This window comes from Bufo bufo, chromosome 6 (assembly GCF_905171765.1).
Source record: "Bufo bufo chromosome 6, aBufBuf1.1, whole genome shotgun sequence".
In the NCBI taxonomy this organism is placed as follows: Eukaryota; Metazoa; Chordata; class Amphibia; order Anura; family Bufonidae; genus Bufo; species Bufo bufo.
In genome coordinates, this window is record NC_053394.1 from 428,661,984 (window position 1) to 428,734,072 (window position 72,089).

A 72,089-nucleotide genomic window follows, 5' to 3' on the forward strand; every position below is an offset into this window, starting at 1 on the left:
GGTAAGGTGTGTGTGTAAAATAGTTTTCATGTAGGAGCAGCCAGACCGATGCCTTTTACTGGGTAAATCTATATAGAACATGGAGGAAATTTGCAATTGCAACAGATGTTCTACTCCGATCACATCTAGAGCTGCGGTGAAGGGGTTTGATTTGTATCGATTCTGTGATTAATAAAATTTTTCTAAAACTGAGGTCCAGTTCTCCTTCATAGACACAGTTCGAGACATACTTGCAGCCACCACTAGGGGGAGCTCACTGCATGTGTCTTGGCCCAGAAGGAAATATAGTCACATGCAGTGAGCTCCCCCTAGTGGTGGTCATTTGTAAAGAAATGATTCTGTCTCGTTTCAGTTTGGCCTCCGCCAGCTTCCTCCCCAAGTACTTCAGCTCTAAGTGGAGCTTCTCCAAGTTTCAGGTTCCCTCCGGATCGCCTTGTGTTTGTGCCTTTGGAACAGAACCAAACTCTGTTATAGGTGAGCCGGACCCGTACTCTGTCGTAGGTGCTGGTTAGCTATGAGGGATTTATTTTGCCATTCTCCCCTTCCTGGCATTGGCGACCACTACTGGTAAACGAATTTCTGGAAATTCGTTTGGAGTCCGATTTTTGGAGGGAGAGCCTAGTATGCCACTATGCATTGTCTGGAGGGTACTATTTCTCATTATGGAGACCACCTAGTATGAGTACTCTAGGCCAGACAATGCTGCTGTGAGTTTCTGGGAAAAATATATGCAAATAACAATTTCTTACTCCTGCTGGCATGCTTTCTTTTCCCTTTGAAAGGAAAGCTAATTTGCATAACTTTGGGTTTCAGGGAAAGATATTCAAATTGGCTTTCCTTCTAAAAGGAAAAGAAAGCTAAGCCCGTTTGATATGCTAATGTGCATTTATTTTTTTTCTCTAGAAGCCCAGAGCAGCGTTGTCTAGCCTAGCCTACAATACTCCTCAGACATACTGGGTGCTCTCCATAATGAGAAATAGTACCTACCAGACAAATGTCAAACGTGGGAGCCTGCAGTGATCTTCCAGAGCTCTCCGCTCTGTGAATCTTCTACTCTTCTCATTTGCCCTAATACTTATCTGGCCTTGTGTCATGTTTTATACTCCAGTCACACCCAGAGCAGCATTCACATAACTGCCGCCCTCTGCTGGTGTGGTGTCATCACAGTACATAGTGGAGTTACCAGAAGTGCAGTATGGGAGGTTAGAGACGTGTGCACGTTTTTACCGATTACCAGTGGCTTCCAGCAGGACGGCGGATGCAGCTCTGGCTGTGACTGGAGTATGGCGGTTGACTTCTGTGCTTTGCCTCTTGCAGCTATCTGTGCGGACGGCAGCTACTACAAATTCCAGTTCAACCAGAAGGGCGAGTGCACGAGGGACGTCTACGCGCAGTTTTTAGAAATGACGGACGACAAGCTCTGAGCCCCTCTGAGGAGGGAACGGACTCCATGTCAGGAATGCGGCAGAAATGTCGGGGAGGGGGAACCCCAAGAACTGAAAGAAAAATCCTTTTTTTTTTTAAATAATTTTTTTTTAACAATCTGTTCGGGTCTCATCACATTTTATCTATGAAATCCTTGCTCCCCCCCCACAGAGCAGTAACGGCGCGCTGCGTGGTCCGTCAGTCTTTTCATTTCTGCCACAGACTGCATTGAATTAACGCTCGTAGATGAAGAAGGTTCCTAGGGTTCTAGAACGTTCTGGATACAGTATTAAAGGCGGGACTATCCAGTAGAGATCCCGTAATAGACATCATGATAAAGAAGGAAACCTCCTCACATAGCCCCCCCTGTACCCCTCAGTCAAGGAAGGCCAAGACAACCTGGGTGTGCAGTGCACATTGTGACCTAGCTGATGGTTTGCTACAATGTATCGGTGTAGGTATGCGCCATCAGCCTGGAGTCCATGACTGTAGAGGCTGCGTCTTTCTATAAACGGAGTTAAAGGGGCCCTCCACCTCTAGACCTGAAATTGCGAAGGTCATATTGCCTGATGGCTCTATTTAAGTCACTCCATGCCAACCCTGCATTGGCAGTATTAATCAGATATTTTAATTAATGAAGGTGACCTGAAAGGATGATTTCTGATTGGTTCGGTCTCCAGGTCGTTAGGAATCACTACAATTGTATCAGGTAATCCGTTCCATCGCTAGCTAATCAACACTCGCCATTTCTTCTCATTGTGGACATTATTGCTGTGCGTGTGGAGACGTCTATGGAGTTGGCATAGAAGGGCTCCCACAAACACAGCACCACTTTTATTTGGAGGTTACACCTGGTATTGCAGCGCCGACCTGCAATGCCAAACAAAAATAGTAGGGGATGGCGTCTGGCAGCCTGGACCATGCCACACTAACCCAACCACTAATAATGGTCCAGTCCTGGAGACGGTTTATACCAAGTGCATAAAGCAGGAGCTGTGGTGATCCATGGGGGGAGGGGTTCTGCCGCCGCCTCCTCTTGTACCTGACATTAATACTAAACTTTTTATGTAGATTTTTTGGGAGTGTTCATTTCTGCATGTGGCTTAGTGCAATTAATCATGGATTTTTTTTTTTTCTTGTTTTGCACATGTTTGTAAGATACGTTAATGCTTTTTAATAAAAAAAAAACAACCAAATGACATGATCGTCCTGGATATTATATGATGACATTTCACTTTATGGCAGCGGGTGGGGTCTACCCGGTGTGATGTGAGTTGTGCCAGCACACACTGAGGATGATATGCTGCTGCATCTCCGTCCCAGCACACACACAGATGACGTGTGTCAGGAGGGAGATGAAGCTGCAGTATCTTACTCCGTGATGCTGGGAGGAGGGAGATGAAGCTGCAGTATCTTACTCCGTGATGCTGGGAGGAGGGAGATGAAGCTGCAGTATCTTACTCTGTGATGCTGGGAGGAGGGAGATGAAGCTGCAGTATCTTACTCCGTGATGCTGGGAGGAGGGAGATGAAGCTGCAGTATCTTACTCCGTGATGCTGGGAGGAGGGAGATGAAGCTGCAGTATCTTACTCGGTGATGCTGGGAGGAGGGAGATGAAGCTGCAGTATCTTACTCGGTGATGCTGGGAGGAGGGAGATGAAGCTGCAGTATCTTACTCCGTGATGCTGGGAGGAGGGAGATGAAGCTGCAGTATCTTACTCCGTGATGCTGGGAGGAGGGAGATGAAGCTGCAGTATCTTACTCCGTGATGCTGGGAGGAGGGAGATGAAGCTGCAGTATCTTACTCTGTGATGCTGGGAGGAGGGAGATGAAGCTGCAGTATCTTACTCCGTGATGCTGGGAGGAGGGAGATGAAGCTGCAGTTTCCCTTACATGCTGAACAGCAGCAGCACCACTGGGGTATTACTGCCCCTGTGGACAATCGGGACAGGTGGAACTTTTATCAATTGAAACAAAATAAAGTACTAATTAACCCATTAGGTCCTCTTAAACCACTCCCCCTGCACTGACCCCGTGTAATTTTTATTTATTTTTTTCAGAAATGACAGGTGCTGGTCTCTTCTAGACCAATCTCTTAATACTATTCTATATTTTCTTACTTTCAGATTCGGGATCCCCTGGTGCCGAGGCGTCCGTTCCTGAAGGAATTAGAGCAGCTCACTGTGCGCTCCCCGTCCGCGGCAGCAGTGTGGGTGGCGCTTCCTGGGCCTTCCGCCGCCATCTTGGTCCTCCTCCGCTCAGCGGGGAGAGCGGGGCGCTTCCGAACTTCCGGTCCGGCGTCCAGACCGGAAGTAGTAGTCCCACTTACGTTTTAGTTCTTAAAAATAAGAAAAAAAAAAATCTTTAGCCTGAATTAGGACCCTTTGGGGCCCCCTGGGTGAGGTGTTCAGAGTTTTTGTTTTTAGGGAATAGGGCGCTCACATCAGAGAGAGTTGCTGATGCCATAGTGCCGAAGCCTTGTACTGTGTGTTACTAAAGCCAGTGTGCCACAAGCCCAGCTGACGCTATCTGTTCATTTCTCCCACCGATCGGCTGAATTATTGCAATGTCTTCTCCAGGCTCGGGGGATGTACCCTCTTCAGGGCGGAAGTCTACAACCAAACGTAGGCACCTGACGTGTTGGGGCTGTAACGCCTTACTGTCTGACGACAGATGTCAGAGTTGTCGCCCCCCCCCCGATCCTGAGCACCAGTCTCTACACATGATAACCTGGGTAAAAGAATTTGTGGGCAAGTCAATATCTGACGCATTAGCTCAGAAAAGACCCAGACAAAGTTCTCCTAGGAGATATTCGTCTTTTTGAGAAGACTTGATGGTTATTGATGAAGCCCATTCCTCGTCTTCAGATAGTCAAGATGATGAGGACTCTTCCACCCAGATATTTCCGGTTGAAAAAGTTCAGCGACCGTTGAGATCCATCAGGTCAAGGGACCAGAATGTTGATCAAGAGGAAGCTTCTGCATCCACCTCTAGGGGGCCTAGGACCTTCAAAGTGGAGGAGTCGCTCAGAAGTTTAATGACAGCTCAATGGAAGCATCCAGAAAAGGGACCAGTAATATCAGAGGTTCACAACCTTATACCAGGGTCATCTGGACCAATGGGGCCCCCTCCCAAGGTGGACTTGCCATATCCAAGCTATCAAGACACACCGTGGTTCCCTCTAATGATGGTTCTAATCTCCAGGATCCTCTGGATAGAAGGATTTAGTGCACTTTAAGAAGTTATTCTGCCGCATCCGCCTCTGTTGCATTTGCGTCCTCGGAGGTAGCCAATTTTCTTAGGAAGAAGCTCCTGGAAATCCAAACAGATCTAAACTCTGGCTAGAGCGGATATCTCAGTTCAGGTCTGCGCTTTTGGGGGCGCGGACTTCTTGAATAAGGCAACATCTCAACAGCTGAGGTTGGCTTCAAAGTCTATGGCTCTTTCTGTGGCTAGTAGGAGGCCTCTCTGGCTCAGGCCCTGGAAGGCAGACAGTGCCTCCAAATACAATCTTTGTGGTCTCCCTTATGAACCAGGGAGACTATTCGGGTCTGAGCTAGACAAGATTATGGAGGGACTCTGATAAAAAAAAAGGGAAAGTGTCTCCCTCAGCAATCCTCTAGAGGGAGAGGTAGGCAGTTTAGGGGATCCAGATCCCAATCCTACCATAGATCCCGCTGAGGGCAAAGCTCTCGCGGCAGAGGATATCCTTGCACCCGCGACCAGGGAAAAATAAATAAAAAATCGAGCCTTTGACGCCATCTCTACTCCCCTGGCAGGCCTTATTATAGACCCTATTTTTCCCCCCGGCTTGTGCATTCCTGTAGACGGATGTCTCCGCCATTTCCAAAAAAAAATTGGGAACACAGAATTTCCATCCAGTGGGTTCTTCAGGTTATAAGGGAGGGGTACAGAATAAGTTTCTTAGCTCCTCCTCCTTCTAAGTTTGTGAGGACTTCACTCCTCTCTCCAGTAAAGCAGGCGTGCCTAGAATGATCCATCCTTCTTTACCTACAGAATGAAGCTCTGGAGGAGGTAAACTCTGCAGAGAAGGGATCAGGAGTGTACTCCCCCATGTTCCTTGTACCCAAGCTGGATGAGAGCTGGCCAATAATAATAGACCTCTGCTACCTGAACCGTTTCATAACCCAAAAACGGTTCAGAATGGAGACCATTCACTCGGTCATAGAAGTTCTGCAACCAGGGCACCTCATGGTCACCATCGACCGCAAGGATGCGTATCTTCATGTACCCGTTCATCCGGATCACAGAAGATACCTACAGATTGCGGTCTCTCTAAAGGGCACTGTCGGACATTTTTTTGCCCCCCACACATTCACAAAGGTTGTGGTTGCTACAGTGGCAGCCTTAAGGCTAGAGGGTCTAGAGATTATTCCTTATCTAGATGACTAGCTTCTAAAGGCCGCGTCTCTAGATGTGTTGCAGAACCATCTTCATCAGGCTCTTACTTTTCTCCAGCATTTAGGCTGGATAATAAATAGGAATAAATCTGAAATCGTACCAGCAACATCAAGAAGATTCTTGGGGTTCATAATAGACTCCTCTAGGATGACTCTCTCCCTCACACGGGAGAGACGCCAAAACGTAATCAGAGCCGCAGGGTTCCTAATGGTCTCCATCAGAACCTTGATGAAGATGTTGGGCCACATGTCAGCAACTGCAGAGGCAGTCCCTTGGGCCCTAGCACACTTGCGCCCTCTTCAGTCAGAAGTCTTGGCCCAGTGGAACCGCAACCCTACTGGGTTAGACAACAAATGCTCCCTGTCTCCTCAGGTGGTGGAAGCAGCTGAAAGATGGGAGATCCTTGATTCCACCCCCATTGGATCATGTTGACCACAGATGCATCCCTTCTAGGTTGGGGAGCCCATCTAGAAGAAGATTCAGTACAGGGTACTTAGACTCCACAAGAGAGCAAAATGTCATCAAACCTAAGAGAATTAAGAGCGGTCCGGTTGGCGCTCCTACACTTCGCGCCCCAAGTCCAGGGCAAAGCAGTCAAAATTCGCTCAGACAACAGTTGTCTACTTAAACAGACAGGGAGGAACGAGATCTCAACCTCTCCTCCAGGAAGTGGGATTGATCCTGTCTTGGGCAGAAAAGAACCTTTCCCACCTAGCCACGGTTCATATCAGAGGAACCCTCAATGTGGTGGCATTAAAAGTTCGCCTAACTCAAAATCTTCCGGTGCCAGGTGAGTGGTCCCTAAGCCAAGAAGTCTTCCATCAGATTACTCAACGGTGGGGAATGCCAGAGATTGATCTTCTGGCGCCAAGGTGGACAAATTCTGCTCCCTATACAGGGAGGACAATCCTTGGGCGGTAGATGCTCTGTCCATTCCGTGGAGGTTCAGACTGGCCTATGTATTCCCTCCTATTTCCTTACCAACGGTATTGATGAAACTCAGGCAAGCCCAAACCTCAGTGATCGCCATAATACCCTTCTGGGCAAAGAGGTCTTGGTTCACCCAGCTCATGCAGATGAGCTATGGACAATATTGGAAGCTTCCCCTGAGGCAGGACCTAGTACATCGATTTGAAGTCTCAACCTGACAGCCTGGAGGTTGATCGGCCCCTTCTAGAGTCTAGAGGGTTTTCTGCGAGGGTACTGAGGACTTTGTCCCATTCCAGATCGGAATCCACCAACAAGGCCTATTCCAGAGTCAGAAGGATTTTTCTGCAGTGGTGTGTTCTAAATAGGGTATCCTCATTTTTCCGTTCCTACAGGATGGACTAGACAAAGGTCTCAAACCTTCAACCCTAAGGGTACATACCTCAGCTTTGTCGGCAGTTTTGGGCAAGCCTTTTTCTCAGGACCCTCTAATCAAAAGGTTCCTAAGGGGAGCCTAAAGACTGCAAACTAGGATCCTGAGTCCGATAGCTCAGTGGGATCTTTCAGTTGTGCTTAGTGGGTTATGCTCTCCTCTCTCCCTCCCCCCCCCTTTAAATCCATGCTCTGAAGGGGCTCAAAGTTCTTATCTTGGAAGACCTAATTTTTGCTTGCCATTACATCAGCAAAGAGAATTGCAAGCCTTGGCTGCTGTGGAGCCATATACTATTCTTACCAGATTAGAAAAAAGACCAAAGATGATCCAATGGGGAGAGTGGTAGGGGGCCCTATACAAATGACTCGGTACCAGCTCCCGAGTAAAACAAGCAATTAAACAGAAAACGGAGCTCACATAGTACAGTTATAAAAATATTATTTTTATTGTAACGATTAAAAAAATGTAATAAACCGTAAAAAAAAATGGAGTGACAGAAAAAGCACCATCCTGGCACTGAAAACATGTCAAAAAAGTAACAAGCGTATCTAAATGTAATAATTGTACATATGAAGAATATACAAGATGAGTCTCAATGACATTCGCCACATGGCTGAGGTATAAAAACCACGTACATGTGCTAAAGGGCATAGACTAGGAATAAATTCACAATGATAACCAGGTATAAGAGATCACCTCTACCCAATGCCATGATGGCGCTTTTTCTGTCACTCTCCATTTTTTTAACGGCTTATTACATTTTTTTTTTAAAACATGTTACAATAAAAATTATATTTTTATAACGGTACTATGCGAGCGCCATTTTCTGTTTATTTGCTTGTTCTATACTTGCCAGATAGAGTCCTCCTGCGGTTTCCCCCTACCTTTTGTTCCTAAGGTGCCTTCCTTCCACAGTCTAAGGCTGGTGTCTGCACAGACGGATCCGCTCCTATGATGCAAACGCTTAGATCCGTTCAGAACGGATCCGTTTGCATTACCATGAACAAAAAATAAATAAAAAAATTTTTTTTTTTTTGTTCATGATAATGCAAACGGATCCGTTTTGACTTTACATTGAAAGTCAATGGGGGACGGATTTGTTTGAAGATTGAGCCATATTGTGTCATCTTCAAACGGATCCGTCCTCATTGACTTACATTGTAAGTCTGGACGGATCCGTTTGCCTCCGCACGGCCAGGCGGACACCCGAACGCTGCAAGCTGCATTTCTGAGCTGATCCGCATCCACTCAGAATGCATTGGGGCAGTACGGATCCGTTCGGGGCCGCTTGTGAGCCCCTTCAAACGGAACTCACAAGCGGAGCCCCGAACGCTAGTGTGAAAGTAGCCTAAACCAGGTCATTTCCTTACCTGTTTTTTTTTTATCCGTCTCCAGTGTCGGAAGAAGAACAGACACTAGACGTTGCCAGAAGTATGAAGACATACCTGGAAAGAACTAAAGACTTCCGAAGATCTGAGAATTTCTTTAATTCTTTTTGCAGGAAGGAACAAGGGTCTTAAAGCTTCTAAACCGACATTAAGCTGGTGGATCAGGGAGGCCATCAGATAAACTTTTGTCGCTCAGGGATTGGCGCCCCCGGCTTTTATCCACACTCATTCTACCCGAGCGGTAGCTGCTTCTACGGCTGAGGAGCCTTGTACCTTTGGAGCACATTTGTGCTGCTGCCTCATGGAGTTCACATTCCACTTTTGCAAACCATTATAGGCTTGACTTAAGGGGGGTTCAGAACACACCGCATTTGGCAGGTCTGTCCTAAATTCAGTTCAGCTGGAAGACCCTCCCTCATAGGTTCTCCTCTTGCTAAATCCTTAGTTGTGCTGCTGTTCAGGATGTAAGGGAATCGTAAATTTCTAACGATAATTTGTTTTCCCTTAGTCCTAACAGCAGCACACTTATATCCCTCCCTCTAATTTTTGTTTATTACTTAACAGGTCGCACAGGGTCAGTGGTTTATAGGGACCTAATGGGTTAATTAGTACTTTATTTTGATTAATAAAAGTTCCACCTATCCCGATTGTCCACAGGGGCAGTAATACCCCAGTTGTGCTGCTGTTAGGACTAAGGGAAAACAAGTTATCGTTAGAAATTAACGAATCTTACCCGATGGTGCTGGGAGGAAGGAGATGCTCCACACAGCATAGTGATGGCTAACCTCTGGCACTCCAGCTGTGGTGAAACTACAACTCCCAGCATGCTCCATTAACTTCTATGGACAGCCATATACAATTAAGATACCACAGCTGCATCTCCCTCCTCACAGCATATACACTTAAGATACTGCAGCTGCATCCCCCTCCTCCACCAGATGGATTGTTTCAGTCATTGTGCAGGTTTATGTACATGTCCACAGATCCTGCAGTGAGGAAGCCGCTCCAGTCCCCTGACAAACCTGCATTACAGCATTCCCATTAAGCTCTGGCAGAAAAATGTGGTGGGAATAGACATTCAATAGGTTGGAGACCACTACTGGAAGGGGCAGAAGCTGTACCACAGCTGTCCACAGGTTGTGTGGTATTGCAGCTCAGTTCCATTGAAGTGAATGGGGCCTAGCTGTGACACCACACCCAACGGGTTGTCTGCCTAATCCTGGGCAATTACTTTAAATACTATTGGAGCTTCTTAAAGGAAACCTGTCACCAGTACAGCTAGCTCAGCCCAAACCCATTGCTTCATTCTGGGGGGAACAAGCTTTTAAGTGCACAGAGGGCAGGCCCAGCTCTGTGCACCTTCGCTCCTCCTACAAGCCCCTCACTGTTTTGACAAGGCCAGACAAAGTCTGCAGGAACCTAATAAAGGGTATGTATACTTTTGCATTTCCAAGCATGCAGTTGGAGGAATGCAGGCTGGACCCACGAGATAGCTCTGTCCAGTGTACATCTGTCCTACAGATATCTCCGATTGGACCAGACTCCCACCATGACAGGGCTGAGAACTTTCTCATACATTCCACCAACAACTTACAAAAATAACACAAAAACATAACTAAAAATATTTATATTCTTGGGTCGAGGTCAAGGAGTATGACATTTTGCATGAAGCACAATATGGCCGACACCAGTCACCCGGCTTCTCGGTGGAATAAAAACAGGCGCCGAGGCTCGTAGAAAGTCGACTGCCTCGTAACGTGGAGGCGGCTGTCCTGTGTGGCTCGCTTGTGTACCGCAGTCTCTTCTACAGTATCGAGTCCACCTGGATAAAGAAGAATAGAACGTCTCACCTTCCGCTAGGTCCTCCAGATCAGGAATCCTGAGAGAGTCCTTTCACAGAAGGATCGAGCATTATAATTAACCCTCAAACAGTCCATGGGACCAACAGAAGACTTCAATGTTGGCTGGGACGAAGTTCAAAAACAGTAACAAAGGAAGAAAATAAAAGAGAAAAAAAAATACTTCACATGTTAAAAAAAATAAATAAAAGAAAACCTTAAAGGGGTTCTCAGGGATTTGGTCCCTTTTAAAGTAAGCCCCTTACCGTGTTGTACCTAATGAAAGAATCCTACTCGCCTGCCCTGAGCAGAACATGAACCCGGCCATGATGTCAACGTCACCTCTGAGGCCAGTCATTGGCTGCAGTGGAACATGTGACCCTGTCCCGCTGGAGTCAGGGTGCAGAATTCGAGGGGTGGGCAGCAGGCAAGTATGGTTCTTTCATAAGGTGGGGCTTATTTTAAAAGGGAGGGTCCTTTTACACGGACCAAACGCTCATTCATCGTGTCTTTTGGCCGGCGCCAAAAACCATAGATCCTGTGCAGCGGATTGTGCCGTCTACAGGGATGAGTGATCTGGGGGGGGGATTGCTGCAGGTAAATGCAGCCTCATCTCTGCAGATGATCAGGCAATTATTGGTAATGTTCCTGATAATTGACTGAAAGATTGGTCTGTGTAAATGGACCCCTTTAGTCTAAAATAATAATATAATAAAAAAAAAAGACAAAATGAGTTCTAAAAAATAAAAAGTTTAACATAAAACTGAACTAGAAAAATGTTTTCATGTAAAACATCATACTCCAAGGTTTATTAAATGTCAAGATTATAAATATTTCAATGGTGCCATTAACAAAAAAAAAAAAAAACTAGATATAAATAAAAGCCAGCGTTTTCCATCATCCAATCTCCATTAATTTTCATGGCAGGCCAGTTGTGGTTATAAGGAAATAATCATGTTTACATTAGAACCATAAAAAAACAACCAAAAAAAAAAACAAAAAACACTACGGCGGAAGTGAGGACAGTGCACCGGCCAAAACAGAGGCCGGAAACTTCCAGAGGCGGAGGATTGTGTGTCGTCCTTCGAGCAGCATGTCAGACGGTTCTATATGTATATGCTGGACACGGGGGGAGGGGAAATACACTGTGGGACAGATGGCTTTACAGTTCGTGTTCCGAGCGGTTTTTTTTTCTTTCTGAAAATTGACCTTCGACACGTTTTCTTTACCATTTTTTTTTTCTCCTTTATTATTTTTGTTGCCTTCTCAAAGTTTGTCATTTTTTTTCCTTTTCTAATCGGGACTTTAACAGCAGCCTTTTGCCATTTAAACATACACAATATTAAGCAAGATATTTTTTGTTTTTTTCTCATTTTTTTTTTTAACCTTACAGGGGAGGGGGCAGTGTAAGGGGGGAGGCCGGATAAGGCTGGTAAATTAGGCCGGGGCACAGAACATGAAGGGGGGGGGGGGGGGGGGGGGGAGTTAAGTGCAGCTCTGATCAAAACTGATTTGATACAATTTGTTAAACGTCTCTTACGATTATTATTTTTTCTTTTTCTTTTCTTCCTTCTGGGACATGCACGCTCAAAAAGAAGAAGGAGTTAATCACCACACATGGTAAGGAGAAAAATAAAAATAAAAAATCAGGCTAAAATAGAAGGGACCAAAAAAAAAAAAAAATGTAACATCGGAAGGACACAAAAAAAACTAAAAAAACAAAAAACTACATTCAGTTCTTCAAAATTAAACAAAAAAAAAACAAAACTAAAAACATTAGGTTTTTTCAAAATATTGAAGTGGCTGGAAATTCTGAAATGTACGACCCGTCCACTTGTTGAGCTGGGAAGGAAACATTTTTAGTTATTTTTAATTTTCTTTTTAACGTCAGTGTCATTTTTCTGCAGGGAGGAGGAGGGTCCGTCTTGTGCGACTCCGAGGGGGCAGGGGGAGGGCTAGCTGCCGATTTTTGAATAGTTTCCCTTTAAAAAAGGAACAGATGCTGAATTGTGACTCCCGATCCAGTCCACGTTGAGCACATAGTGATCAGAAATATGCTTTATACACCTATATAAAAAAAAAAAAAAAGTTGGGAGGGGCCACACAGCGTCCAACAATTCTCTTAAAAAATTTGCAGACTTGAAGATCCCGTCGGTAGATCCTTGCACATCCTGCCAGCGGGTGGGCGGGGAGGGGGCGGCTTAGGGTGTCCAGGTAGAAGACCTCTGTGACATGATGTAAGGCCTTCTGCGCCGATTCAGTGCTGTTCTACAGTCACAGGGCCCATCCCCCCTCCCCAGTTTCATACAAATGTTTTTGGCACCTCTGAAACTGTGTGTGTATTCCTTTAAATGGAGGAGGTCACTTCCAGAAATGGTGGTGGGGGGGGGGGATAAGAATGAAGAAAAGAAAAAGAATTTGTTTTGTGTGTGTGCGGGGCGGGGGGTAATTTTCCTATTTTTGGTTGCCGACTTGTTCACTGGACGCCACGGTTCCCTCCGTTTTGGCGTTCTCATTTACGGATATCACTAGAGCTTCGCGTTCTTCCATTTTGCTTCTCTTCAGTTCCAGCTGCTCGTTCTGGTCTCCGTTCTGCCTCTTGGTCGGGAGGGAGGCCGAGGCGGAGGCGTGGGTGGCCAGCATGTGCAGGGGGCTAGCGGCAGCTGTAAGGGGCAGGGAGAGGAGACCACATTAGTTCTTACATTATGCAGGTGTCTCTCTAACTTGCCAGTCCCTTACAGGACACGTCCACCTTCACAAACAGTGGATCAAACACGAAGCAACTTTGTGTCTACAGCTTTGTCTCCATGGTAACAGACTACCCTCAAACCCTGTGTAGTCTGACCCTGTAGTCAGTTATTTGTTTTGGTAGCTGCCACATCGAGCATCATTTTTAGGCTTAGGTTGTGCAGATTATTCACACCCACAAATATTCATGAGGGCGGGCTCAGGCATTGTTGGTACACGCCCCCACAGCTTTGCTGCAGCATGTAAACAAAGCAAGAATACCAGAACCATGCAAAGGTGCAAGTATGTTTTTTTATGCAAGTCCTGATGAGTTTGTTTTTTTCCCCATTACTCGGATAACCCCTTTGAAGGCTATGTCTATCTTCACACCCAAATATTCTCCATGGTAGCAGACAAGTGTGATCTGCAGCCTCACGCGTTCCTCCATCTGCCCCCTACTTCATGGTGACGTACATTTGGTAGGTTAGAAAGGAAACGTGGCTGCAGGATCCGACTACAGAGCATTTGTTTGTTGTCTGTTACCATGGAGATGTAGACACATCAGGAAAAACATTGCTTCGTTTTACATGCACTGACAGAATAATAAAGGTGGACATGGCCTATAAAGGGGTCCTCTCACCTTCAGTAAGTGGCATTTATCATGTAGAGGAAGTGAATACAAGGCACTTACTAATGTATTGTTATTATCCATATTGCTTCCTTTGCTGGCTGGATTTATTTTTCCATCACATTATACACGGCTCGTTTCCACGGTTACAGACCACCCTGCAATCCATCAGTGGTGGTCGTGCTTGCACACTATAGGAAAAAGCAGTAGCCTATGTGCGCTCCCCATCCACCAGAGAGGCTGACACTTTTTCCTATAGTGTGCAAGCACGACCAACACTGATGGATTGCAGGGTGGTCTGTAACCATGGAAACGAGCAGTGTATAATGTGATGGAAAAATGAATCCAGCCAGCAAAGGAAGCAATATGGATAATAACAATACATTAGTAAGTGTCTTGTATTAACTTCCTCTACGTGATAAATGCCACTTACTGAAGAGAGACAACCCCTGCCCGATTTGGAGAGGTGCGGGTGACGGGGGCATTACACAAAGTGCACGGACCCTTAAAGAAGACCCCCCCCCCCCCCCCCATGGACAGACTAGGGCGTCTTTACTTTACAGAGAAATGCTCTTGGAGGGGGTGACCTCTAACCACAGTGTGACGTTATGGCTCTGCCCTGGGCCACGGTGACAACTAGAGGAACACAAGACAGACACAGCGGATCCTACCTCGGACTCCATTTCCTCTCCACAGTCGGTGGCCGTCAATCATGGAGTAGTTGGCGTTTGCTGAAAAAACACACCCAGCTAAGGATCGGGATCTGAGGAGCGTCCCGCAAACCGTAATATACTTAAAGGGGAAGGGATCAGACGTGTGACCAATAAGGGGGCATCGTGTGGACGCCTTAAAGGGCCCATCCTCATGCAGCTTGAACATTGTATGACTGAAATACCAATATCTCTGCTTGCTTTCATCCAGAGGCCGAAACACGTTCAGATCCTAATACTTCTAGCAGCTGAGGGTTTGTCACAATTGTACCCAGGGTCAACAACCTGCTGTGAGCTAAACCTCTCTTCGGTGCTCATGGTTTGCTACAGTGCATCAGTGAAGGCATGGGTGTAAACTAAAGCATTCCCATTCACTGATGGCAAGCAGAGATGGATTTACAGAGTTGTCAGTGATTTGACATGGATGGCTGGAACTAAGGTTAGACCATCAATATGGGTAGCTCCCCTTTAAGATTTATTAACCCCTTAGTGAACGGCCTGTGTGGGGCTTTAGTGGCTAAGCGTTTTTTCACCTTCCGGGAGCTATAACTTTTTAATTTTTCCGTCTCGTTTTTTGAAGATTTTAATATTACCGATTAACCTGTACTGACCCCTTCTGGGAGGGGGATGGGGAAAAAACAGCGACACTGCCGCCGAGGTTTTAAGTTATACATTTTTCGGCATAACTTTATTCTCTGAGTCAGTACAAACAAAAAACGAAAAAAATTTTTATGGCTCTTGGGGTGTGATTATGAAAACCTTATTTTTTTATTCTACAGAGCTGTGTGAGGGCTGGATTTTTGAGGGACAACTTTGTTTTCAGCAGTCATTTTGGGGTAGATGACATGTTTTGATCACAATTTTTTTGGTGGCGAATAAGCAAAAAAAAAAACAACAACTATTCTGCCATTTTTAGGTTAAGTTGTTCACCCTACAGGATAAGTTGTAGTGCGGGACGATACGGACGTGAATTTCTATTTACGAGGGGACTTCAATAGATCTTTGATTGCTTCTCTAATTCTCTGTATTGCTCATGCAGTGCAGAGTATTATCAGTGCCATACTGACCGTCACCATCAGGGAAACACGGCAGGCGTGGAGCCGCCATTAGGCTCCAGGGTGCTGTGCACAGACGTCGGAACCCCCCACAATCTCATTTGTGGGGTGCCGATGGCAGTCTGCTCCCTCTGTAACCCTTTAGATGCCACGGTCGCTACTGACCGCAGCATCTAAGGGGCTAATTGGCCCGGATCGGTGCTTCCGCCAATCAGGGCTGTTATAGAGCAGGAGTCCGGCTCTCACATGAGAACTGTGCTCCCGCTCTCCACTGCACAGAAGACCCGCGCATCGCTTAGACTGGGTCACCATTGGTGGTCACTAAGGGGTTAATACAAGACTGGAGGAGCCCTTTATAGGGACCCTGTCCTGCTGATTGGGGACTGCACTTATCAGTGACTCAATGCGATTTGTCCAGGGTGCGACTATAGAGTGACGGCATGAGAAGAGACCAGAGGGTCCGGCCTGGTGCGACAGAGACCGCCGCTTCCCTGAGCTGAAGCACCAAGCCGGCAGCTTTCCAGGAATCCTACGGCAGCCCATTACCTGGTGACTGCGGGGGATGGGTAGCTGCAGCCATTTTGGTTTACTGCGGTTGTTCTGCACCATATGGAAGGCTGTGAGGGACTCTTAGGAGGTCCTCATCCGGGACAGAATTTTGGCCCCACGTCTGGATCCCTCCACTCCCTTGTCTTACCTGTAGTGACCTGTCCTTGGATGGCAGTGGTGATGGGCACGACGTGCGTCCCGTTCTGTGTGACCGCTTTGATGGGGAGCTGGTGTTGACCTAGAGGAGCTTGCTGCACTATAGTGACTGTCTGCAGGGGGGCGGACGACGAGGTCTGGATGATCCGGCTCGCTGTGCCGAGCGCTGGGTGATTCATCGCAGGAATTGCTTCTACTTTTACTGCAACAAGAAGGACAAGGTTCCATCACTGCACGATCCTATTCACTGACAGCAAGCAGAGAGCTGGAAAACGTCGATTAGAAACTCTGGACACAGCCGCCATCGCCCGCTTCACTCACCTTTGACCTCTTTGTGGTCTCCATTCTCTTGAGGCTCTAGTTTCGGCTGGGCGACCACTGCAGCTTGTGCTACCACAGCCTGCCCGCTGACCGTGTAGGTGTTGACAGGAGTGAGGCCAGAGACGTTGGTGACCGAGACGGCGGGTATCTGGTGGACCACGTGCACGGTCTGCATTACTGTCTGCTGGGACGTGGTGACTGGCGTGGCCACCGTGTAGGTTACTGGTTTTATCGTCTGTTGGAGCTGCCGTTGCACAGTGATGAGGACCGGTTGGCTAGAGAGGGGGGATCCTGCGCAGGACAAAGAAAAATCACTCTCACAACGCAGCAGAGCCAAGCCAGTCAGATGTAGCAGGTATGGCTGTGTCATCCATGGTTTACCTAGGACTGCATGTAAATCCCCAGGGCACAAACACTGCAACCCAAAGTACAACAACTTCAGCTCTGCTACATCTGCAAAACGCAAGACTATAATTGGCAGGTAACGACTCAGATTAACATTGCCCTATCTCAGTATCACAGAGCTCCAGATCCCAGCACAGGGTGAAAGAGGATTCTGTTTTACTGCGGTCACCACTGGGGGGGGGGAAGAGATCCTGCAGTCACCACTGGGGGGGGGGAGGGGGAGAGATCCTGCAGTCACCACTGGGGGGGGAGGGGGAGAGATCCTGCAGTCACCACTGGGGGGGGGGGGGGAGAGAGAGATCCTGCAGTCACCACTGGGGGGGGGGGGGGGGGGGGGGGGAGATCCTGCAGTCACCACTGGGGGGGGGGGGGGAAGAGATCCTGCAGTCACCACTGGGGGGGGGTCGCTCCTCCAGTCCACCACTAGGGGAAGGGGGGTCATTCCTCCAGTCCACCACTAGGGGAAGGGGGGGGGGGGGTCGCTCCTCCAGTCCACCACTAGGGGAAGGGGGGGGGGGGGTTCGCTCCTCCAGTCACCACTAGGGGAAGGGGGGTCATTCCTCCAGTCCACCACTAGGGGAAGGGGGGGGGGGGGGGGTCGCTCCTCCAGTCCACCACTAGGGGAAGGGGGGGGGGGGGTTCGCTCCTCCAGTCCACCACTAGGGGAAGGGGGGGGGGGGGGGGGGTTCGCTCCTCCAGTCCACCACTAGGGGAAGGGGGGGGGTTCGCTCCTCCAGTCCAGGCATCTTGGACGGATTTCGGCTACTCTCACACTCACGTTTGGTGCAGATCAGTCATGGATCTGCTGCACAAACACATCCGTTCAGATAATACAACCGCATGCATCCGTTCAGAATGGATCCGTTTGTGTTATCTTTAACATAGCCAAAACGGGACGGATCCGTGTTCTATTGTGCCAGATTGTGTCAGTGAAAACGGATCCGTCCCCATTGACTTACATTGTGTGCCCGGACGGATCCGTTTGGCTCAGTTTCGTCAGACGGACACCAGAACGCTGCGTCCGCCTCCAGAGCGGAATGGAGACTGAACGGAGGAAGAGTGATGCATTCTGAGCGGATCCTTTTCCATTCAGAATGCATTACTGATCCGTTTTGGACGCTTGTGAGAGCGCTGAACGGATCCCACAAACGGAAAGCCAAAACGCCAGTGTGAAAGTAGCCTTAGGCTGCGTTCATCTCCTTACATTATTGGTGTGAACGCAGCCTTGGACCCACCAGGAGAAAGCCTATCCGCCGAGCAGCGTTACCTGGAGCGCTCTGTGCAAACCGTGCTTCCTGGATCACTGCAAGCTTTGGCTGGATGGAGCTGGGTTCGGGATCCATGGGGATCGGGGAGCCCTCTCTGGACAGGCTCTCTGGAGTCTGGACGCCACTTGAATGTGCGGACAACACACCCGAGTGGTTGGGAGACGCTGGTGCACTCCTGAGAAGAAGGGACCACAAGGAAATCACCATCGACACAGTTACACTTCCTACTTCATACTTCTTGGTCCCTGTCTGATAGTCCGGCACCCTTCAGGGGTCACTGATGCCTAACTAAAGAGATTTTGACTGTAAAAAGGCTCCTCGGAATATGCACGGGGTCAGCGAAGAGACGCTCCCCCTCCGCCGCAGCTTTTAGTCCCCACTGTTGTGGCCGTTTCCATTGGACGTCTGCTATTCAAATTCTTGCCACTTGGGGGAGACAGAGAACTGAGGAGGGATTGAATGCCAGGCGGTTGGCTTGGGACGGATAACCAGCTGGAGTGTAACCTAGCTCCGGGGAATGGGGGGCTTGATTGGCGAGGGCGGGAGAGCAGATGGAGTCCAATCAGAGTCTTTAAGGTTAGATTTCATCTGCAATATCAAACTGTACATGAGGTGGCCAATGTGTGTCTCGACCACTGAAAGGGGTGACCCCAAGAGATAAAACCACCCCTTTCCGACCGTTGGAGCCCTGCAGATCACCAGGATGCCGAGCACCCTGGATGAATCGGCAGGTCGAGCATGCACATCGCCTCTCCATTCACTGTCTATGGGACTGCCATCATTCGGGGATGTTCTCCTAACTGGTGGGGTCTGACCGCTGGGATCAGATCTCGGGACAAGTCACTGCTGCCAGGCGCAAACCCATGGAGAATATAGAACACTGCTATTGGGAAAGCCAAGGGCCGCGTCAGTCCCTGGAGGGAAGGAGGAACCGGATTTCACATGGCCGCTACTGGTCACGTGACTGATCATGTGACTACTGGGACGACAGCAGTAGGATATAACTTGACCCAGCACAGCCCTGACTTTTCATGATGTATAGTGTAAATAAATAATCACTGATATCTGGATATGGACAAGCCCTTGAAGGCCACACGCTGCCATGTCCATACTACAGGTGAGCAACTCAATTCACAGTTCGACCTGAAGTTAAGATTTGGCAAATGACTAAGTGCGCGCCTAGTCGGCAGCTCTGGGTTTCTGGGCAATATATATGTGTTGTCTGAAGAAAGGGGGGGTCATTAATCTCTCATTACGGGGGGCGCCTAGCATGGGTGCGGGATATTGTAGGCCAGGCAACGCTCCTCTGGGTTTCTGGGAAAGATATTCAAATTAGCTTTCCTAATCCTATCTGATGCTAGCAGATGTAAGATATGCAAATTTACATATATTTTTCCCAGAAACCCAGAGGAGCGTTAACTGACTTATAATACTCCTCGGCGCCCTCCATAAGGAGGAATAGTACCGGCACCAAGGCCTCTCAGGAATCTGATTCGTGCAGAATCTATTCAGGTCCGAATCAAACTTTCGGTGAATCGGACCCGATACTAATTTCAAGAAATTTTCTTCTTTAGCATACAGTACTGGCGGCACTGGGAGAAACTGGAGGCTGTGGTCGCTGTCATCAAGGCTCGGGGTAATGGGTGGGAAAGAGATACCCCCTTACTTTATACAAATTCCTACTGGATGGGGAGTCCTTAGAAATACACTCAGGCCGAGGCTACATGGCTCCTTGGGCTTTAAGTGAACCGGGCTGCATCGTCATAGTTGCAGTAAACCCAACCCTGAATTTCTAGTGACACAATCCCGGAAACTGCAGGTCGCAACGCTCCCCCATTCACTGACATTAGGTGCAGCGCTACACCCCGATCCTGGACCACGCGTTGCAGCGCTACATACCGAGGCTGCGGAGAGATCTCAGAGCCCGAGAATGTTCCTGAACTAGAAGGAAAAATACTGCCCGAGCACCGCCACACTGGACACAAGATGGACGTGGGGATTGGACTTCGGGATTGGATTTCTGTCCATACCTTGAAGAAAGAGGTCCTAGAGGGGTCCTGAAGCACGGCACGCCCCGGGGCCTTCGTTTCCTAAACGCTTGCTCTATGAGTTTGCTTTCCGAGGCGGGGTCTATCCTCCAGAAGGAACCTTTCCCGGGCTCTTCCTGGGACCGCGGGACTTTGATGAAGTATCGGTTAAGGGAGAGGTTGTGACGGATTGAATTCTGCGGAAACACAGCGAGCAACGTACAGAATGTGAACACAAGGACTCCGCTCTGTTCACACCACGGATCAATCACTAGACAGAAACCACAGTAGGCGGTGGAGGTCTGGGCTGTAGAACGTCCACCATTCCCACCATGGCACAGGCGTGGCTCCTTCCCCATACTGGTGACCATGCCCCCGCCTCACACCCACCTGCCAGCCTTTGTCCGCTGTCCTGTAGTAGGGGTAGTTTTTCGTGATGTGCGTGTAGATACCGTTTAACGTCAGCTGCTTGTCCGGGGCCATTGTGATTGCTTGTACTATGAGCTGTGCGTAAGAGTAGGGGGGCTTAGAGTCATCCTGCCGAATACAAGAAGAAAGCGGGCGGTTACCTGGTGGCACACTAGGGGGCAACCCCAGCAGGAGAGACGCCCGCCAAAAATCACTGTATCGCTCACCTTTGGGCTGTCTCCACCAGAGGCTTCTTTGTCGTTTTCCAGCTGGGAGTTGTCGGTCATTAGGTGGAGGTCTGCGGCAATGACGCGGCCCATTTTATACCCTGACGAGCCGGCGCCGCGAGGACTTGACGGGCAGGAATTTGCAGCACTGGCGAAAGGAAACATGATGGGTCAAATGAGTGATGCCCCTTACCGGAAACAGTCAGCAAGCCTGCTGCAACATCCCTCAGCTGAGCTCGTAAATTGCAGGGGGCAGATGGTTTTGCCTACATTATAATGTACAGTGGTGTAAAGAGGACACTTCCCAAAGACCGACCGAGCAGGGGGTGCTGGGAGATTTCACTACAATACGGCCTCTGACCTGTGCAGGTAGGTGCAGCCCATGACGAGGCGCTCGAGTACCCCGCCTCCCCGAGTAACAGCCGGGGTCACTCACCTGATCGTTCCGGTGGGGGAGGGCAGAGGACTGATCAGATGAGCCATGTTGTCTGGAATGTTTATGGTCAGGGGGGAGATCTGCGGCTGCACGGGCTTGATGGGGGATTCGGGCGCCTCCTGCTTCTCCTTCTTGTCACACGAGAGAGCAGTGAAGGTGATCTTGATATTTGTGCTGGGAAACCTGAAGGTGCATCTGTGGAAAGAGGAAGTGCAAAGGGTTAACATAAGGCATCAAACTGGTGATACACAGGACATATAGATGAAGACCCCCCACCCACCCCCGACCTGGATTCACAATACTGCTGGTGGCTATGGGAAACCATCAGCAAGCTTGCAGAGACACCCTTCTAGTGCTGATGATATATAAACAACGCTCCCACAATCACTAGAACAAGCAGGAAGAGTGCAGCTCTGAAGTTGTGAATGCAGCTCTGGAGTATTACATAGGCCATTTAGTCTGCAATAAACATGGCGGTAAGTAAAGGGTGGAGGATGCACGTTACTCTGGTGGGCGCCACCGTGTGCTGCATGTACAGAAGTCTCCTGCTGACAGGCGGCCAATGAGAGCAATGGAAACGGCACAAAGCGCAGAAAGAGCAGCTCGGTGACTCCACCCCCCACCTCTAAAACAGACCGCCAGCCCGGTGACCCCTCCCCCACCTCTAAAACAGACCGCCTGCCCGGTGACTCCTCCCCAACCGCTAAAACAGACCGCCTGCCCAGTGACTCCTCCCCAACCGCTAAAACAGACCGCCTGCCCGGTGACTCCTCCCCAACCGCTAAAACAGACTGCCTGCCCGGTGACTCCTCCCCAACCGCTAAAACAGACCGCCTGCCCAGTGACTCCTCCCCAACCGCTAAAACAGACGGCCTGCCCAGTGACTCCTCCAACATCTAAAACAGACGGCCTGCCCAGTGACTCCTCCCCAACCGCTAAAACAGACGGCCTGCCCAGGGACTTCCCCCAAACCTCTAAAACAGACCGCCTGCCCGTGACTCCTCCCCAACCTCTAAAACAGACGGCCTGCCCAGTGACTCCTCCCCAACATCTAAAACAGACGGCCTGCCCAGTGACTCCTCCCCAACCGCTAAAACAGACGGCCTGCCCAGTGACTCCTCCCCAACCGCTAAAACAGACGGCCTGCCCAGTGACTCCTCCCCAACCGCTAAAACAGACCGCCTGCCCAGTGACTCCTCCCCAACCGCTAAAACAGACCGCCTGCCCGGTGACTCCTCCCCAACCGCTAAAACAGACTGCCTGCCCGGTGACTCCTCCCCAACCGCTAAAACAGACCGCCTGCCCAGTGACTCCTCCCCAACCGCTAAAACAGACGGCCTTCCCAGTGACTCCTCCAACATCTAAAACAGACGGCCTGCCCAGTGACTCCTCCCCAACCGCTAAAACAGACGGCCTGCCCAGGGACTTCCCCCCAAACCTCTAAAACAGACCGCCTGCCCGGTGACTCCTCCCCAACCTCTAAAACAGACGGCCTGCCCAGTGACTCCTCCCCAACCGCTAAAACAGACGGCCTGCCCGGTGACTCCTCCCCAACCGCTAAAACAGACGGCCTGCCCGGTGACTCCTCCCCAACCGCTAAAACAGACGGCCTGCCCAGGGACTTCCCCCCCAAACCCCTAAAACAGACGGCCTGCCCGGTGACTCCTCCCCAACCTCTAAAACAGACGGCCTGCCCAGTGACTCCTCCCCAACCGCTAAAACAGACGGCCTGCCCAGTGACTCCTCCCCAACCTCTAAAACAGACCGCCTGCCGCACTGGGTCAGGAGCAACGAAGATGTGCGCTGTAAACTCTGCTGACGTGCGCTCCTCGTGGGGCTGACCGGGGCAGTATGGGGACCGGTCTGAAAGGTTAAAATCAAGGGGCAGGGTCTGGGATTTGATTAGGAAGGGGGGGGGGGGGCCTGCCCTGGGGTTGGTATTTAAGGTATTTCTCTGAGGATGGTGGGAAAATCTCTATACCAGGGCTGGCCAACCTGCGGCCCTCCAGCTGTTTTAAAACTACAATTCCCACCATGCCCTGCTGTAGGCTGATAGCTGTAGGCTGTCTGGGCATGCTGGGAGTTGTAGTTTTGCAACAGCTGGAGGGCCGCAGGTTGGCCAGCCCTGCTCTATACATTTAAGGGTTTGCAATCATTAGTGCTTCTAATTTTACAACGTGTCCTTTATAAACGAGGCCCAAAGCCCCAGAACTGCACCTCTTCCTCTAGGGGCAGTCTATAGATGCATCCAGCACGTGGTCTGTACACGTCAGACACGGCAGGGGCAGCAGGTCAACAATCCCACCCCCTTACATTGCAGCCACCTGCTTTATGGCGGCATCCGTAGCTGAGAGGTGGGAGGAGCCAGGAGGCACCGAGGTGGCCTCCATCTGCAGAACCATGGCTGAACGGCTCTGAAAAGCGACCAGAAATGTGCCGAGATTGGTTGTCACTTCCCATCCCCCGCTCCTCTTGGATGCGCAGGAGAAAGCTCCGGATGATGGGAGTTATATCCAGCACCGGAGACATTAATATCGCTCACGACTGGCTCCTGTAAGACGACTGAGCCGTGCAGCGGAACGGCCAATCACAGGGCAGGATTAGGAGGTGGAAACGGGCACCTAATCACTTCCTCTGAAGATGGTGGATTAAAGCTCCGGATAATCCTCAGCTGCTCATCTCTGCAGCCACATGGAAATGTGTGGTACACTGGCCACCAGACGCCACCTACTCTAGTCACCTCCAGAGCTGCAGTCTGGGAGTTCACTCCTCTCTGCTGCCCCCTTTCTGTCAGTCTTATATTGCACTGGCTTTCTGCAGGATCGGTCCTGCCGAAGGCCGTTACAGGATGAGGCGGCGGCGCCTCGGGGTCAGAGTTTACTTCCTCCTTCGCCGCACGGCCGTGGATCGGCCGATATCGAGAATGATAACACAGGCATCATCCACGGCGCCACGTAACAGCCGGGACCCCTCCTCTACAACCGCAAGGATTCGCTGCATTTAAAGGGGGATCTCCTCCCTTCTGCCATAAGTAAGGTTCAGTCTGACAGCCTGGTTGCTAGGTGATGGACTGCAAGAATGAGTCCTTAGCAACCGGTCAGTCAGACGTCTTCACCTCACCAGCATGACTTACCATACTTATGACCGAAGGGTAAACCAGTTAGGTGGAGCTCCCCTTTAAGAACAGCGAGGGCTGCCATTTTCTGGGCTGAACCACTTACTCTCAAAAGAAGTAGGGGAGATGCTAGACTGAGCGCTACCCGAGACCATGAAACAGCACCTTCACACAGGGTGACACTGTAACAAACCCTTAGCTGTCACCCAAATAAACACAATATAACCCTGTGACCTCCACAAGATCAGCACACTCCTCCCCTGAAATCCTCTGTGCTGCTGGGAGGACCCTGCTCCTTCCACTATGTAACCCTCAGCCTGTGACCTCCACAAGATCAGCACACGCCTCTCCTGAAATCATCTGTGCTGCTGGGAGGACCCTGCTCCTTCCACTATGTAACTCTCAGCCTGTGACCTCCACAAGATCAGCACACTGCTCTCCTGAAATCCTCTGTGCTGCTGGGAGGACCCTGCTCCTTCCACTATGTAACTCTCAGCCTGTGACCTCCACAAGATCAGCACACTCCTCTCCTGACATCCTCTGTGCTGCTGGGAGGACCCTGCTCCATCCACTATATAACACTCAGTCTGTGTGAGGTTGGTGATGTCACCATATATACCCCACAAAACCCTCCCCTCCTCCCACAGAGAACACTGCGCCTGTAAGGGGTTAAGATGGATCATTCATGGTGTTGGAAGAGACGCAGCTGTTACCATAGCGATCTCTCGGCCGCGGAGCTGCGGTGACATTGTCTGCAATACAACAGCTTCACTGGGCAACGACGTACGTGATGAGGAAGCAGAAGATGGCGATGATCGCAGCTCTGGAGTCAGAACCACCAAACTAAGGCTACTGAGAAGAAGTGTGGCCCCTGACATCTCAGGGGCCAATGTAAGGCCTTCAAACCAAAGCCATGATCATCCCACAGTACACAAACCCAACAAGTATCCGCCGGGACGTGAACTGATCTAATTCTGGAGGACGACAAAGATAATTAGGTTTCTATTAACTACAGAAAACTGGGTCAGCAAGATTATACCGAGAAAAGAGACCGAGCGTCACATAATAACTGTATAATATACAACAGCGTCACCATACAGAGCTGTACATGACTACTATCATACTGTCCCAATGTACAAGAATATAACTACTATAATACTGTCCCAATGTACAAGAATATAACTACTATAATACTGCTCCTATGTACAGGAATATAACTACTATAATACTGCTCCTATGTACAAGAATATAACTACTATAATACTGCTCCTATGTACAAGAATATAACTACTATAATACTGCTCCTATGTACAAGAATATAACTACTATCATACTGTCCCAATGTACAAGAATATAACTACTATAATACTGCTCCTATGTACAGGAATATAACTACTATAATACTGCCCCTATGTACAAGAATATAACTACTATAATACTGCTCCTATGTACAAGAATATAACTACTATAATACTGCTCCTATGTACAAGAATATAACTACTATGATACTGCTCCTATGTACAAGAATATAACTACTATAATACTACCTCCTATGTACAAGAATATAACTACTATAATACTGCTCCTATGTACAGGAATATAACTACTATAATACTGCTCCTATGTACAAGAATATAACTACTATAATACTGCTCCTATGTACAAGAATATAACTACTATAATACTGTCCCAATGTACAAGAATATAACTACTATAATACTGCCCCAATGTACAAGAATATAACTACTATAATACTGCTCCTATGTACAAGAATATAACTACTATAATATTGCCTCCTATGTACAAGAATATAACTACTATAATACTGCTCCTATGTACAAGAATATATATACTATAATACTGCTCCTATGTACAAGAATATAACTACTATAATACTGCTCCTATGTACAAGAATATAACTACTATAATACTGCTCCTATGTACAAGAATATAACTACTATAATACTGCCCCCTATGTACAAGAATATAACTACTATAATACTGCTCCTATGTACAAGAATATAACTACTATAATACTGCCTCCTATATACAAGAATATAACTACTATAATACTGCTCCTATGTACAAGAATATAACTACTATAATACTGCTCCTATGTACAATGATATAACTACTATAATACTGCTCCTATGTACAAGAATATAACTACTATAATACTGCTCCTATGTACAAGAATATAACTACTATAATACTGCCTCCTATATACAAGAATATAACTACTATAATACTGCTCCTATGTACAAGAATATAACTACTATAATACTGCTCCTATGTACAAGAATATAACTACTATAATACTGCTCCTATGTACAAGAATATAACTACTATAATATTGCCTCCTATGTACAAGAATATAACTACTATAATACTGCTCCTATGTACAAGAATATAACTACTATAATACTGCTCCTATGTACAAGAATATAACTACTATAATACTGCTCCTATGTACAGGAATATAACTACTATAATACTGCCCCTATGTACAAGAATATAACTACTATAATACTGCTTCTATGTACAAGAATATAACTACTATAATACTGCTCCTATGTACAAGAATATATCTACTATAATACTGCCTCCTATGTACAAGAATATAACTACTATAATACTGCTTCCTATGTACAAGAATATAACTACTATAATACTGCTCCTATGTACAAGAATATAACTACTATAATATTGCTCCTATGTACAAGAATATAACTACTATGATACTGCTCCTATGTACAAGAATATAACTACTATAATACTGCTTCTATGTACAAGAATATAACTACTATAATACTGCTCCTATGTACAAGAATATAACTACTATAATACTGCTCCTATGTACAAGAATATAACTACTATAATACTGCTCCTATGTACAAGAATATAACTACTATAATACTGCTCCTATGTACAGGAATATAACTACTATAATACTGCTCCTATGTACAAGAATATAACTACTATAATACTGCTCCTATGTACAAGAATATAACTACTATAATACTGTCCCAATGTACAAGAATATAACTACTATAATACTGCCCCAATGTACAAGAATATAACTACTATAATACTGCTCCTATGTACAAGAATATAACTACTATAATATTGCCTCCTATGTACAAGAATATAACTACTATAATACTGCTCCTATGTACAAGAATATATATACTATAATACTGCTCCTATGTACAAGAATATAACTACTATAATACTGCTCCTATGTACAAGAATATAACTACTATAATACTGCTCCTATGTACAAGAATATAACTACTATAATACTGCTCCTATGTACAAGAATATAACTACTATAATACTGCCCCTATGTACAAGAATATAACTACTATAATACTGCTCCTATGTACAAGAATATAACTACTATAATACTGCCTCCTATATACAAGAATATAACTACTATAATACTGCTCCTATGTACAAGAATATAACTACTATAATACTGCTCCTATGTACAATGATATAACTACTATAATACTGCTCCTATGTACAAGAATATAACTACTATAATACTGCTCCTATGTACAAGAATATAACTACTATAATACTGCCTCCTATATACAAGAATATAACTACTATAATACTGCTCCTATGTACAAGAATATAACTACTATAATACTGCTCCTATGTACAAGAATATAACTACTATAATACTGCTCCTATGTACAAGAATATAACTACTATAATATTGCCTCCTATGTACAAGAATATAACTACTATAATACTGCTCCTATGTACAAGAATATATATACTATAATACTGCTCCTATGTACAAGAATATAACTACTATAATACTGCTCCTATGTACAAGAATATAACTACTATAATACTGCTCCTATGTACAAGAATATAACTACTATAATACTGCCTCCTATGTACAAGAATATAACTACTATAATACTGCTCCTATGTACAAGAATATAACTACTATAATACTGCTCCTATGTACAAGAATATAACTACTATAATACTGCTCCTATGTACAAGAATATAACTACTATAATACTGCTCCTATGTACAAGAATATAACTACTATAATACTGCTTCTATGTACAAGAATATAACTACTATAATACTGCCTCCTATGTACAAGTATATAACTACTATAATACTGCTCCTATGTACAAGAATATAACTGCTATAATACTGCTCCTATGTACAAGAATATAACTACTATAATACTGCTCCTATGTACAGGAATATAACTACTATAATACTGCTCCCATGTACAAGAATATAACTACTATAATACTGCTCCTATGTACAATAATATAACTACTATAATACTGCTCCTATGTACAAGAATATAACTACTATAATACTGCTCCTATGTACAAGAATATAACTACTATAATACTACTCCTATGTACAAGAATATAACTACTATAATACTGCTCCTATGTGCAAGAATATAACTACTATAATACTGCTCCTATGTACAAGAATATAACTACTATAATACTGCCTCCTATGTACAAGAATATAACTACTATAATACTGCTCCTATGTACAAGAATATAACTACTATAATACTGCTCCTATGTACAAGAATATAACTACTATAATACTGCTCTTATGTACAAGAATATAACTACTATAATACTGCCTCGTATGTACAAGAATATAACTACTATAATACTGCCTCCTATGTACATGGATATAACTACTATAATACTGCTCCTATGTACAAGAATATAGCTACTATAATACTGCTCCTATGTACAATAATATAACTACTATAATACTGCTCCTATGTACAAGAATATAACTACTATAATACTGCTCCTATGTACAAGAATATAACTACTATAATACTGCTCCTATGTACAGGAATATAACTACTATAATACTGCTCCTATGTACAGGAATATAACTACTATAATACTGCTCCTATGTACAAGAATATAACTACTATAATACTGCTCCTATGTACAAGAATATAACTACTATAATACTGCCTCCTATGTATAAGAATATAACTACTATAATACTGCTCCTCTGTACAAGAATATAACTACTATAACAATGCTCCTATGTACAAGAATATAACGACTATAATACTGCCTCCTATGTACAAGAATATAACTACTATAATACTGCTTCTATGTACAAGAATATAACTACTATAATACTGCCTCCTATGTACAAGAATATAACTGCTATAATACTGCTCCTATGTACAAGAATATATCTACTATAATACTGCTCCTATGTACAAGAATATAACTACTATAATACTGCCTCCTATGTATAAGAATATAACTACTATAATACTGCTCCTCTGTACACAGGTTTGCGGTGGGCGCTCTGCAGGATGTGACATTTCGGGATGACACCTGATCCCGGATTATTTCTGCTCGCTGGCAGTGATACGGGGAGGATGCAGTTACGTAATGCTGCCCCCGGGGGTGTCTGTCTCATTGACACATCTCCATAAACATGAGGCAGCAGACGAGCGCGGTGCTGCGTCCCACAAGACGTCTGAGGACACAGATACACAGGGCTATTGTAGGAGGCCCCGGCGCTGTCTGACAACCTCTGACTGCATCCCTACTCTCCTATATGGACCAGACCCGCCGCTCACACTGCTGCCTGAACAGAATTCAAAACCGACAGTGAAGACTGACTCTTAAAGGATATAAAGCCACCATTCATTCCCTGAAGCTGCAGGGCTGGTAAACAATGCTGGCCATTAGCAGACACTGACTGGCCATGTGGGGGTGGAGGGGTCATAGGGTCGAGCTGTGGGGGGGGGGGGGGGGGGGGGGGGGCGCAGAATGTGACTGGATAAATGTCCCATAGGCTGCAAATGAGAACATAACAGGCAATAGAGGTCTGCAGCGCTGCTCATCCTGACCCTCCTTGTGCAGGAGCATAATTCCAAGGCACTATGGAATGGGTTAGAGGTCGGACCCATTGTTCATCCTGGGCTCACAGGTTCACAAGCAACAGGTCAAATCACTGTCGTGTCTGTGAATGATCTATTGGTCCGGACCTGTAGTTCATCCTGTTCTTCCTGGTTCATGAGCATAACAGCAACGCACTATGGCAGGGATGGGAAAGCAGAGCTTCTCCAGCTGTTGCAAAACTACAACTCCCAGCATGCCCAGACTGACTACAGGTATCAGCCTACAGCTGGGAATGGTGGGAGTTGTAGTTTTGCAACAGCTGGAGGGCTGCAGATTGGCCGTCCCTGCACTACAGCATGGGTTGGACCTATAGTTCATCCTGATCTTCGCGGTTCATGAGCAGGATGCTGTATCAGTCAGGTTTATTAACGGAATGCCAGTACTGTCTCTGCGGCACGCCCGATCACACTGCCCTGCCTGCTCTTGTGGCCTCTGCACTTGCAGTTTTCAGCGAGGCCACGCCCCCTTCACATGACAAGATGGTAAACCGCAGCAGGAAGGAAAGGCCCCCGGGCCTGCAGAGCTGAAACCGCAGCGCTGCACTCACGCTTTCCAGTAATGTTCTTCAAAGTGACAGCAGATGACGGCACACAGGGTTCCCATCACTAACAGCGTACGGTACCCGAGGGCCCGGCCAATCACAGTTAGGTCACATGACTCTGCAGAGCGTTTTGAGTCCCTTTTACTGGACAGCATCTCTGACGCCGCGCCACCTCACTCTGCCAGCGCAGGGGAGGCGATCAGCGCGCCACCTCACTCTGCCAGCGCAGGGGAGGCGATCAGCGCGCCACCTCACTCTGCCAGCGCAGGGGAGGCGATCAGCGCGCCACCTCACTCTGCCAGCGCAGGGGAGGCGATCAGCGCGCCACCTCACTCTGCCAGCGCAGGGGAGGCGATCAGCGCGCCACCTCACTCTGCCAGCGCAGGGGAGGCGATCAGCGCGCCACCTCACTCTGCCAGCGCAGGGGAGGCGATCAGCGCGCCACCTCACTCTGCCAGCGCAGGGGAGGCGATCAGCGCGCCACCTCACTCTGCCAGCGCAGGGGAGGCGGTCGGCGCGCCACCTCACTCTGCCAGCGCAGGGGAGGCGATCAGCGCGCCACCTCACTCTGCCAGCGTAGGGGAGGCGATCAGCGCGCCACCTCACTCTGCCAGCGCAGGGGAGGCGATCAGCGCGCCACCTCACTCTGCCAGCGCAGGGGAGGCGATCAGCGCGCCACCTCACTCTGCCAGCGCAGGGGAGGCGATCAGCGCGCCACCTCACTCTGCCATCGCATTGTATATTGTAAGATTGGGTGCATGTCCCTTTAAATAGGCTACTTTGGCAGTCATCACTAATTGTGCTGGTAAACCAGGAGGCTCTGGATGAACAATCAAAATGCATACAGGCAGAGGAGTAGGTGTCAAATACTTATTAGGGCCGGACCTGTAGCAGTTCATCCTGTGCTTCCTGGTTCAGACTGGCAGCAGCTTGTGAGAACTACACTGAAGACAGCACCAAACACTCTGCTCATCCTGATCCTTCTCGTGCACTAACACAATACCAGATTCTCAATCAGACTGGACCTAAAGCTGTGCTCATCCTGAGCCTGCTGGTTCACTAATGTAACATCAGATTTCAGCGGACACTGATCACAGGAAGAAACGTCTCCCTGGAACCGCATTTATGCTGAATATTTCCAGTCATACATCACTGGTAACCAGACGGTCATCACCAGACACAGCCCAGCTGGGGGAGGGGCGCTGGAAGACATGGAGGGGGAAGAATCGTAAGAGTTGAAGCTACAATCTTACTGGGGAAGGTCCCCTTTAAACTGGGAGGTCAATTAAGGGTTAACACCCCCTAAAATGCAGCGTAGAACGATACATTTCACACTATTTTCCATAATTTTCAACACCTCTGCTTGCTGTCATTGAACATATTCCTAAAACCTCCCAGTCACTAGTGCTTTCCCCCCTCGTAACCAGTCACGTCGCCTGGATCAGGACCGCTTTCAGTCTGCAGACGTAAATCAGTCTGTTTAGATTCACTGACAGCCAGCAGAGATCTTGGAAAAGACCACCACCACATAGATCAGGCAGCTGTAGAAGTGGCCTTTTTACCCCCATAAAATGCTAGTAACAACACCCCCAGGGGCGTCAGAAAAATACAAGTCCCTGTTGAGTGGCGGCACCTTCATGTCCCTGCAGAGCTGCGCTCCACTTCCAGCGCCCTGACTAATCTTCTATAAACACACGGCGGCCGCCAAAAAGGAGCCGAACCGGTGCAGGCCGAGACCAGTCCGCTGCCGCTGGGAGAGAAGATAAGAGTGGAGGTTGTAGAACTAAAACTCCTAACATGTCCCGACAGATGAAGACTGGAGACGCCCTGCAGAGTCGATAATCGTACACAGAAACAAAAAGGGTTTAAATAAAGAAAAAAATCTAAAAAAGGGAAAAAAAAAAAAAATTCTACTATAAAAACCCCACATAAAAAAAAAAAATCTCATAAAAACAGAAATAAATGAAAAAAGAAAATCAGAAAGGGATTAAAAAGCAAATAGAATCCATAAAAAAGTGAAAAAATGTATAAAATACTATAAAGAGTTCTGGCGGGAGGGGTATGGCCCGGCCTGCTGTACGCATGTGAATGTTTACAGTGACGAGCGCTTCCTGCAGCGCGCGCTCCGGCCCGAGGACGCCGAGCAAAGTCCAAGTGACAACTTTCTGAATGGGATCATCACGAGGAGGAGGGAAGTTACGTCAGACAATGGATGAGCGGCTGCCGGCGGAAGAAGTAAATAATACGGCCGATGACTCAACCCAGGACAGAAGCCGCAAAATCGGAAGTCACTGGAGTTTATCTTCAGCGGCAGAGAGCGGGAAGCGTCCAACTACTGGTAGTGGTCATGGGCGAGAGGTTCTTGGAGGAATCCCAGAGGAACAACCGCCCCCGGGCAGCTTATCCGGCAGACAGCACCGCCCCCCCCCCCCGAGCAGCTTATCCGGCAGACAGCACCGCCCCCCCCCCCCCGAGCAGCTTATCCGGCAGACAGCACCGCCCCGCCCCCCCCCCCCCCCGCGCCGCCTATCCGGCAGACAGCACCGCCCCCCCCCCCGAGCAGCTTATCCGGCAGACAGCACCGCCCCCCCCCCCCCGAGCAGCTTATCCGGCAGACAGCACCGCCCCGCCCCCCCCCCCCCCGGGCAGCTTATCCGGCAGACAGCACCGCCCCCCCCCCCCCGAGCAGCTTATCCGGCAGACAGCACCGCCGCCCCCCCCCCCCCCCCCCCCCCCCCCCCGCGTATCCGGCAGACAGCCCCCCCCCCCCCCCCCGGGCAGCTTATCCGGCAGACAGCACCGCCCCCCCCGGCAGATTATCCGGCAGACAGCACCGCCCCCCCCGGGCAGCTTATCCGGCAGACAGCACCGCCCCGCCCCCCCCCCCCCCCCGGGCAGCTTATCCGGCAGACAGCACCGCCCCCCCCCCCCCCCGGGCAGCTTATCCGGCAGACAGCACCGCCCCCCCCCCCCGGGCAGCTTATCCGGCAGACAGCACCGCCGCCCCCCCCCCCCCCCCCCGCGTATCCGGCAGACAGCACCGTCCCCCCCCCCCCCGGGCAGCTTTTCCGGCAGACAGCACCGCCCCCCCGGCAGATTATCCGGCAGACAGCACCGCCCCCCCCGGGCAGCTTATCCGGCAGACAGCACCGCCCCGCCCCCCCCCCCCCCCCCCGGGCAGCTTATCCGGCAGACAGCACCGCCCCCCCCCCCCCCGGGCAGCTTATCCGGCAGACAGCACCGCCGCCTCCCCCCCCCCGCGTATCCGGCAGACAGCACCGCCGCCCCCCCCCCCCCCCCCCCGCGTATCCGGCAGACAGCACCGCCCCCCCCCCGGGCAGCTTATCCGGCAGACAGCACCACCCCCCCGGCAGATTATCCGGCAGACAGCACCGCCCCCCCCGGGCAGCTTATCCGGCAGACAGCACCACCCCCCCGGGCAGCTTATCCGGCAGACAGCACCGCCCCCCCCGGGCAGCTTATCCGGCAGACAGCACCCCCCCCCCCGGGCAGCTTATCCGGCAGACAGCACCGCCCCCCCCGGGCAGCTTATCCGGCAGACAGCACCGCCCCCCCGGCAGATTATCCGGCAGACAGCACCGCCCCCCCCGGGCAGCTTATCCGGCTGACAGCACCACCCCCCCGGGCAGCTTATCCGGCAGACAGCACCGCCCCCCCCGGGCAGCTTATCCGGCAGACAGCACCGCCCCCCCGGCAGATTATCCGGCAGACAGCACCGCCCCCCCCGGGCAGATTATCCGGCAGACAGCACCGCCCCCCCCGGGCAGCTTATCCGGCAGACAGCACCGCCCCCCCCGGGCAGCTTATCCGGCAGACAGCACCGCCCCCCCCGGCAGATTATCCGGCAGACAGCACCGCCCCCCCCGGGCAGCTTATCCGGCAGACAGCACCGCCCCCCCGGCAGATTATCCGGCAGACAGCACCGCCCCCCCCCCCCCCCGGCAGATTATCCGGCAGACAGCACCGCCCCATAGGCAGACAGCACCGCCCCCCCACCCCCCCCCCCGGCAGACAGCACCGCGCCCCCGGCAGCTTATCCGGCAGACAGCACCGCCCCCCCCCCCCCGGCAGCTTATCCGGCAGACAGCACCGCCCCCCCCCCCCCGGCAGCTTATCCGGCAGACAGCACCGCCCCCCCCCCCCCCCGAGCAGCTTATCCGGCAGACAGCACCGCCCCCCCGGCAGATTATCCGGCAGACAGCACCGCCCCCCCCGGGCAGCTTATCCGGCAGACAGCACCGCCCCCCCCCCCCCCCCCCCCGGCAGATTATCCGGCAGACAGCACCGCCCCATAGGCAGACAGCACCGCCCCCCCCACCCCCCCCCCCCCCGGCAGACAGCACCGCGCCCCCGGCAGCTTATCCGGCAGACAGCACCGCCCCCCCCCCCCGGCAGCTTATCCGGCAGACAGCACCGCCCCCCCCCCCCCCCGGCAGCTTATCCGGCAGACAGCCCCGCCCCCCCCCCCGGCAGCTTATCCGGCAGACAGCACCGTTCTGCAACTTTGTACTCTAGTCTGTTTCACTTCCCCACTGTTACCTATATCTCTGCTTGCAGTCAGTGAATGGGAACGTATGTTTACATCCAAAACCAGAGAAACCCACCCAGACCCTTCTCACAGCAGACTTTGTTACAACTGTATCCAGTCCGGACAATGCTCTGATACAATGTATCTGCACAAGTAAAATACAACAAACCATCAGACTGGTGCTGAGCCTGTGCCCTCGAAGTGGACGGAGAGCAGTAGCTGGGGTGGGGGGGGGAGAGAGTTGAAGGCCCTGGGGTGGGGGGGGGAGAGCGCTGAAGGCCCTGGGGTGGGGGGGGGGGGAGAGCGCTGAAGGCCCTGGGGTGGGGGGGGGGGGGGAGCGCTGAAGGCCCTGGGGTGGGGGGGGGGGAAGAGCGCTGAAGGACCTGGGGTGGGGGGGGGGGGGGAGCGCTGAAGGCCCTGGGGTGGGGGGGGGGTAGGGGGGAGCGCTGAAGGACCTGGGTTGAGGGGGGAGAGCGCTGAAGGCCCTGGGGTGGGAGAGCTGAAGGCCCTGGGGTGGGGGGGGAGAGCTGAAGGCCCTGGGGTGGGGGGGAGAGCTGAAGGCCCTGGGGTGGGGGGGAGAGCTGAAGGCCCTGGGGTGGGGGGGAGAGCTGAAGGCCCTGGGGTGGGGGGGAGAGCTGAAGGCCCTGGGGTGGGGGGGAGAGCTGAAGGCCCTGGGGTGGGGGGGAGAGCTGAAGGCCCTGGGGTGGGGGGGAGAGCTGAAGGCCCTGGGGTGGGGGGGAGAGCTGAAGGCCCTGGGGTGGGGGGGAGAGCTGAAGGCCCTGGGGTGGGGGGGGAGAGCTGAAGGCCCTGGGGTGGGGGGGAGAGCTGAAGGCCCTGGGGGGGGGGGGGAGAGCTGAAGGCCCTGGGGTGGGGGGGGGAGAGCTGAAGGCCCTGGGGTGGGGGGGAGAGCTGAAGGCCCTGGGGTGGGGGGGAGAGCTGAAGGCCCTGGGGTGGGGGGGAGAGCTGAAGGCCCTGGGGTGGGGGGGAGAGCTGAAGGCCCTGGGGGGGGGGGGGAGAGCTGAAGGCCCTGGGGTGGGGGGGGAGAGCTGAAGGCCCTGGGGTGGGGGGGGAGAGCTGAAGGCCCTGGGGTGGGGGGGGGAGAGCTGAAGGCCCTGGGGTGGGGGGGGGGGGAGAGCTGAAGGCCCTGGGGTAGGGGGGGGGGGAGAGCTGAAGGCCCTGGGGGAACTGATGCACTTGGGCTGATTGCACGGGGTGGAACGACAGGTGTTGGGGACTGATGAGTTTTTATAAAAGAAAAAAAAAGTCTATTAATTCATTTTTTCTTTACTCGATTAATTGTAAAACATAATCGATAGAATAATCGATTTCTAAAATAACCGCTACGGTAGTTCTTCAAACAGCTGAGCTCCATCTTGGTTATTTCTGGCAGTCCCTCCCCTGATGGACAAGAAAAATGAAAAATAAAAGAGGGACAAAAATGCCAGAAAACGCCAGTCCGCGTGTACACGGCGATTTCTAAAAAACGCCAGTGACCGAAAACATGCAGCTGGAGGATGAGCTAGCGGCACCACGAGAAAAGCGCAGTGTACAGTGGTGGAGGCCGCGCTGACACTAAGCCGAGAGGCCGGAGCTGCGGGGTTAATACTGCGGCTCGGGGGAGCCTGGCGGCTGCTGGAAATTTCCACTCTTCCAGGAGGAGAGGAATGAGAAAACATCTCCGGTTATGAGCGCGGAGGCTGCGGCTAATCCCCCGATACGCAGGCCGCCCCGATCCCAGCCCCATTGTTTCCTTCACAGCTGTCATTCCGAGTGCTGTTAACACGGAGACGACAACGAGAAGGATGAGCAGCTGGAGACAAGGAGCGGCACCGCTGTATCCGCAGCAGAACCAACCCATCTCCTGTGCTGACAGCTTGCTACAATGTATCAGTGCAGGATGTATGAAAGAGGAGATACAATTGTAAGTGAATGGGCCCAAAACAGAATTGGGTCGGGTCAGGTGAAGCATAGAACTTCCCAACTGTCCTTCTAGCTACACTGATACAATGCAACAAAACATCAGCTGTGAGAAGCTTTATGGTTTTAGGCCCCAATCTGCATGTAAACATAAATGTTCCTCATTCACTAACAGCAAGCAGAGATCTTGCTGATAAGAAACGGAATCACAGTGCCAGACCTGTCGGTACACAAAGACTGACAGAAGACGAGCACATGGAGCCATTGTTGCGGCAGGTTCCTGCTTGTAGAAAACAGGCCGGGGATGTTGGGGGTTGTGGTGGTGGGAGGAGGGGCTGGAGCAACGCAAACTACAAGCAGTAAACTGTAAACAGAAGGCGACGGGGTCAGCGACAGGGGCACACCCCCTGCACACCCGCTCCTGACCCCGGCAAGGGCAGCAGCTCCATATTGTCTGAAAAATATTTTGATTCGCTTTCGTCACCATAAATACCGCGCAAAAAAAAACAAAAAAAAAAACACCAAAAAAAGCTGCGTACATTTTCGAATTTTTGAAACGTTCAGCCCATAATAGAACAGTCCTATCCTATTTTTTGGGGTGACAAGGTGACTAAAAATGGCGAATCGCATGGTTTTTATTTATTTATTTCTGTTACGGCGCTCACCGCATAGGAGATTTTTTTTATAATTTAATAGTTTGGACTTTTCGGATGCAGCGCTATGTAATTATGTTTATTTATTTATTGTTTATATATTTTATATGTAAAATTGGGAAAGGGGGGATTTAAACATATATTAGGGTACTTTCACACTAGCGTTTTTCTTTACCGGCGAAAAAACCTGAATTTTTCCCCATAGGAATGTATTAGTGCCGGATCTGGCATTCAGAATACCGGAATGCACCCGCACGGAATCCGGACCCATTCATTTCTATGGGGCTGTGCACATGAGCGGTGATTTTCACACATCACTTGTGCGTTGCGTGAAAATCGCAGCATGCTCTGTATTGTGCGTATTTATGCAACGCAGGCCCCATAGAAGTGATGGGGCTGCGTGAAAATCGCAAGCACTGTGTACATACATTACTTATCCTGTACTGTTCCTGAGTTACATCCTGTATTATACTCCAGAGCTGCACTCACTATTCTGCTGGTGCAGTCACTGTGTACATACATTACTTATCCTGTACTGTTCCTGAGTTACATCCTGTATTATACTCCAGAGCTGCACTCACTGTTCTGCTGGTGCAGTCACTGTGTACATACATTACTTATCCTGTACTGATCCTGAGTTACATCCTGTATTATACTCTAGAGCTGCACTCACTATTCTGCTGGTGCAGTCACTGTGTACATACATTACTTATCCTGTACTAATCCTGAGTTACATCCTGTATTATACTCCAGAGCTGCATTCACTATTCTGCTGGTGCAGTCACTGTGTACATACATTACTTATCCTGTACTGATCCTGAGTTACATCCTGTATTATACTCCAGAGCTGCACTCACTATTCTGTTGGTGCAGTCACTGTGTACATACATTACTTATCCTGTACTGATCCTGAGTTACATCCTGTATTATACTCCAGAGCTGTACTCACTATTCTGCTGGTGCAGTCACTGTGTACATACATTACTTATCCTGTACTGATCCTGAGTTACATCCTGTATTATACTCCAGAGCTGCACTCACTATTCTGCTGGTGCAGTCACTGTGTACATACATTACTTATCCTGTACTGATCCTGAGTTACATCCTGTATTATACTCCAGAGCTGTACTCACTATTCTGCTGGTGCAGTCACTGTGTACATACATTACTTATCCTGTACTGATCCTGAGTTACATCCTGTATTATACTTCAGAGCTGTACTCGGTATTCTGCTGGTGCAGTCACTGTGTACATACATTACTTATCCTGTACTGATACTGAGTTACATCCTGTATTATACTTCAGAGCTGCACTCACTATTCTGCTGGTGCATTCACTGTGTACATACATTACATTACTTATCCTGTACTAATCCTGAGTTACATTCTGTATTATACTCCGGAGCTGCACTCGCTATTCTGCTGGTGCAGTCACTGTGTACATACATTACTTATCCTGTACTGATCCTGAGTTACATCCTGTATTATACTCCAGAGCTGCACTCACTATTCTGCTGGTGCAGTCACTGTGTACATACATTACTTATCCTGTACTGATCCTGAGTTACATCCTGTATTATACTCCAGAGCTGCACTCACTATTCTGCTGGCGCAGTCACTGTGTACATACATTACTTATCCTGTACTGATCCTGAGTTACATCCTGTATTATACTCCAGAGCTGCACTCACTATTCTGCTGGTGCAGTCACTGTGTACATATATTACTTATCCTGTACTGATCCTGAGTTACATCCTGTATTATACTTCAGAGCTGTACTCGGTATTCTGCTGGTGCAGTCACTATGTACATCCATTACTTATCCTGTACTGATCCTGAGTTACATCCTGTATTATACTCCAGAGCTGCACTCACTATTCTGCTGGTGCAGTCACTGTGTACATACATTACTTATCCTGTACTGATCCTGAGTTACATCCTGTATTATACTTCAGAGCTGTACTCTGTATTCTGCTTGTGCAGTCACTATGTACATACATTACTTATCCTGTACTGATACTGAGTTACATCCTGTATTATACTTCAGAGCTGCACTCACTATTCTGCTGGTGCATTCACTGTGTACATACATTACATTACTTATCCTGTACTGATCCTGAGTTACATCCTGTATTATACTTCAGAGCTGCACTCACTATTCTGCTGGTGCATTCACTGTGTACATACATTACTTATGCTGTACTGATCCTCAGTTACATGCTGTATTATACTCCGGAGCTGCCGCCCGACCTTACAGATACAGGGTCAGTGACATGAAGCAGTGTGCCTGACACAGCAGCGGCACACAGCATTAGAAGTCAGTGTAATGCCCCACACACACGGCTCGCGATTCCCGCAATGGACTTGCTCATGTGAAAAAGCCTTTATAAACACATTTTCCACCTTGCCTGATACGTGTGAAAAGGGGGTGTGGCTCCACTAGTAAAGGGGCGTGGCTTGAACACAACCATGAACTCCAAAAATTGTGCAAAAATTTGGGGCACAATTGCTGACCATTCTCAAAACCTCTTCGGACATCTGGAGACTAAAAACTAACCCTGACCCGATGCTTCTGACAGCTGAGGGTTCGTTACAATCGTGCCCAGTCTACACAATCGTCTCGTCAGCAGCAGGAATCCCTCGCCAATGTGTCACCCATCAGGGTCTGGGCAGAGATGCTGGCACTGCTCCGTCATGGCGCTCCTGGGGCACAGTGTGCCGCCACGGGGTGAACAGGGGCCTATGAATATATCTGACAAAGGCCCCGAAAGCTTTCCTAACACATTGTAAATGCAGCTTTGGTTGTGACTAGAGTAGAAGTAGTGATGAAAGCCAAGTCTCCTCTCGCTGACCCTGCCTGCCACCGCCCCTGCACAGGTCACCCGGAAGGGGCGACGGGGAAAACGCACCGAGCACAAGGGCCCTGCCCCTGATATACTTTGCTACAGTGTGTCAGCGCAGACTCCGGGATCGTCTAAGACTGGATACAACCAGAACAAAGACAGAGGTAGGTCCATGCGCTATAACAATGATTTCATTCACTGACAGCAAGCAGAGATCTTGAACTTTAAACAAGTATATTAGGAAGATGCAATACTTCTAATACAGGGATTTACACATCTGCAGGTCCTCTGCTTGCAGTCAGGTTTCATACTGAAACCTCATTCTAGCGCAATTTCAAGATCTCTTCTTGCTGTGAGTGAACGTGAACACTGGGAAAATAATCTATTAGAAAGACCTTTTCCTTGGGGGCGTGTCCTGCCCGCAGCACATTATACTCCACAAGCAGCGCTGCTCCAGTACATGAGAGGAGGTGATGGCAGCGCCCCCTATGAATGGAACAGGCACACCAATACCCTAAATTTAATGAGGGGGGGGGGCAGGAGGACAGTGGTTGTTCCTGCAGCCGGAGCGCGACACAAAGAACACAGAAGTGAAATCTGACGCTCAATATAAAAGTAGTATAAATAGAAATGGCCGCGGCGTCTCCCTGACACTAAAGGTGTCCCAAGATCTAAACTTCTCCCCCACCCACTATCTCCCATAGATAGGGAACCCCCACCCATCATGAGAACAGGGGTCCTGAATCCCCATAATGAATGATGGTGGAGGGTAGGGGTGGGCGATATAAATTTGTGCCACGATATGGATTTTGTGCATATCGCCGGACGGCGACGAAAATAACCACATGGGCGACAAGCCCGCCAGGTTACACACAGACAGGCGACAACTCCGCCGGATTATTTTTCCACGCAGCACGCTTTTTGGGTGGTTTTCTTCCTAGGGAAGGTCCACATATAAGTGTCCCGAGGAGCGCCCTTTCTTCTTACAGCTCTGTAAGGCTCCCGGCTGTTGCAGCAGCCCTCCCCCGCTGCTCTGTCTGCAGTACAACGGACGTTAGGCCCCGCCCCTCCGCCTTCTTCCTGTCAAATTAAACATTTCTAAAATAAATAAATAAATAAAATAAAGCGACAAGCGGCAGAGACCCCTGCAGACTGACGACCACCGCGGGCGAGTATCTATGGTCGACCATTACCATGGTTACAGGAACTAACCGAGTGGAGACGCCAGCCAGTAGTCACGGGCACCTGACCGACCAGCAGAAGGTACACGGAGTCGCTGCCATAGACGTACAGCACGTGTATCTGCCAACAACGTGGAACCAGACACTCAAAATTAACCGGAGCCCCCGTCAGAGGCCCTGTCTCCTGAAAACAGCGCCACCCCTGTTCACAGGCTGCGTGCGGTATGGCAACTCAGCCCAATAGAGCCGAGCTGCAATACCAGACACAACCCATGGACAGGGGTGGCGCTGTTTTGGGAGAAAATCACCCACTATTCTCTAATCCTGGAGAACCCCCTTTAACTCTTTCAACATCTACACCACCAGACGTTCAGGCCTCAGTGCATGCTAGGAGTTGTAGTTCTGCAACAGCTCGGGGCCTACTGCCATGTATGCAGCCCTCGTAGAGTTACACGAACACAGCGCGCTAAAAAACAAAGCACAAAAAACCTACTTGAAAAAAGAAAAAAATTAATAAAAATGATAAAACGCAGAAAAGATAAAAATAATAAAATAAAGCAGAGCACGGACAATGCTTTACGTGACCCTGACATCTGCTCCGTCTTATCTTGATTTTGGGGACCCCCCCACACGGGGACACCTTCCCCCCCACTCACCCGTCCCTTAATAATTCACGAGCTTATAAAACTCTCTCGCCCGCCTGACACATGAGGAAACAGCAAAACGGACACGTGCTGGGCGATCTACGCAAAGCATCACGGGAGGGGAGACTGTAAACACAGCTCTGCTGCACGCCGGGGGTGGGGTGCTGCGCCTCGTACCAGGGGGCACGCCAAAACAACAACAATCCCCAGCGACCCCTCGAGGACAAGATAAAGCCAGAACATGTACAGAGCCAAGGACTCGGTGCGGATGGAGGAGGTTGTAGTGTCCCAGACACGAGGCCTTCACTCTCTACAGATTAGAAGTGTTCCGGCTGCTGAAAAAACTACAACCCCCAACGTGGCCCCGACAGCTTACAAACACCAGGAGTTACAATTTCATTCATATACAGGAAAACCGGATGAAACTGAGAAACCGAAGCCACAGGATCCGTTAACTTCCTAAGAAGAAGACACAAGGCGTTCACTGGGCATTCTGGTTGAAGGGGCGTGGCCTCTGTGCACCGGGGTGGCCGACAACAGAGAGCAATACATTGCAGTAACAGGCACAGCTCGGCCGCCTTAATGTGGGAATAACCCCGAGCGCAGGAAACCCCGGCCCGACCACAGGAGCCACTGCCCCCCCCCCCACATGGTAAACAATACATTGTTGCAGCTCAGAACACAAGTGATACATTCTATACATTGTTACCGGGACTGAACCAAGCTGAGGGGGGGGGGGGGGGGGGACTTAGTCACATGTATGTATGGAGGCTCCACAACCACGCCCCCTATCTAGTCTCCCAGCATGCTCTGTGTTTACATACAATCCCAGTATAAACATTCGCTCCCCCAATCACTGAGGTGCCCCCCTCCTTTCAGTCACCCCAACATTTTCTAAGCGCCTCGCCCCCTCTGCATTAACCCCCAATGACGCACTCTGCCTCAAATTTTCTCAACACCCCGAAACCCACCCTTGACGTACCCCTCCATTTTTCAGTGTTACTCATTTTTGCCCCTATTCGCCCTGGCACCCGGCAGAACCCCCCAGTTCCCTGGGCAGCACCCCCAGCACCAGGCAGTACCCCCATCATCCTGGCAACCAGCAGCACCCCCAGTCCCCCAGGTGGGAGGGCACCCCCAGTCCCCCTGGCACCCAGGTGGGAGGGCACCCCCAGTCTGCACATGCTCCAGTTTCTGGTAAAAGCTTTGTGCGGTTCATCAGATCCCCCCTCCGCCCCGACTACAGCCCCTCCCCCAGTGACAGTAATCATCATCCCCCTCAGCTGTCAATCCCGCTGTCACCGGCACCCCTCCCCCTCCCCCGGTACTCACACTCGGGGCAGCTGCAGCGGCGGGGCCCCCCTCCTCTGGAACACGCCGTCCACGAACACCCCATTCTTGCCCAGGCAGCGGAGGTAGAACTCCCCCCCGCCCTCCTCCTCGTCCCCGGCGGTGAAGATCTCCAGGTGGCGGCGGGAGATGAAGCTGGAGTGCCCCATGCTGACATCCACTGAGCCCTGCGACGAGTTCCGGCCTATAGTCACCGAGCGCTTCTTCATCAGGTACTCGAACTCTCGGCCCTCCAGCCGGGCCACCACCGACACCCCGCCGCTCATCACCACCGCCGCCATCTTGTCAGCACACACGGAGGGGAGGAAGGGGACGGACGGACGCACGCCCGGGGGCGGCTGACGGGAGCTCCGGGGACCGGCGGCGGCGGCGGAGGCCAGCAAGAGAAAAGGAAAGGGGGAGGCGCAGCCTAACGTGAAGCGCACGCAGCCGACGGGCGGCAGCCAATAGGAGGGGCCGGCTTGGGAAACGTCACCGAGGGGGCGTGTCCCTAGCGGTTCGGTTGAGACTTGCATTGACTGGGAAGAGGTCATTGAAAGGTGGGGCTTACTGTTAGGTTGAGGCGTACTGAAGGGTTGCTAATGACAGCGGTGGGCGGGGCAAGAGCGGGTTTGGTTGTAGCGCGACTTGGGGGTTGGTTGTGGCGGCGAGAGCGGCCTGGGCCTGCAATGTGGACGGGAGGGGTTTATTATATCAACAGCATGGCCGGGCCGCAATCACACCAACAACACGGCCACAACAACAACAAACCGCTCAGGAGGAGGCGGTGCGGGCGTGTGCGGGACCGAGCTGAGGGCGAGCTGTCAGGGGGGGGGGTTATACAATTACCGTCAAATGACCGAATGTCTGACAGAAAATACTGTGAAATCCTAACCGTCCCGCATTTACCTCAGAGCTGCCCCAACGTGGAAATCATTTACCTCAGACTGAAAACACAAAATGTCTGACAGGAATACGATAAAACAAGGCCTCGAAATGCCCCAAAATATCGTTTACCTCAGAATTGTGGTGACATTTCTGGAGATACATTAAAAAAAATAAAAAATGCTAATCATTTTACCTCAGAACTGCTGCGAAATGTTACATTTTACCTTAAAAAATTTGATGATATATCAAATTGACAAAAAAATCCAATGAACTGTCAAATTTACCTAAAAAAGCGATAATATATCAAATTTACCTAAAAAATGCAGTGATATATCAAGTTTACCTAAAAAAAATGCAGTGATATATCAAGTTTACCTAAAAAAATGCAGTGATATATCAAATTTACCTAAAAAATGCAGTGATATATCAAGTTTACCTAAAAAAATTCAGTGATATATCAAGTTTACCTAAAAAAATGCAGTGATATATCAAATTTACCTAAAAAAGCGATAATATATCAAATTTACCTAAAAAATTCAGTAATATATCAAATTTACAACAAAAAAATCTAATGAAGTGCCAAATTTACCTAAAAAAAGCAATAATATATCAAATTTACCTAAAAAAAGTGGTGATGTATCAAATTTACCTAAAAAAAATGCAGCGATAAATTTACCTAAAAAAATAGTGATATATCAAATTTTCCAAAAAAAAACCTGATATATCAAATTTACCTAAAAAATTTGAAAATATGTCAAATTTACCTTAAAAATGTAGTAATATATAAAATTTACCTAAAAACTGAGGTGATACATCAAATTTACCTAAAAACTGAGGTGATACATCAAATTTACCTAAAAAATTCAGAAAAATAAAAAAATAAAAATGGCTGACTATAAATATTGAACTAGCGCGCACTTCTGCCATTGGAATTATTGGGAAATGTGTCTGACAGAAATACAGTAAAATAACACATTGCAATTCACCAAAACTGCAAATGTTCCTCAGAATTGTAGTGAAATTTTGGAAAAATTAATAAAAAAAAGACAGTATAGTAAAACATTTACCTCAGAACTGCTGCGATATGTTGAATCTCACCTTAAAAATGTGGTTGTATATCAATAAAAATAAAAAAAAACGGTGATGTATCAAGTTTACCAAAAAAAAAGGGGAAATATATCAAATTAGTCGTAAAAAATCAATCAAAATGGCCGACTGGACTATAAATATTGTACTTTAGCCATTGGAATTAACAGAAACGTGGAGGTGTCTGACAGGAATACAGTAAAATAATGCGCCAAAACAAGCACATTTACCTCAGAAATGTGTTGAAATTTTAGTTTCACTTTGGAAAACAGCAAAATGATCATCCATTTAGCTCAGAAATACTGTAAATTCTTATATTTACCTCAGAACTGCAGTGATATGTTAAATTGACCTAAAAGTGCAGTTCTATATCAAATGAATCTAAAAAAACAAAAACTTTGGGTCTTGTCATAAGAGCGATTAAAGGTGCTTCCCCCGCTGCTCTACAAAAAGTCTCTCAGAGGCTACTTATGGGTAGTGTACTTTCCTACTGCCCTACAAAAGGCTGTCAGAAGCTACTTTTGGGTAGTGTACCTCTTGGTGAGAGATCATGACTGTGAGGCTACTTTCACACTGGTGGCAGCCTTTTCCAGCAGGCTGTTCCGTGCTACCGCAAGTCCACCATGCTGGCGGAAGGCCGCTATTCACTATAATGGGGGCGTTTTTTGTCGGGCCACCTCTCTGAATGTTTGCCATCCTGCGGCCCAACCTTCGGCCCGCCCCTATTATAGTGAAAGGGGCCAGAGAGGACTTCCGCCAGCACAGTGGGCTTGCGGTAGCACGGATCCGGCAGGAGAAGGCTACCGCCAGTGTGAAAGTAGCCTTAGGCATGCCGCCATCATGCACTCAAATACGTTTTGCCCAGATGACAGAATTTGAGGAGGTGCATCACTGGTCTGAGAGAAGCAGGATGGTCATTTTGATGAATCGCTCACCATCTAGGCTGTTCTGACCTCGCTGTTAGGAGATGTTGGGCCTAAATGGGGGAACAGGCTCAGGACAGCCCAGACAGACCTCCAGCAGAGGATCATTTGATCTGGTGACAAGCACGAGCAGCTCCCACAGGTTGGTTGTCCACCATCCAGACACAGGTGGCCCCTTCATTACACCCCTGTCTCTGCCTAGAGCTTGGCAGGAGCACCCATTACATGCCCTGCCATTAACAGCCGGATACTGTCGCCTCCGTTTGCAGTGCTGTCATGACTGAGAAACCTGGACTGCTCCGGACTGGAGCTGTAACATCTTTAGTGATAAGTCCAGGTTCTGTTTGGGATCTGACGATGGTTGGAGTATGGAGGCCTCATGGTGAGTGCTTCAGTCCTGCCTGTAGAGCGACACACTGCCCCCTGCTGGTGTGATGATCTGGGAGCCAAAGCATATGACAGTCAGATATGTGCAGGACATCCTACCGCCACATGTGCTCCTCTCATGGCAGGATAATGCTCGCCTGCACACAGGGAGGGTTTTCCAGGAATGTCTCCTCCAGATTACAACACTTCATGGACCACTGGTCACCAGATTTATTACCAGTCCAACCTCTATAGGACCAGCTGGGACATCAGCTTCTCCAGCCTCCGAGTGTGAGGGATCTATAGGCCAATCAGTGGGCAAATGTGCCACAAGATACCATAGGGAACCTGTATGCCTCCATGTCCAACCGTATCTCATCTTTTATCCAGGCTAGAGGCCAGATCTTATCTTTTATCCAGGCTAGAGGCCGTATCTCATCATGTATCCAGGGTAGAGGCCGTATGTCATCTTACATCTAGGCTAGAGGCCAAATCTCATCTTTTATCTCGGCTAGAGGCCGTATCTCATCTGGTGTCCAGGCTAAAGGTCGTATCTCATATCCAGGCTAGAGGCCGTATCTCATCTCGTATCTAGGCCAGAGGCCGTATCTCATCTCGTATCCAGGCTAGAGGTCATATCTCATCTTGTATCCTGGCTAGAGGCCGTATCTCATCTTGTCTCCAGGCTAGAGGCCGTATCTCACCTTGTATTCAGGTTAGAGGCCGTATCTCACCTTGTATTCAGGTTAGAGGCTGTATCTCCTCTCGTTTTCAGGATAGAGGTCATATCTCATCATGTATCCAGGGTAGAGGCCGTATCTCATCTTACATCTAGGCTAAAGGCCAGATCTCCTCTTTTATCTCGGCTAGAGGCCGTATCTCATCTTGTGTCCAGGCTAAAGGTCGTATCTCATATCCAGGCTATAGGCCGTATCTCATCTCGTATCTAGGCTAGAGGCCGTATCTCATCTTGTATCCAGGCTAGAGGCCAAATCTCATCTCGTATCCAGGCTAGATGCCGTATCTCATCTTGTATCCAGGCTAGAGGCCGTATCTCATCTTGTATCCAGGCTAGAGGCCGTATCTCATCTTGTATCCAGGCTAGAGGCTGTATCTCATCTTGTATCCAGGCTACAGGCTGTATCTCATCTTGTATCCAGGCTAGAGGCCGTATCTCATCTTGTATCCAGGCTAGAGGCCGTATCTCATCTTGTATCCAGGCTACAGGCTGTATCTCATCTTGTATCCAGGCTACAGGCTGTATCTCATCTTGTATCCAGGCTACAGGCTGTATCTCATCTTGTATTCAGGTTAGAGGCCGTATCTCATCTTGTATCCAGGCTAGAGGCTGTATCTCATCTTGTGTCCAGGCTAGAGGCTGTATTTCATCTTGTATCCAGGCTAGAGGCTGTATCTCATCTTGTATTCAGGCTAGAGGTCGTATCTCATCTTGTATCCAGGCTAGAGGCCGTATCTCATCTTGTGTCCAGGTTAGAGGCTGTATCTCATCTAGTTTCCAGACTAGAGGCCATATCTTATCTTGTATCCAGTCTAGAGGTCGTATCTCATCTCGTATCCAGGCTAGAGGCCGTATATCATCTTGCATCCAGGTTAGAGGCCGTATCTCATTTTGTATCCAGGCTAAAGGCTGTATCTCATCTTGTATCCAGGCTGAAGGCTGTATCTCATCTTGTATTCAGGTTAGAGGCCGTATCTCATCTTGTATCCAGGCTAGAGGCCGTATCTCATCTTGTGTCCAGGCTAGAGGCCCTATCTCATCTTGTATCCAGGCTAGAGGCTAGATCTCATCTTGTATTCAGGTTAGAGGCCGTATCTCATCTTGTATCCAGGCTAGAGGCTGTATCTCATCTTGTGTCCAGGCTAGAGGCCGTATCTCATCTTGTATCCAGGCTAGAGGCTGTATCTCATCTTGTATTCAGGCTAGAGGTCGTATCTCATCTTGTATCCAGGCTAGAGGCCGTATCTCATCTCGTTTCCAGACTAGAGGCCATATCTCATCTTGTATCCAGGATAGAGGTCATATCTCATCTCGTATCCAGGATAGACACCGTATCTCATCTCGTATCTAGAGTAGAGGCCGTATCTCATCTTGTATCCAGGCTAGAGGCCGTATCTCATCTTGCATCCAGGCTAGAGGCCGTATCTCATCTTGCATCCAGGCTAAAGGCTGTATCTCATCTTGTATCCAGGCTGAAGGCTGTATCTCATCTTGTATTCAGGTTAGAGGCCGTATCTCATCTTGTATCCAGGCTAGAGGCCGTATCTCATCTTGTGTTCAGGCTAGAGGCCCTATCTCATCTTGTGTCCAGGCTAGAGGCCCTATCTCATCTTGTATTCAGGCTAGAGGCTGTATCTCATCTTGTATCCAGGCTAGAGGTCCTATCTCATCTTGTATCCAGGCTAGAGGCTGTATCTCATCTTGTATTCAGGCTAGAGGTCGTATCTCATCTTGTATCCAGGCTAGAGGCCGTATCTCATCTCGTTTCCAGATTAGAGGCCATATCTCATCTTGTATCCAGGCTAGAGGTCATATCTCATCTCGTATCCAGGATAGACACCGTATCTCATCTCGTATCTAGAGTAGAGGCCGTATCTCATCTTATATCCAAGCTAGAAGCCATATTTCATCTCGTATCCAGGCTAGAGGTCGTATCTCATCTTGTATCCAGGCTAGAGGCCGTATCTCATCTCGTTTTCAGACTAGAAGCCATATTTCATCTCGTATCCAGGCTAGAGGCGTAGACCCTCTTTTCAATTGTACAATTTATCCCAATAAACTTCTCCTTTCTCTTTAATATTGTATCTCTTACAGATATGAGCATTGCATTCACACTGAGATAGTTAGATATACAGTGACATATTAAATTCACCATGAAAAAAAGCAATAGAGTAAAAAAATTACCTCAAATTTTATAAAATCTTAAATTTACCTCACAAATGCAGTGAAATGTGGAAATAACCAACAGGAATGTGATTTAGTAATAAATGGGGCACCTGTTTGTGTTAGAATTAGGGCTCGTGGACATGGCGATTGACTTTGGGCATCCGTTGGGTTCTGTCAAGGTGTCTTCTCGTTGTGACCAGAAATATAGCGCTGTGTGCTGCCTCCAAGAAAGGTTACGGTTACCTCAAAATTACTGTAAAATAGAAAATATCTGACAAGAATACAATAAAATTATGCATTGACATATCAAATATAGCTCACAAATGTGGTGAGATCTTAGATTTACCTAGACGAATGAGCAAATTAATTGAAAAAACAAACAAACTGTGAACTATATGTGGTGCCCTGGAGTAGGGGTACTGTGAAGTCTGGACATTTGTGGACATTTTCCCTGTTTCCCCTATGCCAAGTTATAAACTTCTTTATTTCACTTAAATGGGTTAACTTGCACTGACTTATACTGTGTAACTGCATTTTATATGTTGTGATATATATCCTCTTCATTTGCACTGCATTTGTGAGGCTCTGTGGAAAGGGTTAATGAATACTGAGAGACTTTTGGGACTTTGAATAAGAAGCTGGTAATTTTCCACAGCTCTCATAGGGTTTAATGAAGAACCTGTTTTGGAGGGAAAAAGCCAGACTGGTTTACCACCAGAACCAGACTTCTGGTTTATCTCTGTTGTTATGTCTGGAAACTGTTTTTTTTGGTCTGGAAAAACTGTTGTGTCATTGCCATTGAGTATCATTGAAGCTCTAATGTAAGCCTATGAGAGACGGAAAGTGTAACATTGTATCTGTTTGTGCTGAGTTTCTCCGCTCCACCACTCCCTCTAGAAGGTTCTAGTCTAGCTAGAAATGGTATATAAGGAAAGCAGTCAGAGAGACTAGTGTTCTGAAGTTAGTGATCAGTGCTTGGAGGGGAAAACTCTGCCAGACCACCTGAGTGACCAGAAGAAGATGCTGAGAGCCACCCAGACTACTGAGCTACAGACCTTAGGCCTTTGACCAGGGTACCAGCCTTCTGAAGAGAAAGAAAGGGACAGCTAGCTCAGGCCTTTCCTCAGCATCAAACCCTTCTTCTGCCAGGGAGGAGACTGGAGAAGCCAGCTCAGTGCACTGCCTGTATTGTTTTGCACCTGAATCCCTCCAGTAAAGAAGCCCCCTGGTTTTTGCAGACCCTGACTCTTTGGACTTATTTCCCATTCAGGTGCACCACGCCTTACCATCCCTTCCGGAAAGCAGCAACACGTGGTGACACCTCATCCGTGTCCGGGGGATCCAGCGTAGCGTTGGGGCCACCCCAAACCCGGCCACTGCATATACAAATGGCCGACATGACTATAAATATACAGTAGTACGAGAGCACTTCTAATTATTGTGAGTTTTGGAGATGTGTGACAGGAATACTATAAAATACTACATTGAAATGTGGCAAAATCTCAAATTTTCCTCAGAAACGTCATATTTACCTCAGGTATACAGTGCCACATTAAATTTACCTTGAAAAAAAGAAATTTGTAAAAATATTTACCCCAGAAATGGTCTAAAATCTTAAATTTCCTTCAGAGTGTTGGGAAGTGTGTGAATGGCTGTCAGGAACACGATGTAGTAATAAGTGGAGCCTACAACCGCTATATTAGCGCATGTTTAACTCACAATTAGGCTTACAGTGGTGTCCATCGTATTTTACCTCAGCAATGCAGTGATATTTTATGTGGAACCACTCCAGAAGACCACTGAAGACCCCATATCCAGAGCGGTTTTCCTGTGACAGATTTTCATTCCACCAAATATGAAACGTAGTCGCCATCTTCTTTGAGAAGACCACCCCCTAGAAGACCATGTTTCAAAGCAATTTGGGGTGATTTACCTCAGAGAGGTTCCTCAGGTAGGCAGCGACATTTTATGTTTACCTCCGGAGATGTAATGTGTCTGCTGAGGCTCTCTGACACAGAATTTACCACGGCTTTCACCCTATACATTGTAAAAGATGCAATCCATCATGCCCACTCCTTAACTCCCTGAGAGGGGGAGTCAGGACCCCACCATACGCATTAGATGCTTGGCCAAAATTTGACGAAATTGACAGATGCTGCTGTTACACATCTAGCGTGTATGGCATAAAAGGATTGTCCAACCCTTTACAAGTGATAGCCTATCCTCAAGAAGACAGGCCATCACTATGTGATTGGAGGGGTCCCACACCGCGCACCCCACCGATCAGCGGTTCTGCAGTAGCTATGGCACCCAGATCCCATTGAAGTGAATGGGAGCAGTGTTGTGGTATCCAGATCTGTCCACTGCACAGCGGGTGGGTCCGTGCAATTCTGGTGCTCATTGACTTTATACTTCTCACAGCTGAGGTTTTGTTACATTTTTAACTGTGGCAGTCTGTGCAACCTATGTAAAAACTACTCCAGACACTAACTGGTAACATTTACAGCTGGAGTTCTGGCCCCTGACATACTCCCCACCCCGGTCACAACCCCCCAGTACGGCCAGTTAAAAACGGAATCGCAAGTCCCTTAGTAAATGTGCCCCATAATGTTTAGTTTGATAGATAATGTATAAATAGATATTCGATAGATAGATAATAGATTGATACAGATAGATAGATGGTGATAGATACAGTAACTTGCAAAAGTATTCACCCCCCTTGACTTTTTTCATATTTTGTTACATTACAGCCTTAAGTTCAATGTTTTGTTAATCTGAATTGTATGTGATGGATCAGAACACAATAGTCTAAGTCGGTGAAGTAAAATGAAAAAAATATATAAATAAAACTATTGTTTAGAAATAGAAAACAGAAAATTGCCATGTGCGTATGTATTCTCACCCCCTTTGTTAGGAAGCCCATAAAAAGCTCTGGCGCAACCAATTACCTTCAGAAGTCACATAATTAGTGAAATGATGTCACCTGTGTGAAATCTGTCACATGATCTATCATTACATATACACACCAGAGGCTGCAACACCTAAGCAAGAAGCATCACTAACCAAACACTGCCATGAAGACCAAGGAACTCTCCAAACAAGTAAGGGACAATGTTGTTGAGAAGTACAAGTCAGGGTTAGGTTATAAAAAAATATCCAAATCTTTGATGATCGCCAGGAGCACCATCAAATCTATTATAACCAAATGGAAAGAGCATGGCACAACAGCAAACCTGCCAAGAGACAGGCGCCCAAAAAAACTGACGGACCGGGCAAGGAGGGCATTAATCAGAGAGGCAGCACAGAGACCTGAGGTAACCCTGGAGGAGCTGCAGAGTTCCACAGCAGAGACTGGAGTATCTGTACATCGGAGGACAATAAGCCGTACACTCCATAGAGTTGGGCTTTATGGCGGAGTGGAGGACAATAAGCCGTACACTCCATAGAGTTGGGCTTTATGGCGGAGTGGCCGGAAGAAAGCCATTACTGTCAGCTAAAAGCAAAAAGGCACGTTGTGAGTTTGTGAAAAGGCATGTAGGAGACTCCCAAAATGTATGGAGGAAGGTGCTCTGGTCTGATGAGACAAAATTTTTACTTTTCGGCCATCAAAGAATAAGCTATGTTTGGCGCAAACCCAACACATCACATCACCCAAAGAGCACCATCCCTACAGTGAGACCTGGTGGTGGCAGCACCATACTGGGGGGACTGGGAAACTGGTCAGAGATGGGGGAAAGATGGATGGTGCTAAATACAGGGATATTCTTGAGCAAATCCTTTCCCATTCTGTGCGTGATCTGAGGCTAGGACGGAGGTCCACCTTCCAGCAGGACAATGACGCCAAACACACGGCTAAAGCAACACTTGAGGGGTTTAAGGGGAAACATCGAAATGTGTTAGAATGGCCGAGTCACAGCCCAGATCTCAATCCAATAGATAATCTGTGGTCAGACGTAAAGATTGCTGTTCACAAGCGCAAACCATCCAACTTGAAGGAGCTGGAGCAGTTTTGCAAGGAGGAATGAGCAAAAATCCCAGTGGTAAGATGTGGCAACTGCTCATAGAGACTTATCCAAAGCGACTTGGAGCTGTGATTGCTGCAAAAGGTGGCTCTACAAAGTATTGACTTTAGGGGGGTGAATAGTTATTGACATTGACTTTTTCTGTTATTTTGTGCTATTTGTTGTTTGCTTCACAATAAAAATAAAAAAAAATAACATCTTCAAAGTTGTCGGTATGTTCTGTAAATTAAATGATGCAAATCCTCAAACAATCCATGTTAATTCCAGGTTGTGAGGCACCAAAATCTGAAAAAAGTCAAGGGGGGTGAAAACTTTTGCAAGGCACTGTAGATAGATAGATATGAGATTGATAGATAGAAGCAGATTCCCACTTTACTTTGCTGTCCAGAAGAGGGCACAGTCATTCAGAGCCCATCTTCATAGCAGCAGTCCCAGCTCCTACCACCACAAAGCCTTGCTACACCAAGAAGCCCCAGAAAAACTAAGCAACCTGGAACAAGCCAAGCCACCAACCAATACAGCCTGACAGGGGGAAATCCAGAGGACGATACACAAGGACTAAGAGGAGTATATCATCGTCTGGAGGAACAACATAAGAACATCACAGAAGCTGACAGTATACCATAGCCTGCAGAGGGAGTACAAACTGGCCCCATATCTGGAGAAACTCCCCGATCCAAGAGACCGTCAGATCCTGAGCCGGTACAGACTGAGCGCCCATAGACTGATCATCGAATCCGGGCATCACCAACAGAGATACATGCCCAGGGACAGCAGACTATGCCTGCAGTGCAACCAAGAGGCCGTGAGGATGAGTCTAACCTCCTGGTGAGGTGCCCCAAATACTCAGCAGTGAGGGAGACTCACTTCAGGAGACTGTCTGATCTCTGCCCAGACTTCATCTCCATGGAGGAGGAAGAGAGACTCTCCATACTGCTGGGGGAAGAGGAGAACACAGCGGCCACAGCAGCACAATATATTACTGCCTGCCATAGACTGAGAGGAGCCTGATATACCATGGACTCCTATATCCCCACCCTGGATATGTTCCCATCCCCAAACTTACCCTATACCCCCACCCTGGATGTGTCCCCATCCTCCAACCCTACCCAATTATTTCCCACTTGCTTTGGCAATGCTAAAATGTATTTATTTCTGCCAATAAAGCTTATTTTATTTTATTTGATTGATTAGATAGACCTGCAGGATCTGTCAGCAGCATCTCCCAGGGCGGGCGGCCACTTTCCCGGTATTTGCCTGTACAAATGGTTCCCTCAAGTTTCAATATTAATTCCTGTTCAGGGACAAATCGATTGTAACCGGAGACCATGAGGCCATGGCGGCCTGACAGCTGGTTCAGAGCCTCCGAAATGTGAAGGGAAATCTTCTTGTCTCGTAGACCCAGTCCTCGGGTCCCACTGTAGAGATTTCTAGAAAACTGCTGCATGACACAAAGCAATGAGGGGCACAGTCAGAGGCGGACATCCCACTGGTAGAGCCTGTGCAGCTGCACAAAGCCGAGGGGCCCGTAGCAGTGATTTCCTTTAGGTTGAAATTACTGATGGGTTCTGATGCATTAGATGAAGCACTGAAACAAGGGACAAGAAGCTGTTATGAGGCCTTCACTCTTGATAAGCAGCAGGGGCCCTCACCTATGTCCGCCCCTGGTCACTAGTTGCCCTCAGATGGGGTAACTTAAACTCAGTGACAGATTCCCTTCAAAAGGGTTTTTCCAGGACGTAAATGTCAAGGAAGAGTACAGGACTCACCCGCTCCTTGCAGCAACTGATGATACTGGGATTCGTAGCCTAACTGATCATGAGTAGTCCTGGCCCAATCCCATTAACCCAAACTAAGGGCCCATATACATGGGCTGATGATTGGGGACCTAAAACCGACCTGATATTGATGACTTATCCTAAAGGTAGGTCATTGATATTAAAGTCTTGTCTTACCAAGTGTCCAGAGGAGCAACTGGACCTGGCACATGCAGAGCGCTGTACATGTAGTACTGCCCTGTATTTTAGAGAGGCGCTACTAGACAGTCTACCAGTGCAGTCGCTTCAGTAATACTGGTGTTTTCCCAGTGAAATGCCCATTTGGCAGGATCTTCCAGGCAATCATGTGCACCACTGATGGTCCATGAGTGAGGCATGATAGGTTGATTGTGGTTTCAACTTAAAGGGGTTGTCCGAGCTTAAAGGTTGTATGGGCAAACTGCAGGCAGGCTCATAAATTATAAAATAACTCATCTTCCAGAGTCCCCTCCGATCCAGCGCTGCTGCTCTGTCCTCTCAGCCGGGCTGCTGTGGTGGTGGTGTCCTGTATACCGCTGCATACAGTTACTGGCCTCGGCGGTTGTTCTGCCCAGCCGAATTTGAGAATCATTACATATTCCGTCTGCTCAGTTTTAGTGCTTCTGTAGGGATTAATGTGGTAATAGCACCATCTAGCAGTCTTAAAAATGTACTACACCTTGGTTTTCTGTTAATAAAGATTATTGTATTGTGGGACTGTAATGCATCCTGGGAAGGAGAAGCCCAGTCACCAGTCTTCATGTTACAGGACATCAGCAGTGCTGTCTTCTGCATATCTCCTTTTCAATCCCCACCATCCTTTTGCGAGCATATCTGTTTTACCAATAAATTGATCACACATCAAATACTCCTGTTTTGCCAATAAACAAGTTAGACTACAGAAAACAGTTCTATTATTTGGAAGACAGGAATGGTTTATGCTGAATGTCAGACTGCACACTGTGTGAACGTGTATGAAGACAGAACAGTAAAACAGATGCTAGTCACCAGCGATAGTGGATCTGACTATACAAAGCTGCCATCACACACACGGTCCTGCGTTCAGGATTGCTGCGGCTGCCATACAGTCACAAGAAGTGAGAGTGCAACCCCCAGCAAGTGCACCACGATCCAGACCGTGAAGTCCATCCCTACCTAGACTGAGTCTGCACAGAGACATTAAGCAGCTATAAAAAGGCACACAATGTCCCCTAGCAAGGCATCATCATACAGGGCCAGGTCACGAGCAAGCTGCTCTAGCAAATTCTCAATAAAAGAAATGCCTGCTCTCACCCGTGCAGAAGCTGAGGCTTCAAAAGTAAGGTCTTCCTTTGCTGCACAAGAGATGCAACTAAAGAAAGAGACAGCATGCCTGCAAGCTTCATTGGAAGAAGCTAGACTACACCGTCAAGCGTCAATGGAAAAGGAGAGAATACTCCAGCAAGGGTCACTGGAAAAACTAGCCGCAAAGAAAGAAGCGGCAGCTGCATTAGCCAAAGCAGAGTTCCTAGAAGCCATAGAGGTCCCCAGATCCGAGAAACAGAGCAAAGTACTTGGACCAGACCTATATCAACAAGATCCAACACAGCGTGTCTCAGAATACGTCCATCAGCATCCCAAGACAGATGACAACTGTAACGGACCGTTTCAGTAGACAAGGGGTTAAAATCCGTTCAGGCGATAAGCCCCTTTCTGAGAGACAGGCACAGCTACTTGCAGAACACCAACCTCCCGAACTGGATACAAAATAGCACTCCAAACTGGAACCTCACGAATAGCTGCTAGCAGACGAACAGGAAAAGCATACAATCCTGGCAATCAGTCTTCTAACAGCATACAGTGAATCCCCCCAATAACGAGACAAGGCTCCGTGTTGAGGGTCAAGCAGTGGTCTGACTGTACTTCACGTACAGCCTCTTTTATTCATAAACCACAAACATAGTACTGCCCACAGGGGTTTGAAATACAACCAATCAGTAATTTACAACACATACAATGATACAACAGCAACCAATCGTTCACGCCCCCAGAGGACCAGAATGAAGACTGTGACATAGAACAACATATCCCCACAATACATCATGGTTTCCTCCTCTCTGTCCAGACAACCTGAAGAGCAATCCAATTATCTCTGAGGACAAAGGGAGATCGCCAATACACATGTGAGGACAACAGAACAGACATCACCATTTTAAACACACAATGGGACAATGGCACAATAGAAACACACCAGCATATTCCTCCCAAGCTGACAAGTTACACTTATTATAAATTGTTACAACTTTGTGAGTTTACATTGGCCATACATATAACTTACATTAATTCAAACAGTATAACTTTGTGACAAACCTATCCAAAATTCACTTGAATCGGTTCAGGGGTTTAAAAGTTAGTATATGGCCCATAATCCTGGGGCAAGAGGCCAGCAGCCAGTCCTCTCCAAAACTCAGTGGCGAGGTTGGTTTCGCCACAACAACTATGATCCAGAATATCTGACAGCCTATACAGAGTGTCAAAGATCCTACCTAGAACCACAGTACCTCCAACAGGACGGTGTGCGGCAAATCGATGCCAGCCACAACTACTGCCCTACAGAACAAAAGCTACAACCTTCGCTTTGACTTTAAGGGACAAACTTCGCGTCAGAACGGTATAACACAGACTGCCCTAAGCCAGAAATCCCTAAAAGGTATGGTGATACACCACACATGCAACATAACAACAACACAGCGGGTAGTATTGGCGCCAGTCATGGACTTCGCTAATTTCTTTGCTAAACGGGAGCTGGTTACCAAGGGACTCATAAAGTTCACTGATCGCCCCGAGAACTACAGGGCATTGCGAGCCTTCTTCCAGAACGCCATAAGAGTCTTAGATCTTTCCTATAGTGAGGAGTTAGATCTCTTGGTAAAGTGGCTTGGAAGCGAGTCTGCTGAACACGCCAAAAGAATCAGAGACATTAACATAAACTATTCGAACAAAGGCCTAATGGTGGTGTGGGAAAGACTTGATGAGTGTTATGAAAAGCTATAGAAAATGCTTTATTTAAGAGAATTGATAATTTTACCAGAATAGTGGGTAGGGGTCACCAGAAGCTCAGGGAACTCAGCGACTTGTTAATAGAGGTACAGGTTGCTCAGGCAGAAGGAGATCTGCCAGGGCTAGCATTTCTGGACACCGCCAGAGGTGTCAACCCGATTGTCCCAAAACTCCCTTATAACCTACAGGAAAAGTGGATCACGCATGGTTTCCATTATAAACGGTTTCATAATGTACCATTCCCCCCTTCGTGGTGTTTGTAGACTTTGTCGCTGAACAGGTGAGGATTAGGAATGATCTCAGTTTTGATTTTACATTGTTATGTCCACCTACCCCTGGTGTCAAACCTCATAAAATACCAATGGCAGTCCACAAAATTAACATTGCCTCCACAGGTTCTTCTTACAGGTCGTTTAAGTCTTCTCAAGAAGAGAACAAACTCAAAGATCTTACCAAAGAATGACCCCTGCACATAAACCACATTCTCTACTAAAATGCAGAGCCTTCAGAGAGAAGTCTTTAGAGGACCGCAAAGAATTCCCCAAGGAATATAACATCTGCTTCAGGTGCTGAACTACAACATCGCACTTCGCCAGGAACTGTAAGGTCAGTGTGACATGCACAGAATGCGGTAGCTTAGAACACAATGCGACTTTACACCCTGGACCACCCTCTCAGGTATCATCCCAAGCAGAGTAGCATGACGTGAAGCAGATAGACACTGACAGAGACACCGCAGTAGTCACTTCTCACTGTACAGAGATCTGGAAAGGACTCCCAGGAGGGAAGTCCTGCTCAAAAATCTGCTTTGTCAGAGTTTACCGGCTGGTCACCGAGATAAGGCGATCAAGGTATATGCAATCTTAGATGATCAAAGCAATCGATCTTTAGCTAAATCAACCTTCTTCGACACCTTTAACATCATAGGGCCCGGTTTTTCCTACTCCTTAAGGACATGTGCAGGTACCGTTGAGACAGCAGGGAGGAAAGCAACTGGGTACAAGGTGGAGTCCATAGATGGTCAGACCTGCTTGTCCCTGCCAACCGTACTGAAGTGCAATCACATTCCTGACAAACGATCTTAGATATCTACACCAGAAGAAGCAGCATACCACCCCCACCTGAAGCATATAGCTCACCTGATACCGGAACTGGACCCAGAAACCCTGATAGGCTTACTCCTTGGAACACCTTGAAACCACGGGCAAATCTAAATTCTACTCGGTCACGAGGGGAATAAAGAAAACAAAAGGGATGGGGGGCGCACAATAGGATAGTACGTTCAACACAAAAGTAAATTGATTGAAGGACAAAGGTGCTCACCTTTTAGGGTTGTGCTAAAGATAGGCACAACACTATTGTAGACTTGTAAAGATATAGACACTTTTAATCCAGGAATGCAGCCGCATTAAAAGTTTCTTTGGGATCGGATGCCCAATCCCCCAAAGGATGCTTATAGGAAAGGAAGTTCTGGTCAGGTGCAAAATCACTGGTGAAGCAGGTCTTTGTAGATCAAATCTTCTTCATTTCATAGATACCATATGTACATAGAACAATGCGTTTCGGGGCTCAAAATGTCCCCTTCATCAGGTTATTAGGTTAGATTACCTAATAACCTGATGAAGGGGACATTTTGAGCCCCGAAACACGTTCTTCTATGTACATATGTTATCTATGAAATAAAGAAGATTTGATCTACAAAGACCTGCTTCACCAGTGATTTTGCGCCTGACCAGAACTTCCTTTCCTATTACTCCTTGGAAGAGACATACTACGAGTTCATAAGGTTAGAGGACTGATTAATGGTCCCCAAAACGCTCCATACGCCCAGAGACTTGACCTAGGATGGGTCATCATAGGGGACATCTGTCTAGGAGGAGCACCCATGCCCGGCGGCCGTGGTGAAGTCCGCCGCGGTTGCAATGGCACCATACATTCGAGACATTATAAATAGCTCCTTTTCTAGCGGTCAGGTGCCGGCTATTCTGAAGCAGGCAGTGGTAACACTCCTGCCTAAGAAACTGGCGCTATCTGTGACCGATCTGAGTAACCTTAGACCGAATTCGGGACTGCCGTTCGCTGCAAAGATAGGCGAGAGGGAGGTTGTTGCACAACTACAGGGATATCTGGAGGCCAATCACATTCTTGACGACTTCCAGTCGGGATTCCGACCTGGAAGGGGTACTGAGACCGCTCTGGTCAATGTCCAGGACGATCTACTGATGGCATTAGACCAGAACGATGGTCCTAATCCTTCTGGACCTATCATCCGCTTTTGACACTATTGACCATCAGGTGTTACTGAACCGGTTGAAAATGGTAGCCGGACTAGATGGAAAGACCTTGGCATGGATGGTCTCATTTCTCCAGTACAGGGTACAACGAGTGAAGCTGGGGGTATTCCACTCAGCCGATCTTCCACTGTCCTATGGAGTACCACAAGGCTCGGCACTATCTCCAGTCTTGTTCAACATCTATCTGAGACCATTGGCCGACATCATCAGGAGCCACAAACTTCAGTTTCATGTTTATGCGGATGATACACAACTGTACTTTAGGCTTGCCAAAGGTACAGTTGATCAAATCGATCTGGCCGGATGTCTCTTGGAGATCGACCACTGGATGAGTGCCAATTATCTAAAGCTTAATGGCACCAAAACTGAATGTATTACATTCAGTGACCAGAAAATTACACCCTCAGCACCCCAATGGCCATTGTCTTTTGGACCTGTCCCTGAGACAGCCATCCAGGTCAGGGACTTGGGAGTGGTCTTGGACTCCAGATTAACCCTGGCTCCTCAGATAAATCAGCTGAAACTTCTGAGGAGGATCCTAAAATACATCGGATCCCCTCTCAGGAAAGCCTTGGTCGGAGCAGTGATCAGCAGTCGGTTGGACTATTGTAATGCCTTGTACATGGGACTCCCCAAGAAGAACTTGCATAGACTTCAACTTGTGCAGAATGCCGCAGCAAGGCTACTAACGGGTGTTGCCCGCAGAGAGCATATCACTCCCTCTCTTAATGCCTTGCACTGGCTCCCTGTCCAACAACGGGTGATGTTCAAGATTGGATGCTTCATGCATAGGGTATTCCATGGTGTGGGGCCCTTGTACCTGCGACGTAAATTCACCAGATATGTCCCGTTGAGGACATTGAGGTCTAGTAACTCTGCGAATTTTAACATCCCCCAAGTTAATAAGATCAGACGTGGAGGTAGATCCTTTTCGGCTCAAGGGGCCAGATTTTGGAACCACCTACCTCTGGCCCTGAAAATGATCCCCAGTCTTCTCTCATTCAGACGTGCACTGAAAACCCTACTTTTCAAACAGGCGTTTGATCTTCCTATGTAACACTTATTTTTGGTTCATATAAATTTGGGGGTTTTCCTAAATCTTAGTCTATAAATTTATGGTTGGTAATGTCCCTTCTATTTTAAAGATACCTTTTCCTCACGTTTATTAATTTTGTTCTCTTTACATTCTCTATATCTCGTCCGAACCTTTTGAACCTTTGAGATCCCCCTACCTTCCCTCCCTTTTTCTTGATTCTTCATTTGATGCTAGGAAATTGGTCTCTGGAATAGGTGCCTTATCCTCTAGGCCTTTGCGGCCCATGGTAAAGTGTCATGCCTTCTTCTTTTTCCTCCCTTGTTGAATCAGCCAGCTAAGCGCATCGAGGCCCTAAGGGTAAGATTGCGTGTACACAAGACTATACATCATCATCATCAACAAGACATCATCAACAAGCCGACCTCAGTCAACAGTATGCTCACCAACACACTTGAAAATGGACGTCCTTCCCTATTCCAGCCATGGCACAGTAGTTTCCAAATAAAAGAATTGCCACACAGCGCTCCCTTGTCCCTTCATGGATCCCTCCTGTGAAGACCCCGCCTGCGATGGTGAGAAAGATCACTTAGTGTGCACAGTTTTCCACAGGACAAGAGAAGACAACAGGGTTGCAATGTCCATAGTAGGCAGGCTGTTCTTGGATATCATGGATCAAGGGATAGTAAAAGACCATTCAAAAAGCTGTGTCGCACCTTTACCGTTTAAACCTCGGAGACAACGCTTACCTAACAACAGAGAACTTGTCTACAGTCGATTTATCTCCCTCAAACACAAACTTCAGAGGATACCAGAGACGAAAGAACATTTCTGTACTTTCATGGAAAGAATATTCCAGAACAACCATGCAGGAATGGCACCCACGCTCCAAGACTCAGAGGAGTGTTGGTAGTTACCCATATTTGGCGTTTATCATCCTCAAAAACCAGGGAAGATAAAAGTTGTATTCAACTCGAGTGCCAGGTGAGAAGGCGTTTTACTAAATGATGTCTTACTGTCTGGTCCAGACCTCAACAACAGACTTCTAGAGGTACTTCTACGCTTCCGCAGAGATTCCGTAGCATTTATGGCCAACATACAACTGATTTTTCACTGCTTCCTTGTCAAGGAAGAACTTAGAAACTACTTGAGGTTCTTCTGGTACCGCAACAATGACCCCAATGAAGACATTCTAGAGTACCGGATGAGAGTGCACATCTTCGGAAACAGTCCTTCCCCTGCAGTCACTATCTACGGTCTCAGACATTTAACCCGAGAGGGTGAAGCAAAGTATGGGTCAGATGTCAGATCCTTTGTGGAAAAAGATTTCTACGCAGACGACTGCTTGAAATCCACACCCACGAATGAGACCTCAATCAGTCTCTTGAAAAGGGCTCAAGAAATGCTCGCTCTATCTAATTTGAGGTTGCACAAAATCGCCTTCAACAGCCGTGAGTTAATGGAAGCCTTCTCACCCCAAGACCATTCTAATGATCTAAAGGACTTGAATCTTAGCACCGACTCCCTTCCCTTTCAACGGAGCCTCGGTTTGCTCTGGGATTTAAAGGCAGACACATTCACCTTCCAAATCAGCAAGGAAGTAAAGCCCTTCACACGTAGAGGAGTTCTGTCCACCATAAACAGCTTATATGATCCTCTGGGATTCGTAGCGCCTGTTACCTTCCAAGGTAAAATGATGCTAAGGGATTTCATCACAGAGATGTCTGATTGGGATGATCCGCTTACCGTGGAGAAAAAGGACCTGTGAACAGGTTGGAAGAAGTCTCTCGGAGCTTTGACCAGTCTTCATGTGGCATGACCCTATGATTCCTTGCTATCTACTGAAGTCAAGATGCAAAGACTATATACTGTATCTTGTGCGATGCTTCAGTCAAGCCAATTGCTGCCATAGCATACCTACAGACTATTGATGTCAAAGAACAATGCCATATAGGATTTGTCATGAACCAGACCATCTGGGAACACACGATTCCCAGACTGGAGCTCTGCGCTGCGGTGCTTGCAGTGGAGTTGGCTGAACTTATAACATCAGAAATAAACCTGGAAATTTAAGAAGTCGAGTTTTACACGGACAGCAAAGTAGTCCTAGGATATATTTGCAACGAAACCAGGCGCTTTTACGTCTACGTCTGCAATCGGGTGCTAAGGATCAGGAGATCCACTTGTCCTAAACAGTGGCACTACGTCCCCACACAGCATAATCCTGCGGACCACGCGACTAGATCCGTCGCACCAAGCTGCCTTAAGGACACAACATGGTTTACGGGTCCTGCATTCCTGTACCGTTCAACGTCTTGCAACATTGGATCCGACAGATTCCAATTGGTAGACCCAGATACAGATGAAGAAATTCAACCTGAAGTATCTACTCTACGTACAGTGACTTCTGACTACCAACTCAAGTCCCATTATTTCGTCAGGCTCTCCACCTGGATGTTGCGCTTTTGTGCTATAATCTGTGTAGTCCATACAGTTCAGACATTACCTGTGGGCCAGAAGCCCTGCAAAGGTTGGCATCACTGCAAGCTTACCTTTACCGTTCCTAATCTGGAAAGGTTCAAGAACATAATAATTTGCGCTGTACAAGATGAATGTCATGCAAAGGAAATAGACTACCTCAACAAAAGCCAAACAGTCTCCAAAGATAGCGCTTTGGAAAAGCTCGATCCCAACATTGACCAAAATGGGTTGCTAAGAGAGAAGGACCCAGTAGTAGCGTCTGTTGATGCCAGACGGGGAATGTTCCTCCCAGCTGAGTTTGAGAATCATTACAGAGTCTGTCTGCTCAGTTTTAGTGCTTCTGTAGTGATTAATTTGGTAATAGCACCATCTAGCGGTCTTAAAAATGTACTACACCTTTTTTTCTCTGTTAATAAAGATTATTGTATTGTGGGACTGTAATGCATCCTGGGAAGGAGAAGCCCAGTCACCAGTCTTCATGTTACAGGACATATCTCCTTTTCAATCCCCACCATCCTTTTGCGAGCATATCTGTTTTACCAATCAATTGATCACACATCAAATACTTCTGTTTTGCCAATAACCAAGTTCGACTACAGAAAACCGTCCTCTTATTTGAAAGACAGGAATGATTTATGCTGAATGTCAGACTGCACACTGTGTGAAAGTGTATGAAGACAGAACAGCGATCTTGTGCCATATGCTGCTGACACCAGAGACTGGAGAACATGATGTCATGGCTTCAACGCGGTGAGGAAGAGGGCTTGAATCGTAGAAATGCCAATGGAGCGGAGACACTGTATACTGCTGAACATGTATTCTTTTGTTATTTTGAATCTTTCACTGCATTCACCAGTTAAGTCCTGACTACTGGATCCCCGCCTCTGAGCTGTAGGAAGAGGCCGGGGCACTCTATGATCCATACCTGACCTACCTGTTCCATACACAACATACCTGACCTACCTGCTCCACACAGATCATACCTGACCTACCTGTTCCATACAGAACATACCTGACCTACCTGCTCCATAAAGACCATACCTGACCTATCTACTCTATACAGATCATACCTGGTCTATCTGCTCCATACAGAACATACCTGGTCTATCTGCTCCATACAGATCATAACTGGCCTATCTGCTCCATACAGATCATAACTGGCCTATCTGCTCCATACAGATCATACCTGACCTATCTGTTCCATACAGATAATACATAACCTATCTGCTCCATAAAGACCATACCTGACCTATCTACTCTATACACTGCGTGCAGAATTATTAGGCAAATGAGTATTTTGACCACATCATCCTCTTTATGCATGTTGTCTTACTCCAAGCTGTATAGGCTCGAAAGCCTACTACCAATTAAGCATATTAGGTGATGTGCATCTCTGTAATGAGAAGGGGTGTGGTCTAATGACATCAACACCCTATATTAGGTGTGCATAATTATTAGGCAACTTCCTTTCCTTTGGCAAAATGGTTCAAAAGAAGGACTTGACAGGCTCAGAAAAGTCAAAAATAGTGAGATATCTTGCAGAGGGATGCAGCACTCTTAAAATTGCAAAGCTTCTGAAGCGTGATCATCGAACAATCAAGCGTTTCATTCAAAATAGTCAACAGGGTCGCAAGAAGCGTGTGGAAAAACCAAGGCGCAAAATAACTGCCCATGAACTGAGAAAAGTCAGGCGTGCAGCTGCCAAGATGCCACTTGCCACCAGTTTGGCCATATTTCAGAGCTGCAACATCACTGGAGTGCCCAAAAGCACAAGGAGTGCAATACTCAGAGACATGGCCAAGGTAAGAAAGGCTGAAAGACGACCACCACTGAACAAGACACACAAGCTGAAACGTCAAGACTGGGCCAAGAAATATCTCAAGACTGATTTTTCTAAGGTTTTATGGACTGATGAAATGAGAGTGAGTCTTGATGGGCCAGATGGATGGGCCCGTGGCTGGATTGGTAAAGGGCAGAGAGCTCCAGTCCGACTCAGACGCCAGCAAGGTGGAGGTGGAGTACTGGTTTGGGCTGGTATCATCAAAGATGAGCTTGTGGGGCCTTTTCGGGTTGAGGATGGAGTCAAGCTCAACTCCCAGTCCTACTGCCAGTTTCTGGAAGACACCTTCTTCAAGCAGTGGTACAGGAAGAAGTCTGCATCCTTCAAGAAAAACATGATTTTCATGCAGGACAATGCTCCATCACACGCGTCCAAGTACTCCACAGCGTGGCTGGCAAGAAAGGGTATAAAAGAAGAAAATCTAATGACATGGCCTCCTTGTTCACCTGATCTAAACCCCATTGAGAACCTGCGGTCCATCATCAAATGTGAGATTTACAAGGAGGGAAAACAGTACACCTCTCTGAACAGTGTCTGGGAGGCTGTGGTTGCTGCTGCACGCAATGTTGATGGTGAACAGATCAAAACACTGACAGAATCCATGGATGGCAGGCTTTTGAGTGTCCTTGCAAAGAAAGGTGGCTATATTGGTCACTGATTTGTTTTTGTTTTGTTTTTGAATGTCAGAAATGTATATTTGTGAATGTTGAGATGTTATATTGGTTTCACTGGTAAAAATAAATAATTGAAATGGGTATATATTTGTTTTTTGTTAAGTTGCCTAATAATTATGCACAGTAATAGTCACCTGCACACACAGATATCCCCCTAAAATAGCTAAAACTAAAAACAAACTAAAAACTACTTCCAAAAATATTCAGCTTTGATATTAATGAGTTTTCTGGGTTCATTGAGAACATGGTTGTTGTTCAATAATAAAATTAATCCTCAAAAATACAACTTGCCTAATAATTCTGCACTCCCTGTACAGATCATACCTGGTCTATCTGCTCCATACAGAACATACCTGACCTATCTACTCTATACAGATCATACCTGGTCTGTCTGCTGCATACAAATCATACCTGACCTATCTGCTCCATACAGATCATACCTGGTCTATCTGCTCCATACAGAACATACCTGGTCTATCTGCTCCATACAGATCATACCTGGTCTATCTGCTCCATACAGATCATACCTGCCTTATCTGCTCCATACAGAACATACCTGACCTATCTACTCTATACAGATCATACCTGGTCTATCTGCTCCATACAGAACATACCTGGTGTATATTCTCTATACAGATCATACCTGACCTATCTGCTCCATACAGAACATACCTGGCCTATCTGCTCCATACAGATCATACCTGACCTATCTGCTCCTTACATATCATACCTGACCTATCCGCTCCATACAGATCATACCTGGCCTATCTGCTCCATACAGATCATACCTGGTCTATCTGCTCCATACAGATCATACCTGACCTATCTGCTCCATACAGATCATACCTGACCTATCTGCTCCATACAGATCATACCTGACCTATCTGCTCCATACAGATCATACCTGACCTATCTGCTCCATACAGATCATACCTGACCTATCTGCTCTATACAGATCATACCTGACCTATCTGCTCCATACAGACCATACCTGACCTATCTGCTCCTTTCAGATCATACCTGACCTATCTGCTCCATACAGATCATACCTGACCTATCTGCTCCATACAGATCATACCTGACCTATCTGCTCTATACAGATAATACCTGACCTATCTGATACATACAGAACATATCTGGTCTATGTGTCCGGCAGGGACTAACAGAGATTTTAGGACACGTGGCCCCCTTATGTTCTGTTTGCGTCACCAGTCACCGTAGAAGCCGCTGCTCTGCGGAAACAATAGGGGATCTCAGCCTCATGCTTCCTATATGGACCAGAGAGGTAGATTTGTGTGTCGTCAGCATAAGAGTGATACTGAAAGCCATGGGACTCTATGAGATGTCCCAGGCCAAAAGTGTAGATAGAGAAGAGCAGGGGTCCTAGGACAGAGCCTTGTGGGACACCAACAGAGAGGGAATGAGACGAGGAGGTGGTGTGAGAGTGGGAGACGCTAATCGTCCGGTCTGTGAGGTATGAGGTGATCCAGGAGAGGGCCAGGTCAGTGATGCCAAGAGATGAGAGAGTTTGTAACAGAAGGGAGTGGTCGACAGTGTCAAAGGCAGAGGACAGGTCAAGGAGAAGGAGGACAGATTGTAGGCGGTCAAAGAGGGGGCAGGAGGAGAGGTGAGAGGACAGTTCAGAATGGACATGTTGTTCAAGTAGCTTTGAGGCAAATGGAAGAAGTGATAAGGGGTGATAACTGGACAAAGAAGATGGGTCAAGTGAAGGCTTTTTGAGGATGGGTGTAATGGTAGCATGTTTAAAAGCAGAGGGGAAGACACCAGAGTTTAGTGATAGGTTGAAGAGATGAGTTAGGGCTGGGATAAACACTGTGGTGAGGTTAGGGATGAGGTGGGATGGGATTGGGTCAAGTGCACAGGTGGTGAGATGAGATTTGGAGAGTAGAGTGGAGAGTTTTTCTACTATAATGGTGGAGACGTGGGTTTTGGGAGAAGAGGACCGAGCAGTTGTGTAGAGGGTCTGTGGGGACGGTGTAGTGAAGCTTTCTCTGATGTTGACTATCTTTTGTTTGAAATAAAGTCCAAAGTCCTCAGCTGAGAAGAGAGGAGGGGGTGGGGGCGCTGGGGGACGGAGAATGGAATTAACCTGGTCCATACAGAACATACCTGACCTTTCTACTCCATACAGACCATACCTGACCTATCCGCTCCATACAGATCATACCTGGTCTATCTTCTTCATACAGATCATACCTGGTTTATCTGCTTCATACAGATCATACCTGGCCTATCTGCTCCATACTGATCATACCTGACCAATCTGCTCCATACAGATCATACCTGACCTATCTGCTCCATACAGAACATACCTGATCTATCTGCTCCATACAGAACATACCTGACCTATCTGCTCCACACTGATCATACCTGACCTATCTGCTCCATACAGATCATACCTGACCTATCTGCTCTATACAGATCACACCTGACCTATCTGCTCCATACAGAACATACCTGACATATCTGCTCCATACAGAACATACCTGACCTATCTGCTCCATACAGAACATACCTGACCTATCTGCTCCATACAGACCATACCTGACCTATCTGCTCCATACAGATCATACCTGGTATATCCGCTCCATACAGATCATACCTGGTCTATCTGCTCTATACAGATCATACCTGGTCTATCTGCTCCATACAGATCATACCTGACCTATCTGCTCCATACAGATCATACCTGGCCTATCTGCTCCATACAGACCATACCTGACCTATCTGCTCCATACAGATCATACCTAGTATATCCGCTCCATACAGATCATACCTGGTATATCCGCTCCATACAGATCATACCTGACCTATCTGCTCCATACAGATCATACCTGGCCTATCTGCTCCATACTGATCATACGTGGTCTATCTGCTCCATACTGATCATACGTGGTCTATCTGCTCCATACAGATCATACCTGGTCTATCTGCTCCATACAGATCATACCTGATCTATCCGCTCCATACAGATCATACCTGGCCTATCTGCTCCATACTGATCATACGTGGTCTATCTGCTCCATACAGATCATACCTGACCTATCTGCTCCATACAGATCATACCTGGCCTATCTGCTCCATACTGATCATACCTGGTCTATCTGCTCCATACTGATCATACCTGGTCTATCTGCTCCATACAGATCATACCTGGTCTATCTGCTCCATACAGAACATACCTGACCTATCCGCTCCATACTGATCATAACTGACCTATCTGCTCCATACAGATCATACCTGGTCTATCTGCTCCATACAGATCATACCTGGTCTATCTGCTCCATACAGATCATACCTGACCTATCTGCTCCATACAGATCATACCTGACCTATCAGCTCCATACAGATCATACCTGACCTATCTGCTCCATACAGATCATACCTGGTCTATCTGCTCCATACAGATCATACCTGACCTTTCTGCTCCATACAGATCATACCTGGCCTATCTGCTCCATACAGAACATACCTGGCCTATCTGCTCCATACAGAACATACCTGGTCTATCCGCTCCATACAGATCATACCTGGTCTATCTGCTCCATACATATCATACCTGACCTATCTGCTCCATACAGATCATACCTGACCTATCTGCTTCATACAGAACATACCTGGTCTATCTGCTCCATACAGATCATACTTGACCTATCTGCTCCATACAGATCATACCTGACCTATCTGCTCCATACAGAACATACCTGACCTATCTGCTCCATACAGAACATACCTGACCTATCTGCTCCATACAGAACATACCTGACCTATCTGCTCCATACAGATCATACCTGGTATATCTGCTCCATACAGATCATACCTGACCTATCTGCTCCATACAGATCATACCTGACCTATCTGCTCCATACAGATCATACATGACCTATCTGCTCCATACAGAACATACCTGGTCTATCCGCTCCATACAGATCATACCTGGTCTATCTGCTCCATACATATCATACCTGACCTATCTGCTCCATACAGATCATACCTGACCTATCTGCTTCATACAGAACATACCTGGTCTATCTGCTCCATACAGATCATACTTGACCTATCTGCTCCATACAGATCATACCTGACCTATCTGCTCCATACAGAACATACCTGACCTATCTGCTCCATACAGAACATACCTGACCTATCTGCTCCATACAGAACATACCTGACCTATCTGCTCCATACAGATCATACCTGACCTATCTGCTCCATACAGATCATACCTGACCTATCTGCTCCATACAGAACATACCTGACCTATCTGCTCCATACAGATCATACATGACCTATCTGCTCCATACAGATCATACCTGACCTATCTGCTCCATACAGAATATACCTGACCTATCTGCTCCATACAGAACATACCTGACCTATCTGCTCCATACTGATCATACCTGACCTATCTGCTCCATACAGAACATGCCTGACCTATCTGCTCCATACAGAACATACCTGACCTATCTGCTCCATACAGATCATACCTGACCTATCTGCTCCATACAGAACATACCTGACCTATCTGCTCCATACAGATCATACCTGGTCTATCTGCTCCATACAGATCATACCTGACCTATCTGCACCATACAGATCATACCTGACCTATCTGCTCTATACAGATTATACCTGACCTATCTGCTCCATACAGA

At 47.8% G+C, this 72,089-nt stretch overlaps 2 protein-coding genes across 3 annotated transcripts in view; one reads left to right on the top strand and one right to left on the bottom strand.

Moving 5' to 3' along the window:
- WDR45B (WD repeat domain 45B) overlaps nt 1-2,082 on the top strand; it is a 123,981-nt gene extending 121,899 nt beyond the window's left edge. The window contains 3 exon segments of the mRNA XM_040438757.1: nt 1; nt 353-474; nt 1,318-2,082. The exon segment at nt 1 is cut by the window's left edge and continues 101 nt beyond it. Coding sequence (XP_040294691.1) covers nt 1; nt 353-474; nt 1,318-1,424 — 230 coding nt within the window. The 3' untranslated portion in view covers nt 1,425-2,082.
- A 9,729-nt stretch (nt 2,083-11,811) lies between these two features.
- On the bottom strand, nt 11,812-44,498 carry FOXK2 (forkhead box K2). 2 transcript variants are annotated; one of them, XM_040434881.1, is made up of 10 exons: nt 44,070-44,498; nt 21,351-21,545; nt 20,915-21,062; nt 20,670-20,816; nt 20,283-20,476; nt 18,252-18,427; nt 16,580-16,870; nt 16,251-16,460; nt 14,460-14,519; nt 11,812-13,096 (listed from the first exon to the last, which is right to left on the bottom strand). In XM_040434881.1, exons 1-10 carry the CDS (start codon nt 44,366-44,368, stop codon nt 12,888-12,890), a joined length of 1,929 nt encoding a protein of 642 aa, XP_040290815.1. In that variant the 5' UTR covers nt 44,369-44,498; the 3' UTR covers nt 11,812-12,887. The 2 variants fall into 2 exon arrangements, with proteins under 2 accessions (XP_040290815.1, XP_040290816.1); XM_040434882.1 differs by lacking the exon at nt 14,460-14,519.
- Between the last annotated feature and the right edge of the window lie 27,591 nt (nt 44,499-72,089).

Bases quoted from the DNA above. Each gene is read 5' to 3' on its own strand.
- FOXK2 (XM_040434881.1), bottom strand. From the start codon at position 44,368: ATGGCGGCGGTGGTGATGAGCGGCGGGGTGTCGGTGGTGGCCCGGCTG. The intron at 16,461-16,579 runs GTGAGTGAAGCG...TTCTTGTTGCAG, and splicing joins AGACCACAAAGAGGTCAAAG to TAAAAGTAGAAGCAATTCCT. The intron at 13,097-14,459 runs GTAGGATCCGCT...TGCCCCTTACAG, and splicing joins GAGAGGAAATGGAGTCCGAG to CTGCCGCTAGCCCCCTGCAC.